Raw genomic sequence first — 72,089 nt, forward strand, 5'->3', positions numbered from 1 at the left:
ATTGCTACCTTGTGTGATTAATGCAGCACAACAATTAAAATATATATATATATATATATGACTGAGGATTGATTTTTTTTTTTTTTTTGGTTGATAAGATTTGAACTTAGTTCATAAACTGAAATGTTGGTGTTTCTAACCATTAGAACTACCATACGACCTTAATCTTTTAGCAAGACAGAGAGTGAGCATGCATAGGATTTTGAATAATAATAAACTGTATTTTTAGCTGGACAATATTGCATAATTGCATTCCTTTGAAAGTTTCATTCTCCATTATATCAAAACTAAAATAAAAAGCAACACCACCTTGAGTTACAAATAAGGAAACATACTCCAAAAAGCTTCAATATTAATCTCAAAAATTAATTTGGAAAAAAAAAGATTTTCCAATTTGGTAATGCCAATGCAAAAATCCTCACCAACATAATGGTAGAATTCGTATGCAACACGCATCTATTTTTGGTAAATATCCAAAACAATAACAATTAATTACTCAAATAAGATACCAAAAACTGAAATTGGGTTTCTTAGCTAGTTATGGGCTTAAGCCTAATATGTACAGCAGAATTTAAAAAGTTGAGGCCTCTACAAGAAAAGAGGACAGGTAAAAACGCTGTCGTTTTTTTTTTTTTTTTTTTTTTTGGTTTGTTTGATGAACTGATTATTCAATTCAATTTTGTTAAAGTCTGTGATTTCTGGTGTCAATAAAATGGAGAAACCGAAAAAAAAGCCATTTCCATGGATGGATTTGTTTAGTTTGTGTTTCAAACAAAAATGTGGATTTGTATATTCTTTTATGTTTAACAGCAAAATACCTGTGCGTGATTGGCATAGCTGCACAATCTTAAGCATTTTGGTAAGCACTTAATTAGCACCAACACTTTGTGCTCTGCGTTTATAAAGTGTTTTTTTTGGTGACAATTATGGATTCGAATTTTGATGGTTTTAATAAAAAATATTATTATGATTTTCCATTGATGTTATTTATTTATTTATTTTGTTAAAGACGCTTATATCCTTAAACCAACCTAATATCTATTTTCATAACACAAATTCCTATATTTTCAACTAATATTATTTAAAATACGTAATTTTTTTTTTGTAATAATTTTTCTTTTTTCGCTGAATCACTTTGCAAGCTCTTATACGTTGCACTAATATTGTGATAAAAAAAACTATAAAATAAAAAAAATAAAAAATCAACCTTTAAATTATTATTTTACTTTTTTTTTTTTGACATTTTTACTTATCTTTAGTTCAATTTCTTAACCTTTTCTGTATTTTTTTTTCTTTTGCCATTTTTTTTTCTAATTTATAAACCACAGTTAAATAAAAATTCTTCATCGTGTTTGATTTTTTTATTTTTATTATTTTCAAATAAATTTGTGTTAAATTTTATTTTATTTATTTTTATTATTTTTAACTGAATTTGTATTCAATTATAAAAAAATTAAAAGCAATAAATGTAATGAAATAATCAATTGTCAAATTCAGTTGGTTAGAAACACGAAGAGAAATTGTTGTATGATATAATAATAATAATGATAAATAAAACAATCAATTAACTATTACAACCACTGTTCTAAAAGGTGGGAAAATATGCCGTTTAGATTTGTTTAGGCGTGATGCTTTTAGATAACACATCTTATAGTAGCAAAGCTTAGAAAGAAAAGATCATCAACGCTGTGTTGACCGCCTAATACTTGTGCCTAGGTGCTAAAAGGGACGATTTTTTTTGTTCAAAGTTTTTTCTTTTTCCCCTAAGATTATTTTTTAGAAAATATTAAAAAATAATTTATAAGAAATTAAAAAAATATATATTGTTAAAAAATGAAAACTTTTTTAAGATTAAGTTTTTTTCTTAAACAAAAAATTGAAAACATAATGTATAACGATTAAGGAATTAGAGAGAAAATTTAACAAAAAAAGGAAAAAATGAAATAAAAAAAAGGAATTAGAGATCTACTAGCAAGTGATGCTAGTAATGATAATCATGGATTGCCGAAGGTTGTGATGATGATGAAAATGATAATGAGATGGATAATGATATGTTACCACCTAAAAAAGATTCTAAAAATGCTCAAGTTGAAATTAGGGAGCCCAAAGAAAATGATTTCGTATCGGATGATATGAAAGATGTGTTGGATGAAGATGTAGATTTGAATTGGAGTCCAATCAAGAATTAGACAAGAGTTAAATTATGGTAATAGTTAAAATATCTATTAATCTAGAAATTCTTAGGTACTTGTAGATTTTGAAATTAATCTGTTATTGAAAACTTGAAAAATATGAATTTTTATAAATTTATTATGATCAATTACATGTTAATTCATATTTATTGTACATACAAAGATAATATAAACTTATATATATTTTGACATTTAAAATATGAATTATTTTGTTTATTTAGTAGTCTTATAATAATTAAAATAATAATATAATTGTGAAACATCTTTTCACATCTAGGTTCGTAAAGCTTAAGGCTTGACCTTGTCGCCTTGTTACACCTTACACTTTTTAGAATACTGATTTAACCTAATTTTAAGCTAATTTTTTAACTTTTACTTAATTATCTGAACCCACAAATCTCCTTCATTCTTTATCCTCTCTCTTCATCCCCTTCTTTGTCTCCATTTAAGACCCAATTAATTGAACTAGCATGTTTCTTAGAAAAATAAATAAATAAAAAAACTATAGATATATCCATTTGTTTTAATTTATGTTTATATTCACACCATTATATATATATATATATATATAGAGAGAGAGAGAGAGAGAGAGAGATATTCTATGGTCAGGACAGACCGGATGGAATTTTATGCTGACCATAAGCAAAGCCGACGCAAAATCGGTATTTTTTAAAAAAATCGACTTCTTTTTTTTTTTTTTTTTTTTGTAGTGTTTGCTTTTATCCTAAGAGCAAAGCCGATATTTTTTTCTTGTGTAGTATCTGCTTTTCATGGATTTGTATGCAACTCTATCCGGATGGTCCTGACTGTAGAAAGTCTCTCTCTCTCTCTCTCTATATATATATATATATATATCCATTTATTCTATATCTTTCTATTTAATATTTTATAAGTATTTAAACTTCTAGACTATTCAAATTAACAAAATGTAATATAATTTTTTTGAATTAAGTAAATCATTTTCAAATTTTCATCCATATATAACCTCAATGGTAATGATAGATGATGAAACATCCAAGTGTATTTTATTTTTTTCTATATCATGAAAAAAATAATATGATAACAAACAGTATAAAAATTTCAATAGTATATCATGAAAAAATAATATGATAAAAAACAGCATATACAAATATCAATAAGATTGCATTCCAGGATTCTATTTAAACAGCTACACTTCAAATTATAATTTATATGAAAAAAGTAAATTAAAAAAAAAAAGCAAATATGTATATAGTTAAATAGGGTCTATTATACTTTATTAAACCAAAATCTACATTGATGACTATTAGATAACATCAAGGGTTAAGATTTAAAGTTTAAAAAGTAATTAAATATAAATTTAATGACATACTAAAATCATATTTAGGAAAAAATGAACTCTGTTGTGACCCAGTGCTTAAACAAATATAATTTTAAATCTCAGTTTTTAATGCGATCCAAAAATTAGAAAAAAAAAAATATCATGTTAAATCTTATATTGAGGACTTTTTTTGTGCATGACTATATATATACAACCAAGTTTAAATTAGATCCTCAAGATTAGGATTAATGTCCACACTTCATTTTACAGTCTTTAGATCGTATCAATAATTAAATTTAAAATTATATTTATTAATTATTGGATTCCAATACGATTCACTCTTTACATATGATTTTAGTATATTATTAAATTCAAATTTGATCTTTTTTTATTTATTTTAAATTCGAATTTTTAATGTGATTCAATAGATAATAAAAAAAATACATAATATTAAAACTATCAAATCATTCCGATATGAATCTAACTATGTGTATATATAAGGTTTAAACCTAATTAAAGAAAAAAAAATTAGAACGTCCTAATTTTTATAATTTTTTTAGCCCAAATAATAGAATGAAAAGTTATGATTTAAAATTTAATTTTTAAAAAGTCAAATTGTTCTAACCTAGACATATATATATATATATATACGATTATTATAGTTGCAGATCCCTAAATTATATTGCATTTTACAAATTGGTCCCAAAATTTTTTTTTTTTTTTTTCACAAATTAATCTTCAAACTCGCTAAAATGTATCATTGTTAATCTTTAACCTTATTTCCATATGAAAAGCAGCATGAAACTCACGTGCGGAGTGCGTGACGAGCAACCTCAGGGGTAAAACACGTCTTTTCACATTAAAAATCCTCGAAACGAAAGGTCGTATAGGTTGTCTTCTCCACATAGTCGGGTCAACCAGGTTTGTAACTAACGGGTCAAACAACCCAACTTCGGACCCACCGACATCTCCTCATTCCGGCAATAGATTCTAGTTATTGTTTGGCATTTGCATTTTCTCAAGATGGGAAACAAATCCCAAATGTCAATTTTGCCAAATCTAAATTGAAAAAAGAGCCCAAGCAAATTAGGTTTCAGCAATTGATTTGCTTTTTGGAGCAAGAAAAAGGTTTTCTAACCAAAATAAAGGCTCAAAATTACTCCATTCCAACTACAAATCACTTTACAACAAAGTCCATATCATAATTTTGTTTAAAAATAAGTCTCACAAAATTTTGCATATATTGGTTTATTGTAATACTGAAACCCACAACTCCCCATTGAACACCAAGATAAAGCCCAGTTCAACACCAAGACAAAGTGCCCGGAACTAGATTAGCATTAGCAGAGAAATGAGTGCTATCTTAGAGAGTTTTTGGTGGTTTTGGGATTCAAGGTTTAAAAAAGGGAAATGGCAAAACACTGAATAGTAGATTTAAGATGCCGTTTGTGGATCTGGGTGTTTGGTACATAGAACAAAAAGAAAACAAAGTGTTTGTCAAGCTTGTATTTTGGTTTTCAGGTGTTGGTTTAGAGTTAGCATGGGATTGCAAGATCTGGCTGGTTCACCTTTTTCTTGGCTATTTGAGGCAACTTCTACCTTTTTTAATTTTTATTTCTACCTATGTTTGGTGTGATTCTTTACCCTTTTTTGTTTTTTGTTTTTTTTTTTTTTTTTTTTGGTAAAGCATTGATTTTGAATTTGGTTGACAACGCATTCTTTTTGAATTTGGTTGACATGAAGCATGCAATTTGGATGTGAAAGGACCATCCTTACCTTTTAAAATGCCTCACATGCAATAAGCATTTGTTTAATGGGCCACATATGATGGAAATGAAGAAAGGATGAATGGTGATTACTAAAAGCTTTGGGGATTGATTTGCGAAAATTAAGGGGAAAAAAAACAAAAAAAAGACAGAATCACTAAAACCTTAGGGACCTATAATGATAATATATATATATATATATATCTATAAAATTTTGATTTAGTTGGCTATTTAACTCATTTTATAATATTGGATATTGATGTTATACAAAATTAAATGGTATAAAGAAAAAAATGTATAAAATTTTTAATTTCTTTCTAAAAAAAAATCTATATTATTTAAACATCATGTGAAAAGTTAATTGATTTCTATTAAAGGGTTTACTTTCTCTCATTAGAGTTCACTTTAATATTAAAAATAAAAAATAAAAAATATTTTAAATTAATATTGTCATATATGATTTGTCAATTCTATCCTTAGATAATCAATGATAAAAGTGAGTTAGATGGCCTACTAGATCATTACTATATATGTATATCACGAAGAGTTAGACCTCATTTGGTATAGTTTCTGCTTATACTTAGCTTTTTGCTGCTTTAGAAGTGCTTTATAAGGAAGCTATTTTTCATTAGCTTTGGTTAAAAGTGTTTTTTGGTTAAAAGTGTTTTTAGAAAAGAAGCACTTTTTGAAATTTATTCAAATACTCCTAGAAATTATGCCAAAAGGGGCCTTCTATATATATAAGTAAAAGTTTAATTATCTTTCATCATTTTAGAATATATACATATATATATATATATATATACGGAAATTCTATGATGAGGACGGTTCGCATGAGGACTGTAGTATTAGTGACGATTTTTCATAATATTAACGACGATTTCTTAAAAAATCATCACCAATACTATGAAAAACCGTCACCAATATTGTGGTCCGCATGAGGACCGTCCGCACCATAGACGGACTGTATATGTATATATATAGAATAATTATATATGTATATATATATACAGTCCGTCTACGGTGCGGACGGTCCTCATGCGGATCACAGTATTGGTGACAGTTTTTCATAGTATTGGTGACGATTTTCTAAGAAACCGTCGTTAATACTATGAAAAACCGTCACTAATATTGCGGTCTTCATGCGGACTATTCTCACCATAGAATTTCCGTATACATATATATATATATATATATATATGTATATAAGTATCTATAGAATAATTATCCAATCAGGACAATGTAAAAAAGTCAAGCTGAAGTAAAATGCTATTTGTCCTAAATAATTTGAGCTGCTGATTTTATAAAATTATGATATTTTGACTGTATCAAAATTGTATATGTATATATATATATATATATAATGTTAATAAATTACATTTTAAAAACATACAATGTTAAGAAAAAATAATTGTGTATTAAAATTTCATATATCAATGTAAAGGAAGGGAAAGAAAAGAAAAAGAGATAAAAAATATATATATATTTTTAAATACTTTATCTGTATGCATCACTGAATATAATAACTTTCTATTTTTATTTTTAAAATGAGCACTTATCTTTTTTGCCCTTTGACCATTAATTACTAACAGTGAAGTTGCAAATGAATTTCGTGAAATCTGAGGGATTAATTTCAAATTAGACCAAATTTAGGGGTTGTATTGACCATTTGTATACTCATATTTCTTTTTGTCAAGTGCTGATGTTGCTCTGTGACCCAAAAACAACAAAAAGTGTTGATGTTGGTCCTCGCCTGTTGAATATTGCGGCATCAAACGTGTTGATTTTAATGGCACCAACAAACTCTTTTTGAAGTGATAACAAACTGCAATGTCAAACTTTTTATGTGACGAAGAAGAAAAGTATGAAAATAGGCTGTAGTCAAAGGTATAAAATATTAAAAGAAAAAAAAAGGAAAAAAAAATAAGTGTTGTTACTGGCGGACTGTGTTGGTGTAATATATTTAAACATTTTCATATTTATGATAAATATGAAAATGTTTAAATATATTACACCAACACAGTCCATGGATTGAAAAGAAATTATACTTATATTACAAATACTAAGTGTATAAGAGTGTCTCTTATTCAAATTATTCAAAGTGTTGTTATTGGCGGACTGTGTGGTATTCCACCCCTTGCGTGTTTTTGGTCCAAAGATGAAATTCTTAGTGATAGTTGGTTATATTCACTGATTTTTGTAATAATCGCTCGGATATTAATGAATTCTATAGAAGAGTTATCTATCGGAACAATACTCTTATCGATCTATTAACCACAAGTAGATCTACGCCAGAGGAATTAGTAATGTGTTAGGAGAAATTGGTACAAGAAGCTCTGGATATACTTCCATTGAGGAAATAAGAAAAAAAAAATAGAAAATATACATATATATAGAGTCTGTCAGATTCACATAGGTAAATGATCCACTAACCAACTTTCCTTTTGGAGTAGTTAAAAAAATACTATGATGGCTCCGTTGCTTTATTATTTCGTCTATTATTTAGCAATCCCAAATTTTTTTTTTTTCAATACAAATAAATAAGATTTTTTTTTCTTATTTATTTATTTATTTATTTTTATTTTCGTATTCTTTCATAACATAAATATTGTTATTTTCGGTGTGAAAACTGATATTGGTAAACGACCCAAAGCAATTTGATCATAATTTAATTCATGACGATCATAAGTAGAAAGTTCTTATTCTTTAGTCATTGATAAACAATTTGTTGGACAATACTCAACGCAGTTACCACAAAATATACAGATTCCGAAATCAATACTGTAATTAAGCAATCGTTTCTAATCATAAGGAATTCGAACGACTGCTTCAAATATAGAATCAGGAAGTACCACTTGTGGAACCTTGATATCCACGGGCTTATTGACTAAATGGCAATTGACGCATACAATACGGCCGGTCGCTTCTCGTGGATTTTCATAAACCTGCTGTGCAAAAATGGGATATGCATTTGAAATGGGTGCCCATTCTATGAATTTTTTTAGAATACTTTTTTCTTGAATATCATTCAAAAAAATTTCGGAGTGTCTAGTATGCCACCAATTAGTAACCCAAGATTCCATATTTTTATTAAATGAGAGAGAGATCCACCAAGGCAAAAATACTATAAATGAAAGATATATAAGGGAAATGAATACCTCAAATTCTTGTAGTACCCACAGTAGTACTTGTAATATAAGGGTTTTCTCTATTATTAGCTTTGGGCTCGAAACTGAGGATCAGGTAAAATGTGAATCTGACGGGTTATTAGTTTCCAATAATTTATGAAAGAGATTATCATATTCTCAGGATTCAATTAGATTTTTACTGATTTCTTTTAGTCTGATAGATTTTTTTCTAATTTTTTTATCATTAGGGTCTCTTATAACTGCATCAAATAGAAATTTATAATTTTTTTTGTTATCTTCTGAATCAATTTTTATTTGTTCTTCTTCCGGAAGTAAAGAAAGCTCTTTAAAATTTAATGGTGGTTTTTCAGTAAGTTCATTGATTAAGTTCAAGAAATATAAAATTTTTTTTGTTAATGGCTTTTTATCAAATGGATTTTTTATCTGTTTAAATTTTAGGTAATTAAAAATAAGAAGGATACTATGAATCTTATTTATCCAAAAACCCTCTATGTTAATGTTATTTTTTCTAGAAGTTTCATTTAGGATTGCAGTTGGAAAAAAATTTGGACGAAGGTAGGGCTAGTAACGGTGAAGTAAGACTAAGCTCATGAGCTTATTATCCTAGATTGGAACAAGTTGATAGGATCCCCTTTTTTAGGTCCCCATGACGTGGGGGCGTAAAAAAGGAAAGAGAAAGATGGAGTTTCTCTTGCTTTTGGCATAGCAGGCCCTATTAGGAGGCCCGCACGATAACCTTTTATTTATTTATTTATTATTAAATACATTCATAAAGCACATTATTCAATGTTTTCTTGTAATCCTTGTTGAGGGGATGGGTAAGTTTGAAATGATTTAACTACCTTGCATCCTATTTTAACCGAAAGCTCATGTTATATAGGATTGGACTCGGACCTTTCTCTCATCCAGTTTGCTGATGATGCAAGCTTTGAAGCTCATTGTTAAGGTAATTAATTATTTGCGAAAACTCTTTATTGCCCTTTTTTCTCATAAACAAAAATAGTTGAAAAAAAATAATTGATTTTAACTTTAACTTTTCAATTTAACAATTTAAATTATTGATATTTCAATTTGTTACAATTAAAACTTTTTTTATTTTTGATTGATATGATTTAACAATTGTCTTATATTGATATTAAACTATATCATTTTTTTTAAAAAAAAAAGAGTATAAAATTCTAAAATTAATTTTAAAAACAAACAATTTTTAGTATCATTAATTATGAAAATTGATAAATTTAATATCAATACATGGAGATGACATTTAAATACTATAGTTAAAAGTTAAATATCGTCCAAATAAATTGAAAAATCAAAAATATATATTGCAGAATTGAAAACCTAAGAATCTAAATTGCAAAATCCTAAAAATTAAGAGTACTAAAATACAATTATGTATCTCTAAGTAAAAACTTAGAAATAATTTAGCTCCAATCCAAGCACTCAAATTGATTAGCCAACATGTCACTTAAATATTTTGTCCAAAAAAGAAAACATGTTCCTTAAATACGTTACCAAATTTATCTCACACCGTGCCAAAATTCGATCTGCATTTAACATGTTCCTAAGCAATAATAATAATAATAATAGTATTATTATATTATTATTATTATTGTTGTTGTTGTTGATTTATTTTCTAGTTTTCTAGTTAACATGGTGGATCGTATTTCACCAGGAAATTTAGAAGTGCAAAACTACCATGCAATACAAATTATCAAATAGGATGTCTTCAATAAATATAATAATTTTCATATTATTTACCCAAAAAAAAAAAATTTGTTTATCAAATAAAATCTCCAATATGCCATTATTGGAAGAAGAGTATATAGAAAGTGCAGAGAGTTATGAATCTTACTTATGATTAATATTATTATTATTATTATTTTTTTTTTTTTGCAAGTCCATGAATCTTGTTATTATACAAGTCCAAAAACCCTAGAATTTATGTATTTTTCCCCTTGTGATGCCTATATGAAAAAAAAGAAAAAAGGTTGAAAAGATATGCGGAGTTAAAATTCACATATTGAGAACTAGAAACAAATAAGGTCCAAATTTTCGATAGCTAATTAGCATTCAATAATTGTTTTCAGTTTCATGAACAATATTTCAATGCATTTTACAATGAAATAATTAATGTTCATTTCTTTTATTATTAATTAAGTTTTCAAATACTCGACCAAATTTTAGCTAAAACATGAAGTTTTCAACAATATTGTTCCTCTATTCTGTCTTAAAGGCATTTGATATTATATTAAAAATCACTATTTATACTATCTTATCTTATCTTATTTATTTATTTATTCTTGTTTCGTTATATTCTAGATTACGGTTTTTCAGAGTTCAGATTCTAGGTTGAAGTTGTCAAACTTAATTTGTTGTTGGACTTTGGATCAAAGAATAAATAACAATAGACAACTCGATCATGTTGCCAAAACAATATAAAATAAAAATGGTTATATTGTAAGATATATGTCGCTTTTGTAGTTCAATTAATTAATTATCATGTAACTTCGTCCAATCTACCATTTTGATCATATTCCAAAACAAAATCTTTGTTTTTATAAATGGAAAAAACCTAATCAAAAGAAGACTTTACTCTCATGTTTTCTTGTCAAAAACTCTTTAATAAATTAAAACTCAAACGTATGGAACTATCTATTATATGTGCCTGGTAACTTGTCAAAGACTTAAGTTCATGGTGATCATATATATAAGTAATAATTAATAGTGAAGAAAAACCCACTAAAACCTGGTATTATCCTATTGGTAGCCTTGGTATATTTATACTAACAAATCTATATGTGTGTGTGCATTTGTTTGTATTCTTGTAGATAGCAAAGGAAGGAAAATTAATTAGAAAGAGAAAATCATTGGGCTAGCTATGGAGGATGATGAAGTTGTGGTTCTTGGTTTCTGGAGTAGTCCTTATGTAATGAGAGTGAAAATTGGTTTGGCTGAGAAGGGAATCAATTACAAGTACTTGGAAGAAGAAGATATTTTCAAAAACAAGAGCACTTTGCTTCTGAAAATGAACCCAATCCACAAGAAAGTGCCAGTTCTGATTCATAATGGTAAACCCATTTGTGAATCCCTCATCATCCTCCAATATATTGATGATGTTTGGAAGGACGATCTCCCACTTCTCTTTAACAATATTAGTCCTCACCATAGAGCAAAAGCTAGATTTTGGGTTGATTTCTTCGACAAAAAGGTAAGTACTACGTATATATGTTCTATTATATATTACAATTATATAACATATATATATATATATATATGTTTTCATTTATATTCATATAGGACTTTTATTTTTTCCTGTTTTGTTCTTCTACTTATTGTATTACACTTGTTCTCTTTCTTCATTACAGTAAATATATGGCCCTTGATAATGAGAAGTTTCCTAATTAAAAGTATTAAAAATTTTCACTAAAAAAGTAGCAATTGCTTGCAAAAGTTTGTGGTCATGTTTTGACTAGAACTCTATAAAAAGTTTTGATTTATATCTAGCTAATTTTATTACCTATGAATTAAAAGCATATATATCTCTTTTAAATCACAACAAAATGTTTACTAAAACTTGCAACAATAACACAAATTTTGGTCACATAATATTATTATTTCTAAATCTATATCTAGTAACAAAGGTATATAAGATCTTAATCACAAAATTTGGTTGTGACTAAACATGATGAATGTAAAAGAGTACTTTTCTAACTTCCTTTTATATATATTTAGATTCTTCATACACCAATAATATTTATGAACCTATATGAATTCATATAGATTACCAATATATTTATAAATCTTAGCTTATAAAGTTTTCAAAAATTTTATAAGAGAAGTCTTAATGGTTTTGCTACTAGGTTTACTTGATATGCTAATATAAATTTATATATAAATATATATATATATATATATAAAGATATAATTTTGCTATAAAAAACATCAATTGCTCGCATCTGTGCGTGTCTAACATTGCAATTTGAATATTTTTTATATGATGTTCTCCGAAATAAAACTGTATAGATATATATATATATATATATAATTTTGTTATAAAAAACGATTATTTATGAGTGCTTAAAATATTTATATGCATATCCTTTAAAGAATACGAACCTAAATGGTTAGGCACATACATTTTAGAGCAAGACAAGCGATATGTATCAACATTTGTGCAGATAGCAGACTGTGGAAGGAGGATGTGGGCAAGCAAGGGAGCTGACCAAGAAGCGGCAAAGGCTGAATTCATAGAATGCTTGAAACTATTAGAAGGAGAACTTGAGGAAATGCCTTACTTCCATGGGGACCATTTTGGCCTCTTGGACATTGCCCTAATACCATTCTCTTGCAGATTCTATACATATGAGACATTTTGCAGATTCAGCCTAGAGAAGGAATGTCCTAGGCTCGTGGAATGGGTGAAAAGGTGCAATCTTAGGGGAAGTGTTTCCAAGACCCTGCCAGATCCATATAAAAGTCTACGACTTTGTTTGTCAACAGAAGAAAATGCTCTAACTTTCGTGAGGATTCAAACTTATGACTTATGTCTGAGAAAATAGTAATTTTCTTATTGTGTTGTCTTATGAATGTCATGATATCCATTGTTATATATGAAACAAAATTTAGCATTGTTAGGAATAAAGGCATGCCTAATTTGGGCGCCCTTGTGACCTTTTTACCGTGCTGTCTTATGGATGACATGACATCCATTGTTATATATAAAAAAAGTTTTAGTTTTTAGTCCACCGTTTGTTTGGGAGTTCAAGCCTCCTAGTGTGGCTTCAATTTGTTTTTGTGGTCTGAAGGCTATGATTTGAAAATTGACAATGAAATGAGATTAAATTGGAAGACCGATTTTACATGGCGATGATGCATTACAGGTGGCCAAGAAATTAGCCCTCCAAATTGCTGGGTTACATAATGTGGAGAAGAACCATCATTTACTTAAAACTCTCCAACTCTTCTAGATCGTTTAAAATTGAATTCTCAGAAGAGACAAAAACAAAAAAATGGATAATTTTTTTTTTGGATAAAATTTGATTGAAGTGAAATTGAAGGCAATTCATCTTTGATAATGGCCTGAACTATTCCAAAAACCAAAACAAAAGCAATTGGCACAAACAACTAAAAGTTCAATTACAATATAGATGAAATGAACTATCAATACCAGAATATATTTTGTCCCAAAAAATTCAACTTTTTATTATGTTTCCTCCATCCAGAAAAAAGCAAAGAACTAAAAATTTTGGACTATTTCTAGTTTAGTGAGAGGAGAAATGAGGTGAATGCTTTTCCAGTCTGCTGCTAATATCAGAATCAGTATGTCCAAAATTTGCATATCCAAACTATATCATTACAATTGAGTAGATTGATCAACACAAAGAAGATAAAATAAATGGTCATCAAAATTCCTCAACTAGGAGCATGAAAGTGACTGAAATGTCCATAAAAACTCACAAGGGAACTCACCGCCAAAGCCTACTAATGAAACCCTTTTTGTCTTTCTTCATCCGATTTTCAAGGGATGGGAAATCAATGAAATTGTAGGCAAGATCCAGAACTATAGGGTTGCGGGGAATTGCTTGGAAGGCAGGAGGGAAGGCTTCGATTCGTGGAACATTTTTTGCACTTGAATCTCCAACTGCAGACTCATATGTCTCCAGTTTCTCAAGTAGGAATTTCTCCAACTGAAACAAATTCCAAATCATCATGTCAAGCAAATAGAACATCCAGACCTAAGGAATAGTAGTGCATCTTTCGATTCAGAGATGCTCATAGACACAACCCAACCCACAGAGCAAAACACTTTTTTAATGACATTTTCAATTTGAATTTGTATCCTTCTCTATGTCTTACCCAAAAAAAAAAAAAAAAAAGCATAATTTAGAGATGCTCATAGACAAAAAAACCCAATCCACAGACAAAAGCACTTTGTCAAAGACAATTCAATTTGAATTTGTATCCTTCTCCAACTTCCACCTTAGTTAATCATTCTCAATTTACACGATAAAATGCTTTCCTACTTTCAAGCTCTACCAAATCCTAGGATCTCTAGTTCCTCTACTCTATTTTCTATATCAGTACAATGTTTATTGCCAGTCTCACCAACCCATATTGGGTAGTTATTTACTCTAAATATCACTTTGTACCTCTATAGCAACTCCATTCCACCTCTACCCTCCAACTTAGGTGAGACCTATTTTCCTAACATGGAACCAATTCAAAAGAACTCACAGGCAAAACCCGCCTTTAAACCATGTGTTTTTTTATTTTTGGACATATGATAGTGAGGTAAATTTTAATTGTCCCCATCAAACCATGTTGCTAGATAAAAATCATACGACATAGCAAAATCTAAAATAATAATGAATAATTACCTTCTTGTTAGTTCCAGTTAATGATATATTCGAGATCTTTTTAGAGAGATTTTCAGGGGCCTTCAGTTCTTCCATGATCCCTGCTGCATGCTCTATGCAACTGTTGGATCTGCATTCCTCACACAACTTCTTCAACTCTTTGATCATTATCTGTTTAACAGAAGATAGAAGAACACATTATCAATAATGTATCAATCCAATCAAAATACCAGCCTACCATATGGTCTATATGAGAAATTATCATTTGGCATTTACGTACATTTGAAACCAAAGTTTAAACATGGTAGAATATTTTTTAGGTTACGCAGGAAAAAGGCCAACATAGAAACAAAATGAGATTTAGCAGCCATAGATCTTCTGTGAAAAGAATATCCCAAACATATATTAAAATTTGATCACTAGATGCCAAAATTTTCAATCAATTTAGCACCCAAAAAAAGAAAAACCTTTGTGAGGGGAAAGAAAAAGGCTTTTGCTCATCTACACACCTGATCAGCATTACTCGCAGCTTGGAATTTCTGCAAGGCATTCTCAGCAAGAGAGCGAGCCCTGCAGTACAATGCATACGCTTCCACCCTCTTACCAGCTAAGCTATATGATCTACCCAAAAAGAAACACCTGCAAAAAGTTGGAAGTCCAATAAACATAGAGTAAAAATCTCCTTTTGGCACCCAAAAATGAGTTAAAAAAGCAGAATAAGAAACCATAAAAGGTAAAAAACTTGGCACAATTTAATCAGATAAGCATAACCCCAAAAAGATGATCAGAAATCATAAGGATGAACGAAAACAGGTAACAGGACACATAATGAAAAAAACAAGCACAAAAATGGGTTAGAAGCACCAAACAAGAAAAAACATAAACAAAAAAATGGCAAAAAGTTGGTTCTTCAAGAAGAAAAAAGATCATGCAGGTAGATGTCATATGAATATAATTTTTCATTCAGAAGAAGCCTGATAGAGGGAAAGATTGATTCCAAGATTCAGTGAATAGGCGACATCTACAAAAATAATAATATTAAACACACTCAATGTCAATGGAATACAGGATTTCTCGTGAGCAGTACATCAGCCACTGAAGACGGAAAAATACCTTTCCGCTCTGAAGGCCAAACTTTTAAGCTCACACTCTTCAGCAAATGCTACTTCTTCAGGCTTCCTGTCTCTTCCAGAACTGACTAAGTCACAAAGATCAGCAGTATTCTGCCAAACATAACATCAGTTACATAAGGATTTATGTGGAATCCATGATACAACTTATAAGCATTAATTTAATTCAACAATATAGGGTAAAGCATCCTTACATGAAATATAGTAGGTTAAAATAGTACATCAGTTAGGTAGTAAACCTGTAATAAGAGATCGTATAATCGAACAAGCTCCTCAGGCTTGGTAGCTTTCTCATTTTTGCCATCATGTAGCTTACTAAGTTTACTCTTTGCAATGCTAACCAACAACTGGTTGCGTTCAATGGTTCTTTGACCCAATACAGCACTAACAGCTTTATCAAGACCATTTAAGTCATCTTTTGCATTTTCAGAGCTACCTGCACTGACCTAGAATATATACTACATCAGGAAAAGCAGTTTGGAAAACAGAGAAAAATAAACAATTGACGAATCAGGTGGCAAATTTTAAATAGGTCTGAGAGGAGAAGAAAATAATAGTACATTGAAAAACTTCATACCAAGTCACTACGAATGCAGCTCCTGGCCTCATGATATGCAGTAAAAATTTTGTCAAAAATAGCTAGTTTTTTCTCTGCTGGGAGTGAATCAGCTGCTGGACCATGTATATCTTTCTCCAGTTCTTGAGCTGAACAAGTTTGTCACATATTGTTAATGCGTTAGGAACAATAGAAGCCAAGAAAAGAAGGGGATAAAAACAACATATTATGAACCACAAACTATTTCTTTTTTTCAAAAAAGAATTTGCATAACGTGCAAATTAAGGGAAAAAAAAGGAGACATTATCCAAATCATTAACAAAGTGAGATGTAAAATTCAACAAATACCCAGTTGTCCCAAAATAAAGACAATCCTTGTCCTAATATACAGAGAGAAAGGAAAAAAGACAGGAAAAAAAAGAAAAAAAAAGGAAAAAAAAAAGAGGACTACTGAATCGATTTTAAAATTTATCAACAACTGTCGAACAGAATTGGAATGAACACAATCACATTCCATACATGTCATTGACATTGTCACTATTCACTAATTAAACAAACCAACATAGTTCCCCTGGCAGAAATTGTGGTTATTCATTTATCATCTGCTACATCCTCTTGCGCACTAAATTGTGTCTAATGATGTTAATTGTTTGGTTCTATTGGTGATTTTCAAGCTTTTACATTGAACAAGTTCAATAGGTTTGGAAATAACATAAATATACAGCCTAAAGAATAAATCATATTAACAAAGCTAACAGAAACAGGCAAACCAAAGTTGCTGTCTAGCATCGTAAATGATGGTTACATCATATAGTGGCAACAGCAGCTTGAGGGTGAGAAGACAGAGACAACAAGAAAGCTGTAGGTCAGTGGCATTAGGTGGTGGTAATAAATGGAGAAGGATAACAATGGCAATGAGTTCAATGGTCAAACTGATAATAATAATAATAATAATAAATAGGAGATAAAGGGACGTCAATTAAGGAAGGCCATGGAGATCCAGATTTTAAAATTTATCAACAACTGTCGAACAGAATTGGAATGAACACAATCACATTCCATACATGTCATTGACATTGTCACTATTCACTAATTAAACAAACCAACATAGTTCCCCTGGCAGAAATTGTGGTTATTCATTTATCATCTGCTACATCCTCTTGCGCACTAAATCGTGTCTAATGATGTTAATTGTTTGGTTCTATTGGTGATTTTCAAGCTTTTACATTGAACAAGTTCAATAGGTTTGGAAATAACATAAATATACAGCCTAAAGAATAAATCATATTAACAAAGCTAACAGAAACAGGCAAACCAAAGTTGCTGTCTAGCATCGTAAATGATGGTTACATCATATAGTGGCAACAGCAGCTTGAGGGTGAGAAGACAGAGACAACAAGAAAGCTGTAGGTCAGTGGCATTAGGTGGTGGTAATAAATGGAGAAGGATAACAATGGCAATGAGTTCAATGGTCAAACTGATAATAATAATAATAATAATAAATAGGAGATAAAGGGGATGTCAATTAAGGAAGGCCATGGAGATTCAGATGCAACTTTTTTTGGTAAAAAGATCCAGATGCTACTCGTTAAAAGGTAGGGAACAAAATGAGAAACTTGAGAAAGGAGAAGATGGAAACGGGGAGAGAGAAGGGGAGCACAAAGCAAGGAAAAAGGAAAATTTTCATAGCAGGGGAAGCTACAAATAAGGAAACACTGAAAAAGGATACGCTCAATTTAGAGCTTTAACAAATATTTGAAACTTGAGAAGACATACCAAAGCAAAGTAATAAAGACAAAACTAACTTATTCAAAAGAACCACCAAAAGTACACGAATCAACACCATTTATTTTGAATACCACTCATCACATGCATTATACTGAGACTATTCTTGTAATACTTGAAAGGAGAAAGCTTGAAGTTTATTTTTGCCAGAAATTTGACAAACACATTGCATTTCACAGTCTACAATTAGACATTTTTGTGAAGAAGAAAAAAAACCAAGTAGAGCTTCCTCCCATGGAGAGAGAGTGAGCATGAATACCTAGCCTGATATGTCAATCAAAGTTTTGTACTAAATAAAACATCAATAGTGTTATGAGCACATGGGCTTCACGAAAGTTTCCTTTATGTAATTACTTTAAATAAATAGCCACATAAAACAATAACAAACCTTTTAAAATGGAAACACGTGTTTTAGCATTGGAGATCGGAAACCTATGACCAAGCCAATGGAACTCTGTCATTGAAGCAGCCTGCTGAGATCTTGCCTCCGCCATAACAGCCTACAACCAAAAGCAAGCAAGATATCAGTACAACAAACAGAAGCTTATCAGAATCAAAGGGGGAAAAGAATGGATAAACTAAAAAGGCTAAATCAGACATTCATTTTGGAGTTAACAAAATTCTACACAGTTTGGTTAGACCAAAGTTGAGGGTGTACGGCAGTGGGTAGCATCGACCAAACTAATTAAACTTTCTTGTGGACATCAAAAGAAATCAGCTAATGGTCTCCTACGTAAACAGTTAAACTAATAAAACTCACCTCCAATTTAGCCTTAAAAAGGTCTAGAGCTGGACCTTCCATCTCACCTATTTGTAGAAGATCAGAGGCTTGCAGATTTGACTTGCCAATCTTATGCAAGCAGTACCTGATACTAGGTTCTAGTTCCTCAACCCGCTCACGGCACAAAACTTGATTTTCTAAGTCTCCATACTTCCCAAGTTCCTCATAGACAGCCCTAAAAGATTATTAACAAAGTCAGCAATTCAATATCCATTAAACTAACATATTCAACTTATGCCTACCTCCTAATGATATAATTGAGACAAGAACACACCTGGCACTTTTGAAATTCATCAATGCTGTATCCCAATTTTTGTCTTGTTCAAACAACAAGTTTCCTTTCATAAAGGAGGCATATGCCTAAACATTGAAATGCAAAGCTTGAGACCACAGAATAAAATAAGTCACATAATCTCTCATCGTTAAAAGGATGAAGTAATGCCCAAAGTGCAGTACAATAATTAAGCATACAAAAGTGTTCACAACAAAAATTAACTCTCCAGGTCTAGAGGAAAACATGTTGAAAATATGTAATGGTATGGCCAAAAGAACAACAGTAAGTAAAAGAAATAAAGATGAGTAGCATTCATGGTTAGGTTAAAAACTTAAATGTCAATGCTATAGCCTCATGCAAAGTAATGCCAAAGAAATCATTTGATAGTATTTCAAAAAATTTCCTAGCAATTCATTCGTTTATTTGGTATGCAAATATCTGAAGTCCTTGTAAAAGTGGATTCCATGCTTAAGTTATTTCCTTTCTTTCAAAAAATATCTTTGCCTTTCACTTGAAACTTTATGGCATCTGATAAATTCATAGTGGCAAAACATAGCAATAAGAAACTGCCAGTCTTCTAACTTTTTCTTTTATCTCCACTCCCAGCATCTGGCAGCAAGACTGCTAGTGCATCCATTTTCAGTGGAATAAAGTTAATAAACACTTGCTAAACTTCATATCTGCAACCTTAACCTCACTTTTCCACACACAGTGAGAGAGAAGAGTGGAAAAGGGAAATCAGTTGCCAAAGCTCATGGTAACCAAACCAACAATATATAAGAACAAAAACTATATAACTTAAGCAAAAAAAGTTTTAACAAACCTCAGCTTCTAAAGATGTTCTAGAATCTCCCTTGACTGCACACAACTGCGAGAACAGGGTAGCCCACTTAACTGCCTTCCTCAGCCTACCAATCAAATAGATCCGCTGACGTGCATTTGGACCATCAGGAAGCTGTCTCTTTTCCATGGCATGGCTCCAAGCTCTCTCTGCTGTATACAGAACCAGATGAAGAAACCTGTTTTTAATCCAGAAAATGGAATCATTAAGCATGGAATAATCAGAAAAAAAACTAATAGTTCCTATGTATTTGAATTTTGAAACTTTCTGATATTTATCTCCTTTAATTCATGACACTAGAAGACAACTCAATTATGATTCTAAAGATAGTTTTACAATGGTAAAGCAAGCGAATTCAGTAGTCAGCAACCACTGCTAATATACATTAGAAAAAGTCCCAAGAAAAATTACGGATGGTTTGGCTGTCCAGACCATATGAAACCAGATAGGAATACTAATTTCCTTAAATGCTTAAGTAGATTAAGTACAGCAGATTTTATCAAGAAATGATATGCAAGACACACCTTACTTCAGTTACAGTAGATTCAGTTATGGGTCTTTTAGAGTATTTCCCACGGCCATGGGTGAACTTCAAAGATTTATATAACCTCCGCAATCGGGCTGTGCAATACCTCCTGTGAATTAACAAGAATCAACCTATTAACATAATAAATTAACATTGACTCACAAAGTAGTAATACAATAACAGTCACAATATATCACTAATACTGAAATCGAAACTTATCACTGAAATGGAATCACAAAGTACTGATAATAACACTAGCAATGACAACAAAAATAAACCACAACAGTATTGCAAAATATTATTAACACTATCAATGAGGAAAAGAAAAAATAAACGAAAACAGTAACATAAAAGACTGATAGTAATAGCAATAGTGCCAGTAATTAAAGGCTTAGGCTCAACAATGCTTAAACTTGATTTAAAAATAAAATAAAATAAAATAAAAAGCTAAAAATGTAAACTTTAAAAGCTTATAGATACCGATAGCGAGTGTAGTCCCCATGCCTTAATCCATGTTGCATTTGAGCAGATTTCAAAAGCTGCAACACTGGAAACAGAAAAACAAACAAAATTACAAACAGCATTAAAGAACGCTCAGATTAAGCAATATACGAATTCCTTTACTGATACAATGTGTACGGTTTTCCCACTCTGAAGTTCAACTGAGCGCACAAAAATCAATCTTTTTGCTCAATTGAGCGAAAATTCAACGACACAAATGATTAGGTAATTAATCAATTGGGAAAAAAATAAAATAAAATTCAACCAATAGTTAGCACACAAAATGAGTATAGATCAGAATAAAAGAACCCACCGTTTATAGAGAACTTAGGTGTAGTCTGATCAGAAGCGTTCGATTTCGGATCGTCAATTTCCATAGCCGATGCTTGGTCGTCTTTCCCCATCTCCAAACTTCATTCGCCACATTTGTAATCCAAAAACCCCCATAAATTAAAAAAAAAAAAAAAAAAAGGAAATTCCACATCAACGTTGCATTGTTTGGCTGCCGAGAAAATGAATGTCGCAAACAATTGCTCTCCAAACGCTTTCACGGAAACCAAACAGAAAAAAAAAAATAGTACAAGTACTTACGAAGGGTTAAGGGAAAGCAATGAACAGATGGAATTCGGACAGAAAACACCAGTCGCGGCGGCGGTGGTGGCGGTGGCGGTGGCGGCGGCGGAAGGTTCAAACCGATCGCGGCCCAAAGCGGCGTCTCTGGTCTGGTCTGCACTTTCGTTTGGGAAGTGGTGTGTTTGGTTCACGCTGTTTATTTCTCTTTCTCAATAACCCATTTCGGGGGTTTTACTCTTTTTTAAATTTTAATTTTAATTTTTATTTGGTAAACCTTTTTTTTTTTTTTTTTTACTTTTTACTTTTTAATGTAATTTTTCTTTTCTTCAAATGGGGTCCAATTGTGCTCTTTTTTTTTTATTTTTTTTTTTATGTTTTTCTTTTTAAGATTAAAATACTTCTACTTAACTAATTTTGGTATTTTGTTCCTTTTCTTTGTCATGTTGTCTGTTCTATTTCACTATCCTTTGATTTTATTTATTTATTTTTTTAAAAATGGTAAAAGGATTATCCTACAATTAAGAAGCTTTTTATTCAATTTCGTCTAACAAATCAAATATTCAGTTAAAGAAAAGAAAAAGAAAAATATTGTCTTTTAAGTTAGGACTAAACAAAATACTCTTAATAATTTAGTAAAAGTAATTTAAAAATTAGGATCTTTTATAATTAATTGAATGTCTCCTAGACATAAGTTTCTTAAACCTCGGGGAACCCAAAAAAAAAAAAAAATAGCACTACAGAATTATATAATCACTTTCTATGCTTTCAGAAATTGCCTAAAAATAAGAATGAAGTACAACTTGTATTCAAAAAAAAAAAAAAAAAAAATGCATTATACACCAGACAAATTAAGAAGCTGGACAACAAATGTACGCAAATTAAATAAAATATGCTTGAATAACAATGACCTAAAAAAAAAAAAATAAATAAATAAACTTCTCCCCCACTTTAACATATGTCCAAAAAATAAAAATGTTACAAGTATGAAAAACCATTCTTAAAGTATAAAGCCATTGCTGCTACCCTAGCCTATTTTCAGGTTCTACAATTCTGTCCAGCTTACTGATAACAACTAAATTACCTAACATCTAAGATTTCCAGCCATGGATAATATCAGTTTGAATAATTTTATGAGACCCCGTTGCTTTAGTGAGTTTATAAACTTCGGTTACAAGTTCATTTCTTTCGGCATATTGTCATGCCATCTCCAATAGGTACCTGAGAATCCAAAAGCTTTTTGGGTTATGTAACAGTTCGCAAATTTCCACTCAAAAGTCAAAACTTCTGTAAATGTAAAGGTGAAAGTGATAAACCTACCATACTAATGCTTACTCGCTGGTCCTCCATTATGTTCTTGTTGAAATTCCTTATGCTAACAGTCTTTGCATCATTCACCTGCTCAGAAAATACCATCTAAGAAATGATGCTTCATTTTGAAAGGAGAGAATTCTACAATTTGTAGTTATTCACCATTGGATCAGCAACTTTTCCATGCCAAAGAACATTGTCTATCACAATGAGACCTCCAACCTTCACCTGAAAAATGATGAAATCTAAACGAGAAAGTTCAATGAAGAACGTGGTCAAACTAAATTGTTATATGGAGAATCTTAAACCAATTATTTTGGTATTACCAGTTGTAGTAACAATTCATAATATTCCTGATACATCCTTTTTTCAGCATCAACGAATGCAAAATCATAGCTGCAGAGGAAAAATGTCAAAACATTTTTACCAGGTAGCGAAAATGTTATGGGGAAAAAAGCAGCAAGAATAAGTGACTGAGGAGGGAGGGCCATTTCAGCACAAGTGATAAGAAATTAGTATTTATGACTTGTCAGTTTCGATGAAGGTTGGTATGTATATATATTCCATATATGTAAACAAGATAAGAGACTCAAGCTTTCCAAAACTTGTGCAAAATAGAAAATGGTCTAAGATCAAATAACTCTTGCTATCGTGTTAACAGAGAAACAGAAAAGGAAAAATATGAGAAAAGGGAAAAAGAGAAAAAATCAAGAAGAGGATAAAATGCATCAAATCCATAAAATTGCTCACACATATTACCTGCCTGCTTCACCATTTAAAATCATTGATTTTAGAGCATCTGCTGCAAGGCCATGTTTAATATTCACCTAATCAAAATAGTTTTTTCAGAGCTATTAATATATTTGTCTAAAGAAATCTTAGCACAAAAGTACAATCTTATACTTGTTGGTATATAGATCTACCAGAAGGCTCTCCTTAAGTCGGCTAAAATTTGATAATACAATTTTGTGATTACATACTGGCCTTGCTCAAAGTAGGATGAGAAAAAAAGGACCAGACGATATATCTTCTAAGACCATATGGTGCTTCTCAATTCTGTTCTAATTTCCACAATGGCATCTAGATTCATTATGATAGCATGCTTGCAACTAAATAGGAAACAATTAATTTAAAACTAAGAACTTCAATATACTAGTGCTAGCTAATAGAAGAGCTAATACCTTGTGGGAAACATTGGCTAGATCATAATACTTCCTTGCAACATCAAGACATTTGGCATCTCTTTCACAGGCGACTAAGAGACCTGAATCAGGTAGGACCATTGCAACAGCCAATGACGAATAACCCTAATTAAATGAAGAAAAAAAAATTTGATGGTTTGTTGCAATTTATCAGATTAACATGGAAGTTATCTTTCTCCTTGCAAGAAGGCAAAAGTCAACATAGCCATAAAGATATGGAGAGCAGTAAACGTTTGCAAATACATCAGTCAAACTAGACTAGCTATGGTCAATGCTTATAATTCTTCCTTATCGATAAGTTTATTGGAAGGTTCTGCAACACAAGGCCTAAATATTTTATGTAGTCTGACATGATGATTTTCCAGTTTGGCATGGGATAATTTAGAGGAAATATACCAAATTGACTAAACATAAAATTTTAATGTGAAGAGATGCATACTGTGTAAACACCAACTTCAATACACCTCTCTGCACCAAGGATCTGCACAAGCATTGCAAGCAGTTGTGCCTGATCGGGAGACACCTAGTGAAGGAAAAAAGGATATACATACTGTCAACTTTTATACCCAGAAAAGATGCAAAACCTAGAGTGAAGAATCCAAGTATTTCATACATGCCATGGAAGATTCCTTTAATAGAAAGTGCATATGTTGCAGTCTTCTAATCAAGTGATTAACTTTAATCATGTAATAATATATCAGGCCATGAGTAGGTTTTTTAATAATTAGTTAACACCTGATGAAATAATGTTTATAAGCCAGCGAAAATCAGCAAATAATACATCCATGATCTGTTCTAAGCACAAAATAGCCATTCAAACAAACGAAAGAACTACGTCATAGATATCTCATACTAATTGTCCCTCAATGGCATGCTCATGCAATTTTTGAGTAGAAAATTTTATCACACCAGAAAACATTCTAGAAATATTCTTCTCATCTTCTAGCTAACATGGAAGATGATGCATCCTATCTCAATTATTATTCTCATTATGCATGGGGTAAACAGGTGAGTGATGACATAGCCATTTACAATTTGAAGCCAGAAACTAATGATGATATTAACAAAATTTTGAACATGAATAGCCTAGATGTGGAGAAGGAGCCAATAAGATCCAAAAGCATACATTGGAAAGTATAGAAAGCAGTTGCAAAGTATCAACGACCAATTCGTGGTATGCCCTAAGCAATGCCAAAACCATCACCTAAATACATAAGCATCATATTGATTTCTTCTGAAGATAGATAATTGTAGAAGATGTGTGCAATCACATAGATCTCCTTGTGGACAGTAAATAGCATATTGAATCTAAAACACACCCAAATAAAAAGAAATTAAGAATATGAGAAGCCAATGTATTAGCATGCTTCATACTTAAGTAACTGAAATGCAAAAATTTAGTTTTAAGACCTCAGACCTCAGCTTAGGTGGTCAATGTTTTAGAGGTTGTTCTAGGTCTTAGAATAAAACTATACTAATAGAATAATTACTAAAAACATCTAGAACTTAGTAATTTCATGGTTAAATTAAGGATGGCCACAAAGGAGTTATGCTTGTCATAAGTTGAGTACTATTGTTTATCTGTCGTTTCACTCAATATTTTAGAAGGAAAATTGAATATCAACAAACAAAGAAAGTTGGTCGGAAGTTTCAGTCGAGATTTATCCATGGTCATGATCGCCTAAAGCAGAATCTTCTTCTATTTTTTGTTTCTATTGTTCTCATTTTATTTTGCTGGAACATAATACAGAACCAATCTTGCACAAGTTACAAAATACAAAGGAACAACTGCAAACTATGTAATCAGTAACAAATACCTGCATCTGACTACCGTGCAAGGAAGCAGTCTCCTCACGGAGTTGTCGAAGAATCTACAATTCAGCCTCCATTAACAATCAGACAATGAAAAGACAAACGCAAAATAGCTAATTGAAGAATATAGAAAAAGAAATATGTAATAGTTTCACCATAATGGGAGTACTGGACCATTACCTCTGGCTCTCTGACATTGGCAAGGATGTAATCATAAAGGTGTGGATTAATACTAATAATCTGTTTATTCCCATACTTCTCATCGTTAGCAATGACAAATGCATTGGTGGAGCAACATCTTATTATCAGGTTTGACATGCTGCGGCAAGCTCTCGAGCATAAGCAACAGCCATCATACCTCTTGAAGGAGGCTGTGAAGGGTGCAACGGTAGCAACATTCCCAACTGCAGCTAAAGTATGGAACTTTAAAAGTACTTTATGGCAACTAGGTAAAACTACTTGTTGATGGGTTAGAATTGATAAACGATGAAGACCCAAGTAGCCGCTCCCCATTCATATAATAAAGGCAAAGTGACAGAGCACCCTACAGCTAGCAAAACCTGAAACCCAGATAGAGCTTATTCTTAAAATATATGCATACGCAAAAATGAAACAAAAACATTATCTGAAATGCAAGTATCTGTAATAATACAGATTTAAAAATGTGGAACATGCAGCGTAGATCGTAATATAACTTGCTTATTCAAGCAAAAGGAAGAAATGCAGAATATGACACACCCACATCGATACATGATTAAAGTAAATACATGACAACTGGGATTGGCTTATTTTCTCTTAGGAATTTCCACAAACATGTGCCGTACCAAGATAAAGTACAATGATGCTGTTTTAAAATGTGCCCCCTTGTCTTTTTTTTTGGGATTGTTATACGAGCTTGTATTATATACATATTTACTAACAGAGACACATTAGCATAAACAAGCTGAAAAAATAACGAGACCTGGAATTTGCTTGGGCGGGTGAGAACAACTGCAAAACACAAGAAATGAGTGGGTTTTATGGAATAATTAAAAGGAAAAAAAAAAAAAAATTGACTTGGAGAATCAAAGAAAAGGTGTGACTTGTGAGTGTATGGAATATTGGACAACTTTTATGTATTAAGGTCCATATTCCAAATTTTTTTTTTTTTTTTTTTTGAGATAATATATAAATTTATTATCCGAGTGTAGATAAAACAAGTGCGTGTATATAGTTGGTTTTGCCTTGTATATGAAACAATACAAAGTTTGATTATGCTCATGAAGGAAAGCCCATCATTGGGATCCAATAAGCCCATTAAAAAAGGTTCAGCACAACAATTGTTATTCGTATTTTGCTTTCTGTAAATTGTATTAAAATAATATATTGATTTCTTCTGTAATATATAGCTTTTTGACATGCCACAAATAAATTATTTGATTTTTTTTTTTAAAAAAAAATCCCACTGATTTTATTTTATTTTATTTTTTTATAAAAAATAATAATCTTATCATTAGGCGACTTTTCAAAGACAAAAACTTATAACTAATATTGTTTTTATTGTAAATAAAAAAGTATAAATTGTTTTTATCAAAACAAGTTTGTGAGCCATAAACTCCAAAATTTGTTAATTCTCTCTTTTTTATTTTTTTATTTTTTGGCCAAAATGTGTTATTACTTCGATGCATCCATATCGCAAGTGATAACACATTTTATGTTTGTGTTCCAAAATTAATAACTTTATGAAGACATTTTCAAATCATTTTAAGAGTTTTTTTTTTCATAATTTTAAACAATTTTTTAGAATTCCATTATTTATGCATTACTTTTTAAATATATAAAATAATTTTATATACTATTTTTAATATATTAAAACACATATAATTTATACAATTCCAAAGCGAAGTCAAAATCTTTTTTTTTTTTTAACAAATAAAAGACCATAATCAGAGGTAAAATATAATGGACTAAAACCTTGATTTTGACTACTCATTCCAAATCTTCTAACATGACATTCAGAGGGCTTTTAAGCAAAGAAAATTAATAATCATATCTCATTCCAAGAGTTGTCAAAATTGGATCTTGCTCTGAAAATGGATAAGAGTAAGTGTCAAATAAATTTTCTTCTTATCGCGGCAACTTTTTGTTTAAGTGTAAACAAATCAAAGTATCAATTTTTTTTATTCAAAATGTTTGACATTGAGATTATGCATGTTGGTTGAAGATACAAAATATGTTGATGTCAATGAGTTCATATTGGATTAAATGATTTAATCGTTGAAATGGTTGATCTCAAATTTATAAATTTCTATAAAAATATTAAATCAATATATTTTAACACATTTAAAAATATTTAATAGTATATTTTTAAATAAAAAATAAATTTAATTATTAAATATTTTTAATAATAATTTTAATTACTATAAAATATTAATATCTAATAAAATTGTATTGAATATTTTTTGATATGGGACTAAAACTTTTATCATTTTAATACAAAACATCAAATTTTAAAGTGAAATAACATCATTTTTTACATGATTGCTTAAACTTATCATTGCCTATCATTTTCTTTTATATTTATATAGAAATTATATAATGATTAATTATGGATTACATTTTGAATATCCATTAAATATTTAATTATTTTCTACGGTGGATGGTCGAAGGTCCATGGAATGGACGTAGGGACCAAGCTCAAAAAACATTAATTCCCAAAAAGAGAGTATCTGAATTACGAAACTACCCTTTTGCCTTTGGCTGTTAGTTTCCCTCCAACCCATGCACACCAACAAAGACACGGACTTGAGACTTAGAGACAACCTGACAAAGATGGGAGATAGCATTCTTTACGCTGTCGTTTTCCAAAATTTTCTCACAGTTGCTTCCTGTTTTCTTTTTGGGTTTATCTTCATTAGTTTTTTCAAAAAAAGTTTTAGAATTTTTAGATTATCCGAAATTTCATTTTTTTTGGGGTGAGGAATGATGATGATGAAGCTCAAGCGCTGTGAAACACACAATGGGTTTTGTGGATGAGACTGTCTCAATGATTTTTGCTCTATCGGATTTGGTCTCAAATTCCCACCTCCAAATGCTCATCCACTTTCTTCAATCTCTCTATTTCTTTTAGTTTGTGACTTATGTAGAGCTTTATATGAACCCCACCAAATTTGTCTTCTTGCTCTTTCATTCTTATAAGCCTTTTAGTTTTTCTTTTTCCATTTCATTCTGTTTATCTTTAACTGTTAAGGCTCTCTCTCACTCCTACTAGTTCCTCTGCATGCACTCTGTTGCATAATCTTGGAACAGAAGGTGGGTTTGCTTTTGCTTTTCTCTCTATCACTTTCTATGATTCAAAATCCTCATTTCGTTCTTCCAATTGGGTATTGTTTAATTTCTTTGATAGATTACCATTTGATGTTTTTTCAGACATGTAAATGGTTTTTTTTTTAACCATTTCAAGAACTTACTTTGAGCTTAGCCACTTGTTTACCTTGAAAATATTTATTTGTGCTAAAGTTAAGTTTGGTTAGTTGCTCATGAAGCTGAAGAAGGTGCTGCCGTGTTGGAAGTTTGACATCTAAAAGTTATTTTTAAATTTTTTTTGTTTGGTCCTGTTGATGAAGCACAGTAAAAGAATTACCTGAAGTAAGTAAGCTGACAAAATAGGCTTCTTGAGAGGTTTTTTGCTTCTTATAATTTCAAAAATGGGAAGTAGAAGTTGGATTTAACTACCATTATCAGTGTTATTCTGCTTAATAAATCTTTCCTTTGGATAAACCACTTTCAATTTGTGTGTGGCTTTTATTTGTCTATCTGTTAATAAATGTGTGGTTTACAAGGTTTCCTGTTCTCTAACTTGTTTCTAAGATTTGTTGATTCTGCCAGTGAAATAATTCAATGTTTTAATTTGGAGCTCATAGTTGTTTATATTGTTTTCTGATTCTTTTAATATTTATGTTGGAAATACAGATATTTTTTCTGAAGCAAAGCATTAACTTTAATCCATAAAACATGGGGGAGATCACAAACGTGAGTGAGTATGAGGCTATTGCAAAGCAAAAACTGCCCAAGATGGTTTTTGATTACTATGCATCAGGAGCAGAAGACCAGTGGACTCTGAGTGAGAACAGAAATGCTTTCTCAAGAATTCTGTAAGCTTTTGATTTTCATATATTCTATTCCTTTCCTAGTACTATAGTGTATCATTTCTTTCATTTTAAAAAGAGTTATCAGTATTGAAATTTGTCCGAATCTAAAACTTCTCATCCTCAATATAGGTTTCGACCCCGCATTCTTATTGATGTAAGCAAAATAGACATGGCCACTACTGTGTTGGGCTTCAAAATATCAATGCCAATTATGATTGCTCCAACAGCCATGCAGAAAATGGCTCATCCTGAAGGTATACCATTGTTTTACCTTAATCTTATCTCCTTTTTTGAGTTGGTATAGCAAAGTTAGGCATGTTATCTTCTAGTTTCTTGTTTTTTTGGGTTCTTTTTTTCTGCGATGAATATTATCTTTACTCTGTGGATTGTGTTCTGAAAGTCACTTAGCTTAAAGACGGTATTGATGCAATTTCTGTTAAGTGGGAAATTAGAATGAGATAAAGAATAATGAGCTTCTTCTGATTTCAAAGGTGATCTTGTCTGTGGAAAATTTTTTTTAGACTAGAATTCTGGGAAACCTTATGTCAGAAGCAAAAAAAAAGTATGAATTTGGAATTATGAATTTATCTTTGGTACTTTTTTGCACCTAAATTCTCTAATTTATGAAAATTATATTCTGATCCATTTGTTGTTGGATAGGCTGAGAGGATGAAAGAAGAAATTTGGCAATTTCTTTTGTTGGATTATATTTTGATAGGAGGGTACATGTTGGTTGATTTTTGAATTTGCTTGATTTTTTATATGATTGATTTGATACCCTAGTTTGTTAGCCATTCTGTTGAAAGTATACCATTAAGAGTAAAAGCAATGTAATTCTCTTGCAGGTGAGTATGCAACTGCAAGAGCTGCATCAGCTGCTGGGACAATTATGGTATACTTCCCACTACCTTTCAATAATTGTCCTCATTCTATTTTAGAGGATTTTAACTCCACAAACCATCAATATCTGTGATACAGTGATAAATTTGTAATCCAAATAAGTTCCAATATAACATAAATCAGTCCAGATTACATGTGTGCTTTGATCTTCTTCTTCTTTTTCTCTCTCCCGGAACTTGATATTTGAAAATTTAATTTGCCGGGATTTTAATATGCTTCATTGGTTTTTTATCTTATTTAGTGCAGTGCAAGCTTTATAATCAATCACTTGTTGATTGTTTCAGACTTTGTCCTCATGGGCTACTTCCAGTGTTGAAGAAGTTGCCTCAACTGGACCTGGAATCCGCTTTTTCCAGCTCTATGTAAGCTTTAGACTAATTTATTAACATTTACTTTAATAGTTATTGCTTTCAGTTGCTTACTGGATCTTGAGGTCTGAATGCAAGTCATTATCCACTTTGTTTAATTATGATTTTCTGGTCATATTTTTCAGGTCTACAAGGACAGGCATGTAGTTGCTCAGCTTGTGAGAAGAGCAGAAAGGGCTGGATTCAAGGCTATTGCCCTTACTGTTGACACTCCAAGGCTCGGTCGCAGAGAAGCTGACATCAAAAACAGGTCAAACTTTGTGTCCATGTTTTTATAAGACCACGACTTTCAACCTAGCAACATAATTAAAATAGGTCTAGATGTTTTCAATATGAGAATGATTCAGTTCAGCATCACTAATTCAGGTGTAAAGAGGCTTGACTTATTAAGAACATTTATAATGTTTTTGGTTTTACAGATTCACTCTGCCACCATTTCTGGCATTGAAGAATTTTGAAGGTTTGGACCTTGGCAAGATGGACAAAGTGAGTTGTCATTATAAGCGTATGAATTGTGAAATATAACGTGTATGCTTGTGTTTAATATTCTGTGATTTCTTGCAGGCTGATGATTCTGGTCTTGCTTCTTATGTTGCTGGTCAAATTGACCGCTCTCTAAGCTGGAAGGTATTTCATATAAGAAACAACTATGAGTTCATTAAGTCTATCATGTTGAGTGGTTTTAAAACTGAAACGAACGCTTTGCAGAAACAATTAAAGCATTTCCTACTACTTTAGTAACAGTTAAATGAACATCTTTTTTTATTTTATTTTATTTTTTTCTACCTTTTTATGAATATTCTGCTGCCTACCTCCCACTCTTTTACCTTTGCCCCCACAGCTAAAAAACTGAATATTCAGGAAATACACAATTTCCATTATAATTTAATTGAGGGGTCTTGGAATTTGGACAGGATGTGAAGTGGCTCCAGACAATTACTTCACTGCCAATTCTTGTGAAGGGTGTTCTTACTGCTGAGGACAGTTAGTACAATTAAACTTCTTCTTCTTCTTCTTCTTTTTAGTTTTCTCTGTTTGATATATTCTAATGTTTAAATGACTTCTTTGTTGATCATGCAGCAAGGCTAGCTATACAAGCTGGAGCAGCTGGTATTATTGTTTCCAACCACGGAGCTCGCCAACTTGACTATGTTCCTGCAACTATCCTGGCACTAGAAGAGGTATAAAAACTTAACCATTGCCCATTTAAGGTTTGTTACCTGTTAATTTTAAGTATCAAATTCAACATGCACTTGTAGGGGAAATTTATCTCACAATTCTTCATATGGTTAACTAGGTTGTTAAAGCTGCACAAGGACGTGTTCCTGTATTTTTGGATGGTGGTGTTCGTCGTGGAACAGATGTCTTTAAAGCATTGGCACTAGGCGCCTCTGGAATATTTGTAAGTGGCAATGTTATTACCACATTATTATCATAAAATATAGTTACTTCTTTTTTATAGTAACTCCTAGTTACATTCGCTCTCCCTTCTTTTCTTAGTAAATGAATTATATTCTTGGAGGAACATATTAGATTTTTCTTGAGGAATTCCTTATTTGCACCACATCTTTCTTTTCTTTACCTAAGTTTATGGAAGTTATTTCTGGCATACATGTATACCATGTAGTGAAAGCTTACATCTAACCATCCTTGTTCTTGCAAATATGTTGTGGAGAACAATCTTTGTAGAAAATTTGCTAATTATGAAATCTATTTCAGATTGGACGCCCTGTGGTGTACTCCTTGGCTGCTGAAGGAGAGGCTGGTGTGAGAAAGGTACTCCAAATGCTGCGTGAGGAGTTCGAGCTAACCATGGCATTGAGTGGCTGCCGTTCGCTCAAAGAAATTACACGGAACCACATCGTGACTGAATGGGACCAGCCTCATCCTCGTCCAGCGCCCAGGCTATAGACAACATGCCTTGGGATACAAGCAACTGCCAATCATAGCTGTGATATTGAAAAAGATTGTGTTTTCATGTTATCAATAACAGGCTGCCTTTCTTTGGAGAAACTCATTTCTGCTTCATTGAGTCCTTTTAGAAATATTTTGGAAGTATCTAAACTTTCTGTTCCAATAATTGATGTTTTATATTTTTATGGCTACTGCTGCTTTCACTGTATATTCTTTCTATAAAACATAAAATTTTTATAGGTACTCTTTTTGTTGAGGATGGCATATTTAGCTTTGGAGAGAATCGAAATGCCTTTTAATTTGAAGCTGTAAAATAGGCATCCACAAGATTTTTCTGATGATTAGGTCTGTTGCTGATGTGAAAAGAGCTGCTACACTTTTGGCATCTTTAATGTAAAGAAACTAAAAGGGATTGAACTTTGAGATCTATCTTGGAATTAGGGCAAAATTCTTCTTTTTTTTTTTTTTTTCATTTCTTTTAAATATTTTAGAGAAAAGGTAAATTCATTGGCATAGTCTATAGTTAGAAAGATGTCTAAAGAATCAACCATGATAAGTAATTTGTAGCGTCAAAGTGTACTTCTGTGCTCTTTCACTAGTCATCTTCATTATATTATATCGATTCACTTTTAAGGCTATTTTGGCAGTAAAAGTTTTAGGGCTTTTTTTTTTTTTTTTTTTTTTTTTTTTTTTTTTTTCTTTTCTTCAAAAAAGTAGATAATCAATTTATGTTCCACTGTTTAGGTTTGGAATTTATGGAAGAAAAATGTCCATTATTTTAAAAATTCTTACTTCCTTTTTCCTTTATAAATAAAATTGATGTTAAAAAAAAATGTAAAAAAAAGGAAATGAAGACTGGGAGAAGAAACTAGTGAAGATTATGTCCTAGATTGTTTAAAATAAACATAGTTAATTGTTCAGGACCTTAAACGCATGAGCCTAAAGATTGCTAGTTGACAGCGAACATGCTGTGTGATTTCGCTTTGCATGCTTCAATAATGTTTGAGAAAATATTTCAAGATTGCCTCTATAAATGAAATGAATATATATGGGATTATGAAATATTACTCATTTAAAAAGATTATTGATTTATCAATAAATGAATAATTTATTGATTTATCGATAAATAAATATTTATTAATTAAATACTATTTGAGTTTTACTAATTCTATAATATATATTAATAAGGAAAAAAATCAATTAAATTTCATCAAATCTACAATCACAGGATTGATCACCATTCAATCAATAAATAAAGAAAAAAAAATCAATATAAAAAATTTCACCATACGGAAAAGTATACTAATAAAAGAAATCTCTCTAATAAATGAAATTGTTCAACTCACTACCTATGAAAAATCATTGACCAATTTTTATGTCAAATTTTATATCTTTTTCTTATGTATCTTGGAGAAATGCTAAAAACCTTAGATGCATACGTTTTTTTATTTTTATTTTTATTTTTTATTTTTTTAATGTATTAAATAAAATTCCCCTCTTATGACGGCAAATGTTTATATATATTGTTTATTTTTTACAAATTTAATCAATTACTAATTTATATATTCAATGGCCATAAAAGATTTTTTTAAAAAATTATTATCTTATGCATTTAACAAATTTATTCATTTAATACGTCACTCTAAATTGGAACAGAATAATTTTATTTATTTAGCTAGATTATTCATCATCGATTATGGAGGTTTTATTGCAATGAATAATATTATTATCATTACTGTTTTGGAGATACAAAATTTAAGTCAATGGGAGTTTCAGAACCTTTCACATCTTGAAATTATAATGATATATTATGCTTAAATTGAGCTAAAACGTGTTCAACCATTTAAACCTAGCTTAGAAGGTCAAGTGCTTAGGATAGGTCGGGTCAAAATTTTCTTATTTCAATTACAAACTGTTGGATTTTCTCTTATGAAATTCTCACCACATAATAGTTAAACCTTAAACCATATAAACTCACTCAACAAGCTACGTTTAAACCAAAATGAGATTTGCTTCCACAATATCCTCTCTCTATTAGTCCAGTACTAAGTTGCTGATCTGATCACAATTTCAAACAACAAAGTATTTCTAGCATATATATATATATATATATATAATTTTTTTTTTTTTTAACTCAAGTTTCATGCATTTGGATATTTGAATTTGTACAATTTGATATTCAAATACTACACAAGCTCATTTTCAGTAGATCAAAGTACAACATGAACACCTGAAAAGGTAATTGTATCTCCGACAAATCTAACTGGCAATGGAAAAATTTGTATCTAGAAAACTATGCTTTTGAACATAATGGGATGATTAACTTAGTATATAGTATTGTTGATATACCTTATCGACCAAAAAGTTTCAACTGCATACCATATCTCAGCTGACACTTTTAGAGATAACCTGCAAGTTCAAATACCTAATCATCAGGTTCATGAACAAGAATACTAGGCGGATGAAAATTTAGGCCCGTGGAAAATAAAGAAAATGCAGAACTAATATACAATTTAATTACCAATAGTTAGGCCATCAGGATAGTAATGCTTTAAACTTGATGGCCCAAAGAAGGTAATCAGATTTGTAAAACCGTCTCATTACCAGGAGAAAATTTTAATTGATACCACTTATTACAATTGAGATTTATAGAAACACACACACACAGAGATATATTAGACATGCCTCAAATATTAATGGCTTGGCATTTTCTTCCCACTCAGAAGCCCATCTTGCAGAAGACCCCGTTTCCAAAGCACCATTTCTAAGCAACTTCAACGTATCACATACATCTGGAAAACCCTTAAAGAGATCCTGTGCAGGGTTCACCAACAAAATAAATTAAGATTAATGAAAACACGTCAGTACAATAATCTGAATCTTTTATGCTATCAAGCAAATTGTATTAATATTGCACCAGTTAGTTTATCCAGTAACAAATAGTTGAATATGCAAAGTGCCCCAAAAACACCAAAGAAAATACAGTCAAATTCAATAACACTGATTATGTTGCTGCAGACCAAAATAGGATTTGGAAGAGCAAGCCAGAGAAAAGATTGCATCACCCCCTATCACGCCCACCTTTCCTCAAACTCCTAAGAATTACTTAGATACGCTATTTTATCTCTAAAAGTGGTAAAGGAGAAGGAAACATATTTCATCTTATAACTAGGCAGACGAAGATGAAGCAGATAAAACTTAAACTACAGAAGTAGCATAAATTTGTCAGATAAGGGGACCAAAGTTACTGCCAACGAATTTACCTACCTCTTAGATCCAATAGAAAACCTAACCAAAAAGCTATAAGCCTCAACATAAGGTCAACAATGCTACAATATAAAAATGGACTCAAGTAGCTGAAACAGTATGCCTACTGGCTTAACAAACAGAAAACATACAATTGGCAAACTTAAAGGTGTACAAGTTAGAAACAAGCACACTTTCATGCAATTGACCTCCAACAAAAATCTAAAGCACGCACATAAAGAGGAAGTCAACACAACATCATTCACGCAGTCAAACTGAATCAGAATTGCATAAAATATTGAAGTTGATTACTGTGCAAAGGCACAGAAACATGTCTTAAGCATTTAACCCAGAGGATTGCTATTCAAAGTTGACCAAACCCAAACCTGAATCCTACTTTAATGGATAATCAATCGAGATAAGTTTAAGTATCCTTTCCTACTCCTGATCATGTTATGATCTTAAATTAATGACGGTCAAGACTAACAAATATCTGATAGTAATTCATAAAAGCACAGCATACCAACCATATCGACTAACTTACCACAAGTTCATCAGCTAGCTCTGAAGAGGATGAAAACAGAAGGCCGTTTTTCTCAACTTTAACTAGCTCCTTGATGCTTAGGAGCAAAATTACCATAGCCGAAACATCAAATTTTAGTGCACTAAATAAACCAAAAACCACAGTAAATACTAAAAGGACTCACAAAAAGGGTTTACCATGAGTAGGAAACAGCACAAACAGGCAGTCCACAACCAAACATGTCCACAACCTGGAGACATAAACTAAATGAGAGCTTATTTAGAAAATGATTTTTTTTTTTTTTTTCACGTGCAAATATTCACTTTTCTGGTGTACCTTCATGGGAAGGTCTAACCCTGATGAAGAAGTATGCAAGCACACACCAAGATCTGCAGATCCTGTAAATATTACTATAATGAGTACATAGAAACAAAAAGCCAAGAAAATTTAAATACAAGGCGCAATAGGCAATGCACAAGCAGTTGAAGATAAATAACCACCAAGGAGCAAGGGGTAGTCATCAGCTGACAACCACATGGTACGAAATGCCACACGTTTGAGGCGTAATCTCCTTATCTTTTCTTCATATTTTTCTTTTTCAGGCCCTTTACCTTTACATAGTTCATGAGAACCCTCAGGTCAGGTCATAAAGTGTTCAAAAACACCCATGGCAAAAAGCAAAAATTATGATGTACTAAAATATGAAAACATATATATATATATATATATATATTACCAGTGATAATAAACAACAGTCTAGGATACAAGTCTTGCTTCCCATTCTGCATTTCTTTCCAAAGATCTTCTTTGGTAGAATTATCTTCATCTAAGATTGCAGCAACACGTCTATCATACATCACAGCTGCTTCCAAGAGAATGCCGAAATCTTCGTCTGGAGTCCTGTAAAGAATTGTCAATGCCTGAAATTTGTATCTTGTCTTGTCTCAAAATTCAGTTTTCTACATCATTAACAATCTTATCATTACAAGAAAATAATCAATTTTAAGAATAAAATAATAGAGAGTATTATTATTTAATGGGATTGTTATTTAATGGGATTGTTGACTAATCTTGCAGTTCAAACTACCACACCAAATTCTATATACGCATCTAACAGAATTATAATGAAAAGAACTACTTATTAAATTCTACGTACTGCTGTTAGTTTAGAAGATAAGGCCACTGCAAACATAAAATAACCTGTTTCCAAGATCTTATATAGTTGGAGTAAATACAGTCCTTCAATGCACATATAAAAGCATATAATTCAGAATAAAAGAGCTCACCAGCTAGTACTGCTAACAACGATTGCCGGCCTGTTTGGCTTCAAAACAATGTCTGTGCCAACCATAGTGGTGAATAGTGTGTCATTTAGGTCCTTGTTCCTGAAATCAAAAGCTCCTACAAAAATGGTTAATCAATGATTCTAATTTTGATGAAAAATAGAGATGCAACCCTATAGGTTTTAAAAATTACCAATCATAGCACAATCATGGACGCCATGTGGTTGTGTCAGGTTTTTATTTAATCTGCAGAACAGCTACAAATGGTCCACAGATTATGTTAACTTACCAACTCAAGAAACTCTGAAAACTAGTATGAAATCACTGATGTACCTTATGCTTTTCCTCAAGCGAGGCAGGATGAAAAAACTCAGGAGGCTGATCATATAGAACTGTGGCTCTATTAAATTGAAGAACAAAAAATAAGAATCTACATGTCTCTTTAAATTGAAGTTCTAAAGCAGACTGCAGAAATTGTGAATATTGTGCTGACCCATCTTACTTAATTCCCCAATTTTGTGCCAACTCATGCTGCATTGCCCTTGTTACACATAGGGAACCATCTGCCATCTTTCCGTAACGCCTCTCAAACCTAAGCAGGCAACAGAAACTCACATCAGGCGCACAGACAAAAACAGGCCGACAAAAACAGGCCTCATAAAAAATGTCTAGAAGGGTGTGAATGAATACCAACGATATACTGCCACAAATCGACTGCTTCTTCCAAGTGACAGTGCTAACAATGTGTATCCAAAATTATGCCAATCAATAATAAATGCAGAGCCCCTGAGCCAGCTTGCCCATTTTACTGCCACTAAAGTAGGAACAGAAGGTGGATTCTGCAGAGGCAAAATGCATTAAGAATTGTCCATTTTGGGTAAAAGTAATGAACATCTGAATGATTAGCAAATTGATACACAAATAATGAAACCCTTTTTTCAGACTGAGAGTTTCACATAACAGAAAACTGAAATGCAAAAATACTCATGTGGCACATAGAGAGAGTAACAGAGAGAGATAACTGTAACAGAGAGAGATAAGCCCAAACACACAGAATGAGAAAAATGTTTCTGATTGACTTTAAAGTTCCTCAGCTGAAAAAAAAAAAAAAAAGAAAAAAAGTCTGATGCATTCAAAAAGAACAAGAAAGAGAAAAGCAAGATTTAAGAGTAACCATAAGGTGAAGATATAATAAAGGAAGACACTTAACTAATACTAGTAGTTTTAACATGGAACCGACAATTCTGCACTAACATATGTTGCCCTCGATACTAGGCCATACAACACTGCCACCTAATAAAAGCTCTAAATTCGCCCACTTCCACCCCAACTTTTCCCCCAAGCATTATGAGATTTAAAATCCCAACTATCTTCCTACTGAAGCAAAGAGATGCCACTTGGCTTTATATGCAAACAGAAACTTCTAGGTGGATATCTAATACAACGCCAGTAAATTATGTCAACTACGATCCACCTAAATACACGAACTCAAACGTTTATAAGTATGTTTACGTGTATAATAGAGGTTGCTACATGAAAAATTCTCATAACAAAATAAAAGCAGTTCAATGTCGATTTCTACATAACTGTCAGCTGTTATTATAGAAAACAAGCATGCATAGCAGATAGTGTTTTTGAACAGAACCCTGGCTTTCTCAACAGAACCCTAGCTTTCTCAACAAAGAGAATGTAAGCTTACCTGCACTAGAAATACATCAGGAGCAGCTACTTTAAAACAAAGAAACCAAAGAAGCACCAAAAACTGAATCAGTGGCTTGAGCAAAAGCACAAAAGGTTTAAATATCCAGGGTAGGCCTTGTAGAAATTTTGGCCACTGCTTCTGCAAATCAAATCACAAAGAAACTTTAATCTCAACTATAATTCTGTACAAAATACAGCTGATGGTAATAAAATATCGTTATTCTGATAGGAAAGTCTATAAACAGTACCATCTTGTATATATTAATTGATTGATGCTCCAATATAGCAGAATAAGGTTCAGAACCTGTCCAATTGATATAAATTAGCCGGGTTAAACACCCTTGTACAATTATAAAAATCCATGAGGGAAAGAAACCTGTCCTAGCAGTTGTCCAAAATGGTATTATATTTGGCTTTTAATCACATTTACTGATTGAAATGTATTATAGGAATTACTAAAATTACTAGACTAGACCACAATTTTTGGCATCAGATCTTTCTTCTTTTTGTTATTTATTTATTTATTTTTCATTTTTTAATTTATTTTATTTTCCAATAGAAATATAAATGAAATTATGAAGTCTTGAGAGGATAAAAATACCTATCAAAAAAAGAAAACATCAAAATTTAGGCTAAACTACAAATATCCATCTGAATGAAGCACAAAAAGAAATATATATATATATATATATATAGGGCTCGGCTACGATGCGGTCCATCCGCATACGGACCCACCCCAAAGCCGATGCTTTTTAGAAAAGGCATCGGCTTTTGCTGTGTCTGTATAACAGCAAAGCCGACGCTCTTTCTTAAAAGCGTCAACTTTGATGGGGGTCAGCATGCGGACGGACCGCACCGTAGCATTACCCTTTATATATATATATATATATATATTTCTTCAAATTCCTAAGAAAATGTAGATAATAAAGAAATAAAAAGTTCAATTCTATCCTGCATAAAAGTACATATTGTGTCTATCTTCAAAAATATGTTTCAATTTTTTTGGAACCAAGTTACTCAGGGAGGTCAATAGTATTTTCCCTAGTTTTATATTACTGAAGTTAAATTTTCTCTTAAAAAAAGGAGGGGAAAAAAGAAGAAGAGGAAAAAGTTACTATAAGATATTCAAAAGATCACTTTGTGTTAGCTTCCTCCTCTCCTTCATTCAATTACAATATATGCAATAGCAGAAGAAATAATTTTTGTTCCTGGATGGGATAGCTTGGTGAACCCCAGCCTATCATATCAAGCTCTCTTTAAAATTTAAAATTTAAAATTAAAAACGTTAACATGATGAGAAACAATTTGGTTTGAGGTACAATCCTTGTCCAATGTAACATTGAAGAAGAGAGGAAAGCTGCAAGATATTTCTGGAAGATTCTTTTATTGTTTTTTAAAGAAATTTTTACTTTATTAATAAAAAGCACACATTACAGAAAACTTAAAACAGGATATTTCTTAAAGACGTATATACTCAAACCAAGAAATTTTTTAAAACTCTCATACTGAAATCCTTGTTCTTCTAGGTTACAAGTTATAGGCATCAAAAGCAAAAGCAATGGTCTCTATATTTTATATTTCTTTTTCCCAATAGTGATTGACACATCACTTGCATTCACAAAAGTTTTCATTAACTTCAGAGCATTGATATTGAACTAAACTAGTGCATATCTACAGTAAGTCCCGAATTATACAAAAAGTGAAAACTCCTAACCAAAAATGTATCCATTATGTAAAAAGCATACCTCCATAACCAACAATGTCCACTTGCAAAGATGCCTGCAAATTGAAAGATGATAGATGAACCACGCATGAGCAGATGCCAATGCAATATCAAAATTTAAGGGGAAAAAGTGATATAAATGTCCAAATGGCTTCAGAAAATAACTACAATTAGACCCATTATTTCGCTATCAGATTGAAAGGCTGACTGTTTCAGCTTACTCCACATCCACATCAACAATTATTACCAAATATTGTTGCAGATCATTAGAAGTGTCCTACTTCCTTCCCGTTCAAGCTAGGCATTTATATATTGTAATTCCATAATTTGCAAATCAAGATAAGGTTCATCTAACCAACTAGCACATTCAAAAACCCAGTATAGAATCACACAAATAATCACAACTAACACTTTTCTCAATTAAAAGGACCAAAATATTAGTAAATAACATTAAAAAAAAAACAGAAAAAGAAAAAAGAAGTGAATCTTTAGTATCACATTTTCCCAACAACATCAACGTTGCTGTTAGCGGTCATCTGCCATCAAATTCAATGAAGATGAATTTTGAACCTGCATCTTTGATTGTTATTAGGATTTAAAGAGGAAGCCGATGCTGGTTAATACAAGAACTATTAGCTGGTACTTTACTCAGTTTAAAACGAAGCATGGCATAAAAGAAGGAAGTCACAGAGTTTATCCATAGAAATATACAGATAGCAGAGAGACACCCTCCACCACCACCCAATCCCTAATCATTGTCATTACCATAGACAAAGGTCAAATAAGCTAGGAAAATGGCAAAGTCATCAACTATTGGAAGTCTCATCGTTATCTAAACTTTGGAGATACGAACACCTTCTAATTCTAGTAAATCATTTTCTTTTGCAAAACAGACTTGAAAGTGATTATATACAAGGGATTGGATTGAAATTGTTTCTCTTTTTTCTTTCTTTATTTTATTTTATTTTATTTTTCATACACGTTTCTAAAAGTATTCCCAAAATTGGAAAACGGTCAAGAAACCCATCAAAATTCTCCGCTTTTAAACAGTTCAATGGATGATTTTCACACTAAGTAAGAAAAACTGGAATGAAAAAAGAAAAAAAAAAAAAAAAAAAGGGGTACCTGACGAGAGAGAGAGAGAGCATGAAACTGCATACGAGGGCTACGGCCAATGTCTCCCAAAACGACGACGCACGCCCTTCCTCTCTTCCTCGTCTTCTCTCCTTCCCTACCCAATCGCCGCCCTACCATAATGAATTTCAGTCAACTTTCATAGGTGAAACTTTGATAATTAAGAGAGAGAGAGAGAGAGAGAAAGAGATTACCCGCCATCTCAGAGCTCTCAGTTGGTAGACGGCAGAGTTGAGTTCTGAATGCGAGTGGGTTCGTCTGCAACGAACATCTATTCATACGCCAACTGGACTGCGGGTCTTCACGCCCACTGACCACGTTTTTTTTTTTTTTTTTCTGTTATATATATATATATATATATATCTCTATCATTTCTTTTTCCCTTTTTTTTATTTTTTTTTAATTTTTTTAACTCAATTAAAAACAAGTAACTTAGACATGTTAGAAATGTTCACACCACAGAAAATTAAAAAATTAAAAAATTAAAAGAAAATGTTTCGCTTAATTATACAATGTCGATAAAAACATAGAATTTTTTTCCTAGATTTTGGAATACAAAATATTATGCAAAACTAAAACAGTTTTAGTATCCTGGAAATTCTAATTAGGATCATTGTCATAAAGAAAGCCACTTTGCTTTTAACATTTGCAATTTTTGAATTACTTATTTCCACATGCCGAAAGTGATCCAAGATTTTTTTTTTTTCTTTTTTTTCTTTTTTTATTAATTTTGTTGAGGAAGGTTATTCCAAAACCCGTGAAATAAAATACTCATTATTGTACCAACCACTTCTGACAGAATTGTGAAACCTATTCATCATCACTGTCTTTTTAATGTAAATTCAGCAATAAAACAATAGAATAATAACTTTCTAATGGGTAACACAGCTGAGATTTCAAATAGGGAGGGGGGGGGGGGGGGGGGGGGGAAAGTCTAAATACACACAAACATAGAGAGAATATAATTACAAGGAGACATTCCAACCATATAGGAAGTGTTTTAAGTTGGGAGATTCAAAAGCTGTACTAATGTAATGGAACAGAAAGGCTTTAACTTGGATGGTAGCAAAGTTGATAGCTTATTGGACACCTCCTTCATTGTTGGCCGAGACTGTGGAGCTGGTTGCAGACAAGCAAATGCTAGCTTCCCAATGCAGACAACTTTCTCTGCTGTGTGACTCAATGGAGGTGAGAGTCGCTGATCCAATACATCCTTGAGCAGAATTTGATGAGCAGCAGGTGTTGATGGTGGTGGTGATGAGGATGATGATGATGATGGCGTTGAGAGAGAGGAGATGAGATCCCCTGGATGCTTTCCCATAATCACTTCCAGTGCAACAACTCCAAAGCTGTACACGTCGCCCTTGTCATGTGCTTGCGTTGAATAAGCAAGCTCTGTGAAGAAATATATATTCACTTTTCAGTAAGCATGCATAGCATGGAGGATTTGGAGAAGAGAATTACTGGAAAACTTACCTGGTGCTGTATATCCGACTGTTCCAGCAAATGAACTCCAGCTAGATGATGATTCAGGTGCTAAATTTCTAGCCGTGCCAAAGTCTGCAATGTGAGCTTCATATTCTGCATCCAATAAGGCATTGTTGCTTGTTATGTCTCTATGAATTATGGCAGGTGAGCAGTCATGGTGCATGTATGATAAGGCATTCGCTAAGCCTTCAACAATATTCACCCGCTTTCTCCATCCCAGCTCTGTTGCCTTCATTTCATCTCTTAAAACGTCTGCTAAGCTTCCCCGTTCCATGAGTTCGTAAACCAAAAATGAATGCCTCAAATGCAAACAAAATCCATGGAGCTTAATGATATTTCTGTGTCTAGCTCTTGTCAATACACTGATTTCATTTACAAAAGCTTCTTCCCTAGCTATTCCTCCATCCTCATGGAATTTTTTTACAGCAACCACCTGACCGGTTGATAGCAGTGCTTTATAGACACTCCCATATCCTCCAATTCCAATGCAGTATTTGGAGTCAAAGTTCTCCGTGGCTTTGATTATTTCTTCATGCACCTTTTTCCCATCATGGTTCCATGTTGCAAAGAAAGTTACAGTTGGTGCTTCTGTTGGCTCATCCTTGTTCATCTCTCTCTTTTGCCAAATAAAAAACATGACCCCCACAAGGATAAACAACATAGTTACAGTGCTGGAGATAGAGATTATGACCAGTATTAAAACTCCATCGCTATTTTTCTTTCTGCGTGTGGGGCAAGGCTTCAGACTAGTATGCTTGCCACACAAGCCTTTATTGTTTTCCAATGCTGCTACGGGGGCCTCAATGAAGGCTTTGATGCCAGGAACAGGACCTTCTAGCTGATTGTTGGATACATCAATAGATGTCAAGCTCAACATCTCTTTAAACGTGGATGGAATTGAGCCGGAGAAGCTGTTGTTCGAGAGGTTAAATGTTTCTAATATGCGCAAATGCCCAAGCTCCATAGGCAAGTCTCCTGTCAACAAGTTGTGACTAAGATCAAGATTTTGGAGAGCATGCAAATTTCCAATCTGAAAGGGAACTTTCCCACTGAAATTGTTGCTTCTCAAGTTCAAGTGCAGTAGTTTTGAACACTTTTCCAAACTTATGGGAATTGGTCCACTCAGTCCGTTTGCTGAAAGATCAAGCTGTTCAAGATTGGATAACATTCCAATTTTTTCAGGAACGTTGCTAGAAAGTTTGTTATTATTGAGTTTGAGGATGTACAACAATTTCATCTGTCCCAATTCCTTGGGAATTTTTCCTGCTAGAAGATTGGAGGACATGTCAAGTACATGTAATTGACTAGCTTTGCCAAGATCGGGAAGTAGCCCACCAGAAACTTTGTTGTTGGAGATGTTGAGCATTGTAAGTTTACCATATTGTCCCCAGCTTCCAGGAAGTTTACCGACGAACTTCTTGTTACTTATGTCCATATAATTTAATTTCGGGTATATTCCAAACACTTGTGATATATTTCCAGTTAATTGATTCCCTTCAATTGAAACTGTGACTAAGGTACTGCAGTTTTTCATGCTTTTTGGAATGGAACCTTTTAAATGGTTATTAAATGCTCCAAACCACATAAGCTTCCCACCAAGACAAATATTTTCGGGAAGATAGCCAGTCAAGAAATTATTTCCCACTTGAAAAAATTATAGATCTGTTAGATTGTTCATTTCTAGAGGAATAGAACCCACAATGTTATTGTTGAACAAACTTAAGTCCCTGAGTGATTTGAGTTCTCCAATGGATGCTGGGATTGAGCCACTGAGATAGTTGGACATCAGACTGAGTCCTCTGAGAGATTTGAGATGTCCTATTTCATGAGGAATGGATCCCGAAATGTTGTTTAAATGAAGATACAGATGGATCAACTCGCTCATGTTTCCAATAGATGGAGGGATTGAGCCGGTGAGATGGTTTTTTAGCAAGCAAAGCTCGGTGAGAGATTTAAGTTTACCGATCTCGTAAGGGATGGATCCAGAAATTCTGTTATTACGAAGATCTAGAATGAGCAACTTACTCAAGTTTCCAACCGATGCAGGGATTGAACCTGAAAGACTATTATTTGAAGCACGAAGTGTCTGAAGAGAATTGAACATACCTATTTCCTGTGGAATAGAGCCATTTAAGTAATTCCAATCCAAATAAAGGTATCTTAGGCTTGTTAGAAGGCCTATTTCAGATGGAATGTATCCAGAAAGAAGGTTCATATGCAAGTCAAGGTTGGTGAGTCTCGAAAGGTTACCGATGTGGGACGGGATACTTCCATAAAGTGAGTTGTTGTATAGCACAAAGGACAATAAGTTTGGAAAAGATGCGAAACTGAAACTTTGGAGCGTACCTCTCAGACTACTACCATTAAGGTTTATATGAATGACACTTCCAAACTCATCACAAGTGATTCCGACCCACTCACAAGTGCTGTTGCTACCTTTTCTTCCAAAGTTTTTGGAAGAATTAGTGAGTGGTGGTGTTGAGCTCTGAGGAAGCAGCTTCCATGAGGAGAGAAAGGAATGATTTTGATTATCAAGGCTGTCTTTCCATTTGAGAAGGGCCTCTGCTTCTTGTTCCTGTGTAGTTCTGGTAAGACTTCTATCAACCCTTGGAGCATTAGCAGAAGAAGAAGAAGTGAACAGAATGAAAACGACAATGAAGACAGCAAAAGAGAATACTACAGGCCTTCCAATCTTCTTAAAGATTGAAGTCTTAAATTGGGGTGCCATATTCTGCAGCTTTCAACATGCATCTCTTTTCAAGCGGCAACTTTCTCATGAACTGTTGGGGAGGAAAAAATAAAAAAAGAAAAAAAGAAAAAACCATCTTAATTATTGAACAACTTTAACTGTTCATATTTTGGAGGATTGTTGGCTACGCATTTTGCGTATTTTAATTAATTAAATAAAAGATAAAAATTAAAGTTGATGTTCTAGTCTTTTTAGATTGGATCCACCACTTTGAAAAAGTATATACAAACGATATCCTTTTGCTTTACCAAAAAGACGTCAAGTTTATGATGTTTTGATAAAATATGAACATGTGGAGGATACACATCCCATATGAAAACATAACAGATAAAAGACAGGGGAACCTTTTTTTTATTTTTTATTTTTTTAATATCAGAAATAAAATTTTCAATGTCGTATTCCCAGCCTTGTGAATCATGTGGAAACACTTTCAGAATTTCAACCTTATGTTATGTATGCTTTATGAAATATGATTGTACGTTACCAAGCACGGTGCAAATAAAAAATTATACAACCACCTAGAATATTAGCTTAGCGGAAGTAAGCCTTTGAGCCTTTATATATGCGAGTTTGGAAGTTAAGATTTGAATTTTGGCAAGTACCGTTATTATTTCGTATAATTCCATACTACAATACCATATATATGATACAGGACCAAGATCTGATGCTTATGATACTATTAAAAGATAAAATATTAAAATTAAAGTTGATGGTCTAGTCACTTTAGATTAAAATTAAAGTTGATGGTCTAGTCACTTTAGATTTAGATTGGATCCACCACTTTGAAAAGCATATACAAACGTTATCCTTTTGCTTCACCAAAAAAATGTTAAGTTTATGATGTTTATATAAAATATGAACATGTGGAGGATACACACCCCATGTGGAAACATAACAGATAAAAGATAGGGGAACCTTTTTTTTTATTTTTATTTTTTTTTTATAATATCAAAAATAAAATTTTCAGTGTCGTATTCCCAGCCTTGTGGATCATGTGGAAACACTTTTAGAATTTCAACCTTATGTTATGTATGCTTTATGAACTATGATTGTATGTTACCAACCATGGTGCGAATAAAAAATTATACAACCACCTAGAATGGTAGTTTAGCGGAAGTAAACCCTAAGCTTTCATATCTGCAAGTTCGGGAGTTGGGGTTCGAATTTTGGCAAGTCTCATTATTATTTTGAATGGTCCCATGCCATAATGTCGCATGATGCAGGACCAGAACCTGATGGTTATGATACTACCAAAAGATAAAATATAAAAATTAAAGTTGATGGTATAGTCACTTTAGATTGGATCCACCACTTTGAAAAGTATATACAAACATTATCCTTTTGCTTCACCAAAAAAACTTTAAGTTTATGATGTTTTGATAAAATATGAACATGTGGAGGATAAACACCCCATGTGGAAACATAACAGATAAAAGACAGGGGAACCTTTTTTTTGTTTTGTTTTTTTTTAATATCAAAAATAAAATTTTCAGTGTCGTATTCCCAACCTTGTGAATCATGTGGAAACATTATAAGAATTTCAACCTTATATTATATATGCGTTATGAAATATGATTGTACGTTACCAACCATGGTGTGAATAAGAAATTATATAACCACATAGGGTGGTAGTTTAGCTGAAAGAAATCCCTCAGTCTTTATACCTTTATACCTATGAGTCCACGGGTTAGGTTTGAGTTTTTGGCAAATTCTATTATTGCATCGGATGATCCCATGCTACAATACCACATGTCACAAAGCTAGAGCCCGATGCTTATGATACTATTAGGAGGCATCTTTGCTTTTTTATTTTCCCAAGCAAAAAGAAAAAAAAAATTATATATTCTGCAGAAAAAAGTTTCACATCTTAGAGAATAGACTATGATTGCTAAAATGTTTCAAATACAAATAGGGATGTTATAAAGTTTCAAATACAAATAGGGATTCTTTAGGACTAGGATATTATTTTTTAAGAAAAAAGTGAGTGGGAAAACAGATCTACCTATTTCAACAAGGTCTGTAACTAGAAAAGAGGGTATGTATGAATCTTTGACTATTTCGTTGCGAAAGCAAACAGATTAATTGTCTCCATTATCTTTCTTTGTTTCTCAATTTTTCACCGCCAACTTTGACTACTAATTGTGTTCACGAAACTCCTTTATTCATTATCGTTTGTTTGTTAACTGAGGAAATGTCTTCTTATTTTTATACTTTGATGTTACTAACTTTTTCAGTTTATATATATATATATCGAATAATACACCATTAAAAATTATTTTTTTCATGCACATCTTATGGTTAAATTATATGCCAATCTTATGTTGTTACCCTGCAAAAGTAGCTTTTACATTTATCTGATAATTATATCTGAGAGTGTGCAGATAGTGAATGTTCAGGTATAAAAACAAAATACCGAATAAATAATAACGAAAAGGAACAAAAATGGTACACATGGTGAAATTCAATTTGGTTCAGTCTAATCATCTTTCCTGCTGTAAAGGAAGTAACTTTTCCAGTGTAACTTCCTTTGAATCTTCTTTTGGATTATCATAAGAATAAAAGGTTTAAAGGACAACTTTTCCTATGTAACTCCCTTTAAATCTTTTTTTGTATTATCATAAGAATAAAAGTTTTAACTTTAAAAACATATGAATCTTTTGCAACATAGAGTTTAACACTTGTTTATCTTTGCTTGCAGATTCTAAGGTTATGCATATTAATCTTTAATATCATCAACACTAAAGATCAATATAAAAATGTTTCAATACAGTTTTTATTTTCCTGCACATTCTATTTTAACTGTTTGGATTCTGGTTTTTATTTTGTTAAAGTTTTCTATATTTCAATTTTGCTCGACTTATTCTTACTGCAATTTTTGTTTCCAACCCAGCTTAGGCCTTGTTTTGTCATTATTTAAATACTAGGTTTTTTTTTTTTTTGTTTTTTTGTTTTTTTGTTTTTTTAATTAAAATAAAAGAAGATGCTTCCTGATAATAATATATGCATAAGGCTATAGATAAGTGCCACACGCCATTGTGGCATGGGACCATTTAAGACGCACTATGCAGGGACCATCCAAAAAAATAATGGTGCTTACCTTGGAACCACAGGTGTGATGCTCTCCTGCTAAATTACTACCGTTGGTGGTTATTTAAATACTAGTTTAGTTCGAAGTCATTGCAACTTTGACTATCTTTTTTATCTTGCATGTGTTATTCAATTTATATTTTCCAGTTTTTCACCTTGTAGTAAGCAATCTTTAATTTGAAGCCGAAAATGAATGGTTCTCATCCTTATTCTCTCTCTTTCGAAACAGGGCACGAGAGGGGAAACCAAGTAAACACTGTTGGTCTCTGAGTACATGACGTGTGATGAGAAAGAACACTTTTACCAACCACACTCGGAGATGAACATAGCAACATAGCAATTTAGGTACAGATATATACTTTGTGTTTGATTGGTGCTGTGGTTTTCCATTGATAAAAAAACGAAAACAACAAAAAATCCCTTAACTAACAAATACGTGACAGAATTAATGCATATGAATAAAAATTCAACACAATGACAGAGTGAAGGAAATATTAAATTGGGTGAATGAGATATTTTGTTAGATAACTTTGATTAGATTCAGACCTCATGCCTGCCCATCTTTCATTCATAAATACAAAGCTAAGGTTCAAAGGCACACAATTTTTAAAGTTTCTGGCTTTTTCTCCATATGACTTACAGAGATGCAATTACGGATTCTAGATCATTTCCTAAAGCCAGTTATAAATCTGTGAATCCCAGCAAAAACTTAGAACTATATTCACATTGCAAAAGCTGCCTCCAGCTTCAGTTTCCATGTACTCAACCAGAAACTTGAATTGCTTCTCACCGTTTGTCTAAAATGATATAGAAGTGAAACGAGAAAACATTATGAGTAAGCAATAACAACTGCTCCAAAAAGAACAATGCATTTTGAAAAAAATAAATACCTTGCAATAGCCTATTCCTAAGCTTCCAATACCTGTTCATTTTTTTTTTTTTTTTAACCTGCATTTCATCCCAACTTTCTCTATTGATTTCCATGAATCATAATTAGGTGAATCACACAAAAATAAAAATGGGCAAATTTAGGCTTATTGCCTAAATGAGACAGTTACTGAGTTGATGGAAAAGTACGAAGTGTCAAGTGCAGTGGTATGCAAGGTTCATAGAGCAGTGTGATTGTTGCATCCCTTTATTTTCATTTTAATCCTACAAAGGTGAAGTCTTAAAAAGAAAAGAGGTTGAGCTGGATGTGGAAAAAAGAATGACCTTTTAATGTTAAATCAATTTATTGCTAAAGGCCAAAGTACCAATAAGAGGAGTTGTTTGTGCTTGGAAGAAGAATCTTGACAAGCAGGAAGATTTTTATAAACTGGTTGTCAAGATTATACTTCCCTATATGGCAACTAGGTATGGTTTTTTGGAGCTCTCTTTCAGAGTCACGTTAGAAAAAATTAAAGTATAAGGTATGGTATTTTAATTAAGTCTTTTTAATCCAATACATAATTAATGAAAAGCTAAAATTAAAGTTGATGGTTTAATATTTTTAGATTGGATCCACCTCTTTGCAAAAGTACATACAAACAATATCTTTTTGTTTTACCAAAGAAACGTTAAGTTTACGATGTTCTGATAAAATATAAGCATGTAGAAGATACACACTCCGTATAACAACGTAACAGATAAAAGATAGCGAAACCTTTTTTTTTTTTTATCAGAAATAAAATTTTATAAGGGTGTTCATCGGTCCAAATTGATCTAATTTGAGAAAAACCAACCAATACAATTACTCGAGGTTTGGTTTCTTTAATCCAAATCGAATTAACCTATGTATAAAATTTAATTTAAACCAATTTAATTAGTAATCAGTTTGATGATCGGTTTTGGACTTGGGCTTTTTAAAATTTTTTTTAGCTTTTTAAAATTTTTTTGGGCTTTTTGTTTTAAATTTGGACAGCAATTGGGTGTTTTTATTATATGAAGAATATATTTTTCATTTTATGAATAGATTGTTTAAAAGAAAAAGAAAAGTAATAATACATGAAAATATATAAATACTAAAATAACAAATATAAGTTAAAACTTATTAATAATGATACACCAATTTTTAAAGAATAAGTTTTGACTTTAAAGACAAATAAATATTTTACAGCATAGAGTTTAACAAAACATCTTTGCCTGCAGATTCTAAGGTTATTCTTATATAATATCATCAACACTATAGATCAGTATAAAAATGTTTCAATTCAGTTTTTATGTTACCTGCAACTTCCATATTAACTTTGTGTATTGTGGTTTTTATTTTGTTAAAGTTTTTCTATATTTCAATTTTGCTTGGCTTACTGCAATTTTTGTTTCCAACCCAGCTTGACGCCTTCTTTTGTCATTATCTAAATGCTAGTTTTTGCTGTTGCGCATCACATGGCATTATGGCATGTGATCATTTGAGGCACACCGTATGGTATTGGATTATCCAAGACAATAACGAGATTTACTAAACTTGAACTATAACTTTCGGACCACAAATGTGATGGTAATACTAGTTCAGTTCAGAATCATTGCAGCTTTGACTGTTCTTTATATCTTGCATGTGTTATTCAGTTTATATTTTCCAGTTTTTCTCTAAGTAATAAGCAATTTTGATTTGAAGGCAAAAATGAATGGTTCTCATCCTTATTCTGTTTCTTTTGAAATAGGGCAAGAGACGGTAAACAAAGCAAACAGTGTTGGTCTCTGAGTACATGCCGTGCGATGAGAAAGAACACTTTTACACCAAGCCACGACAGTAGGAGGTGAAGATAGCAATTTAGGTACAAATATATACTTTGTGTTTGATTGGTGCTGTGGTTATCCATTTAATAAAAAAACGAAACCAACAAAATCCCTTAAACTAACAAATACGTGACAGAATTAATGCATATGAATAAAAATTCAACACAATGACAGAGTGAAGAAAGATTAAATTAGGTAAATGAAATGTTTTGTTAGAAAACTTTGATTAGATTCAGACCTCATGCCCGCTCAACTTTCGTTCACAATAAAAAGCCAAGGTTCAAGGGCACAAAATTTTCAAAATTTTCAGGCTTTTTCCTCCACATGACTTACAGAGATGCAATTTCAGATCTAGATCATCCCCTAAAGCCAGTTATAAATCTGTGAATCCCCGAAAAATTTAGAACTATGTTAACATTGCAAAAGCTGCCTCCAATTTCAGTTCCCATGTCGTCAACCAGAAACTTGCATTGCTGCTCACCGTTTGTCTACAATGATATAGAAGTGAAACAGAGAAAAGATTGTAAGCAAGCAATCACAAACTGCTCCAAAAAGAACAATGCATTTTGAGCAAATAAAAATACGTTGCAACGGCCTATTCCTAAGCATCCAATGCTTGTTTTGTTTTGATTTTCTTTTTTAACCTGCATTCCAACCCAACTTTCTCTATTGATTTCCATGAATCATAATTAGGTGAATCACACAAACAAAAGAAAAACAAAAAAGAAAAAAAGAAAAAAAGGGGCAAATTTTAAGCTTAATGCCTAAATGAGACAGTTATTGAGTTAATGGAAAAGTACAAAGCGTCAAGTGCAGTGGTATCCAAGGTTCATAGAGCAGTGTGATTGTTGCATCCCTTTATTTTCATTTTAATCCTATAAAGGTGAATTGTAAAGAAGAAAAGAGGTTGAGCTGGATGTGGAAAAAATAATGATCTTTTAATGTTAAATCGTTTTCTTGGTAAAAGCCAAAGTACCAGTAAGAGGAGTCGTTTGTGCTTGGAAGAAGAATCTTAACAAGAAGGAAGATTTTTATAAACTGGTGATATAAAGCAATGGCAAATTAGAGTCATGTGGCCGGTAATGTCTATAATGGTTACTGAACTTCAGGTTTAATGGAAGGGTTTCTAGGAGAGCAATGCCATTGGAGATAGTATATATGTTTCATGAGGAGGGAAAGAAACACAAGAATCTTTAAAAAAGTAGATGTTCCTATTATCAAGTTGGAGTCTGCTCGCATCTTAATTATATATGCCACATATATCATTTTAACTTGCTGTCAAGTTTCTTTGCACATGAGATGTTTAATGTTTTAAATCTTAGTCTTCATATTTCAGTTTTTTCCTTTGGTTATGTAGTGAGGTTTTCATACCCGCTGACTATAATTTTTTTTCTTTTTTTTTTTTTAATGAAATACAAAAAAATAAAAAAATTAAAAATTAAAAAAATAAAAATAAAAATTAAAAAAGAAGGGAAAAAAAAAATAAAAAAGGAAAAAGAAACGGGACATGTTAGAAATGCCGCATGCCACGATGAAGAAAAAAATGTAAATAAATAAAAAATTGTTAAAAATAATAAATGTTTAGTTTAATAATACAATGTTAATAGGAAATTGGATTTTTTCTTTTTTGGTTTTTTGTTTTTTTTTTTTTTTGTTTTTTTGTTTTGTTTTTTTTTTTTGTTTTTTTTTTTTTTGTTTTTTTTTTTTTTTGGGTGGATTTTGGGATACAAAATATGTTATGTGAAACTAAAAGAATTTTGCGATTGAAGTGGTTGATAATTGGTTATAGAGTTTGGTAGTGCTGGTCTAAAACAAGTTGAAATATGTTCCCACAAGGAAAAGTGCATGTTAGAATTTTGGCAATTTGGTATTGTTTGGTATTGTTTGGAAATTTTTTTTTTTTTGAACGTTACAACAATTTCTATTCTAAGGGAAGCCCACAACCTCATGAGTCTGGGTATGAAGCGTGTATAAACTGAGCCAACCTCACTTCATGGTATTGTTTAGAATTTGAAAGCGTTGATTCTTAACTTTAACATTTTTTTTTTTATGAAAATAAACCCCATATTGGAAGCATTTGATTTTTAACTTTAAGTTTCTCTAAAACCCATGAAAATAATTTCATATATTTTCATGAGTGTCTTTTTATGTAATTCAACACTAAAATGATGCATGAATATCTGTTGGTGGGTTACAGAACTTAGATTTCTAAGAGAAAAAATGAATCTCCAAGTAAAGAAAATAAAGAGAATATGATACAAGAGAACACTCCAATCGTATAGGAAGACTAAGTTGGAGTGTTTAAAAGGTGCATTAAGGAATGGTACATAAGTGCTCTAACTTGGATGGCAACAAAGTTGATAGCTTATTGGATACTTGCTTCATTGTTGGCCTAGACTGTGGACCTGGTTGCAGACATGTAGCTTTGTAATAGAGATAACTTTCTCTGCTGTTCGATTCATTGGAGGTGAGAGTCGCTTATCCAATACATCTTGAGCAGGATTTGATAAGCAGCTGGTGTTGATGGTGATGTTGATGGTGTTGATAAAGAGGAGATAAAATCCCCCGGATGCTTTTCCATAATAACTTCCAATGTTACAACTACACTTCTGTACACGTCGCATTTGTCATATGCTTGCGTTAAGTGGCAAGCTCTACAAAGAAATATATTTTCACTTTTCAGTAAGCATGTATGGTATGGATGAACTGTAAAAGATAATTACAGGAAAACTAACGTGGTGCTGTATATCCTAATGTTCCAGCGAATGAACTCCAGCTAGATGATGATTCAGGTGCTAAATTTCTAGCAGTGCCAAAGTCTGCTTTGTGAGCTTCGTAGTCTGCATCCTATTAGATATTGTTGCTTGTTATGTCTCTATGAATTATAGCAGGTGAACATTCATGGTGCTTGTATGATAAGGCATTTGCTAAGCCCTCAACAATATTCACTCTCTCTCTTTATCCCAACTCAATTGTCTTCATTTCATCTCTTAAAATGTCTGCTAAGCTTCCTCGTTCCATGAACTCATACACCAAAAATGAATGCATAGTAGACATTTTAATGATATTTCGGTGTTGCAGACCATGAAGAATATTTTAATGAACAATCGTTACTAAATATTATTACCATGAACAATATTTTAAGGAATGCCTAGCAGACACTTCAATGAAATCAAATGCGAACAAAATTCATGGAGGTTAATGATATTTCGATATATAGGTTTTGTCAATAGACTGATTTTATTTGCAAAATCTTCTTCGCTAACCATTCCTCCATCCATGTAATTTTTTTACAGCAGCAACTTGGCCAGTTGGTAGCAGTGCTTTATCGACGCTCTGATATGCTCCAATTCCATGCAGTATTTGGAGTTAAAGATCTCTGTGGCTTTAATTATTTCTTAATGCACCTCTTTCCCATGATGGTTCTATGCTACAAAGAAAGTTACACTTGGTGCTTCCTTTGGCTTATCATTGTTCATCTCTCTCTTCTGGCAAACAAAAAGCATCCCCACAATGATAAACAATAGAGTTACAATGCCAGAGATAAAAAATATGACCAGTATTAAAACTGCATTGCATTTTTTTTTTCTGTGCGTGGGGCAAGGCTTTAGACTCGTATGCTTGCTACACATGCCTTTATTGTTTTCCAATGCTACTACTAAGGGCTTTGACACTTGGAAGAGGACATTGAAATTGATTGTTGGATACATCAATAGATGTCAAGCTCAACATCTCTTTAGACGTGAATGGAATTGAGCCAGAAAAGTTGTTGAGAGGTTAAATGTTTCTAACATATGTAAATTCCCAAACTCCATAGGCAACTCTCCTGCCAGCACGTTGTGACTAGGATCAAGATTTTGGAGAGCATGCAAATTTCCAATCTGAAAGGAAAGTTTGCAACTGAAACTGTTGTCTCTCAAGTTCAAGTGCAGTAGTTTTGAACACTTTCCAAACTTTTGGAAATTCATCCGCTCAATTTGTTTGCTGAAAGATCAAGCCATTCAAGGTTAGATAACATTTCAATTTTTTTAGGAACATTGCTAGAAAGTTTATTATTGTTAAGTTTGAGGATGTAACAATTTCACCTGTCCCAATTCCTAGGGGATTTTTCCCACTAGAAGATTGGAGGATATGTCAAGTACATGTAAATGACTAGCTTTACCAAGTGTTAGAAAACAAAATGGTGGAAAATAAGAAAAATTTCAAAACCTGTTTGTTTGTAGTTTGTTGATCTGTCGAGGTCTGTGTGATACCATAGTGTTCTTAAGATGATTTTCATCCCACCGGTGTAGATGATTTTCAAATGCTTATCTCCCAAGATACAACAGATTCTTCAGACCTTGGACAGGGCACCACCAAAGTCTTTCTCTTTGAACTTCTAGTACCTTCACTTTACCACACTATGCAACCTTACTTTTTTCATAAAATTTCTCTTTGAATGCTAAAGGTACTCAAAAATAACATGTCTTTTTTTATTCTAGATGGAATTTTGATCAAAACCATGCCTGATCAAAACCCAAATGTAAAGACCAATTAAAAATCTCCATTAATATAGTTTAATACCCATTATGACAAATCATTCAATTTCAAAATGTTTTGGATGTTACAATCCCCTACATGAATGATTTGACCACGACTTTGATGGTAAAGCTCTACGGTTGGAACCTGCATAGATAGGTAGATGTTACTTTTTAAACCCTCCATTGTGAGACTATATTTACTTTACTGACTAATGGTAGATACGATGTGTTTGAACCATTTCGTCGTTTGTGTAAAAGATACTATAGTTCACACATGATTCCTTCCTGGTACATTTCAATTATCACTGTTGTGTTCATTTTGGCATTGAACACCTACCTGGTTCTGCTAGAGTTTCTAAAAAATTACGCCTTTAACAATTCTCCTTTGAAGCGGTCACTCTTCTCTTTTACATAGGTGATTCCTATTTCCAATGTAATTGGCATGACTATGCATTGAAACATATATATATTGGAATCATTAAAAGCATACTTTATGCTTAATCTTCATCTATCATTATTTCATCATAGGAATGGGCAGAGGACTAACCCCCACAATGACCCATACCAGTCTTTACAATTGTGTTCTCCCATTGAACCTAAATCTTGGGATGTTCAGTTAACTAGGTTGGGTTTCCATCATATCAACTTTCCTTATGGGCTTCAATCCTCTTCCCCTAGATGACTTCTCAACTAAATCTCTATTTAACCCTTTGGTTAGTAGATCTGCAATGTTATCTTTTAACTTTACATAGTCTATCGAGATAACTTCAGTTGAAATTAATTGTTTAATGGAATTGTGTCTATGATGAATGTGTCTAGACTTTCTATTATATATAATATTACTAAAAATGGAGGAGGAAACTCAATACACCTCTAAATGGATTCATGATCGATGATGACCGCTATATAAAGAAGAGTTGTAAACTATAGGACTCTATGCCTTGCCAATCATAGATTGATTATCATAATATATACTTATTTCTGGAATGTCCTTTAAAAATTGATGTAGCCATTCAGTCTCTTCACCACATTTATCTAATACAATGAACTCAGATTCTATCGTGGATTAAGTTATAACAGTTTGTTATGAGGACTTGCAATTATGGCTGCACCTGCTAATATGAACACATAGCCACTCATGGACTTTGAATTCTTAGTATCTGATTTTCAATTCGCATCACTGTATCTTTCTAATACAGCAGGATATCTCTAACGATTCATAATCACGAGTATATCATTAGTACCTTAGTACTTTAATGATTCCTTTCCAATGATTATCATTTGGATTACTTGTGTATCTACTTAGTCTACTTATAGCATAAGCTATGTATGGTTTTGTACAATTTATCAGATACATCAGACTTCTAATCACCCTTGCCTATTTCACTTGAGATACACTCTCCTCTTATTTATGGATAAGTGTAAACTCATATCTATGGGTGTTCTAGATATACCACTATCATTTTTACTAAACTTAGCCAGTATTTTATCCACATAATGTGTTTGAACAAGAATGAGTGCATTCGAAGTCTTAGCGATTTTCATTCGTAAATCACACCGTCAAGACCCTTATCTTTCATGTCAAATTCAGATTTTAACATGACCTTTATAGTTTGGACCATACTGTCATCACTACGTACAATGAGTATGTCATCTACATACAAACAAAGAATGACGTATTCATTCTCTGTATATTTTACATAAACATATTTATCACACTCATTTATTTTAAATCCATTATTTTGCATGGCACTATCAAATTTTCAATGCCACTGCTTAGGAGCTTATTTCAGTCTATACAAGAATTTCACCAATTTACAGACTTTTTTTTCTTGTCCTGAAGTGGAGAAATCCTTAGGTTGCTCCATATAGATCTCTTCATCAAGATCTCCATTACGAAAGACTGTTTTAACATCCATTTGATGTACTTCAAGATCCCACAATGCAGCGATCACTAGTACTATCCTTATGGAATTTATTCTCGTTATTGGAGAATATGTATAAAAATAATCAAGGCCTTCTTGTTGCTTGTATCCCTTAATTATAAGCCTTGCCTGTATTTAGCTATTGTTCCATCTACTTTCATTCTCCTTTTAAATATCCATTTCTAATCCAACAGTTTACAACTTGCAGGAAGATCTACTAACTCCCATGTATGATTCTGCAAGATGGAATCAATTTCACTTTTTATGGCTTCATTCCGTAAATTTCCTTCAGAAGAGTTTACAGCTTTTTGAAAGCTCTGAGGTTCACTTTCTAGCATATAAGTAAGAAAATCCGGACCGAAGGATTTTTCCATTCTTACTTTCTTGCTTCATCTAAGATTAACCTTAGTCTCAACTTCAGTCTCTTATTCTTAATCACTACCATGATTATCTTCATTGATAGTATCATATGTTCGTGTCAAGAAACTCGATCCTTCTTTGAATTTATATGCAAAAATGTGCTAAAAAAATAATGCATTTCTCGATTCCATTATCGTGTTCTTATGTATATCAGGAATTTCAAACCTATACACAAAAAATCGATATGCACTACTATTTTGTGTATAACTTATGAAGATGCAATCATTTGCTTTGGGACCTATTTTCACTTTTTTAGGAGTAGGTAATACTAATTTGGCCAGACATCCCCATACTACTTTGGCCCGACATCCCCATACTCATAAATATTTATAGGAAGGTTATCTTCTTTTCCATAGCTCATAGGGCATCTTCACTTGGTTCTTTTGGGGTATCTTATTTAAAAGGTAGTTTGCTGACAAAATGATTTCCCCCACAAGTGCTGATGTAATCTAGAACTCTAGAACTTATCAGCATTGCATTCATCGTATCTTTCAAGGTATGATTTTTCCATTTAGCCATGCCATTTGACTATAGTGAATATGGTGGAGTAACTTCATGTCTAACACTATGTTGAGCATAATACTCACCAAATTGAGTTACATATTCACCACCATGATCACTTCTTCCTACTTCTATCTTTCTATTTAGTTGATTCTCAACTTCAGTTTTATAGAGAATAAACTTCTCTATTGTCTCATCCTTACTTTTAAGCAAGTATACATAGCAATATTTTGTGCCATCATCAATAAAGGTAATAAAATACTTATTACCTCCTCTAGTTGATGCGAATTTCAAGTCACATATATCATTATGGATTAAATCCAAAGGTTTGGTATTCCTTTCAATCATTTAATATGATAACCTCATAGTTTTGACCTCTACCCAAGCTTTACACTTATGTTTGTAATCAATTTCAAATGTGGGAATATGGTTCAAGTTAATTAACCTCCACAGAGAATTATAATTTATATGACCTAGTCTACCATGCCACAAATTGGAAGACTCAAGCAAGTAAACAGAAGAAGTACTAGCTTTATTAATTTCATTTGGCTTTACAGTCACTACACTCAGTTTAAATAAACCATTAACTACATAGCCTTTTCCCATAAATATTCCATATTTGGACAAAATAACCTTATCAGACTCTAACATTAAATGAAAACCATACTTGCTCAGAAGCAATCCAAATATTAGATTCCTGTAAATATCTGAAACATACAGCATATTGTTTAGAGTCAGGTTCTTCCCAGAAGTCATCTTCAAAACTATCTTGCCCTACCCTTGGATTTCAAACGTGGCTATATTCCCCATGAACAACTTCTTCTCATTTTTGCTTGGTTTGAAGGAAGTGAACAAGTTCTTGTCTGAACATACATGGCGGATCACACCAGTATCAATCCACCACTGTTTAGGATTTGATCCCACTAAGTTCACTTCAGAAACAATAGAATTGAGATCGATATCATCAACATCTCAAGTGATTTGCTCCATCATCCGTACCTTTTTATTTTTCTTTCTTTTAGGCAGCCTACAGTCTACCACTCTATGACCCATCTTGTCACAGTTAAAGCATTTGCTTTGAAACTTGGCTTTGTTGGAGATCCCTCATTTAGGCCTCAACTTGGAATCTCTTCCAGTTTTCTTCTTATTCTTGGAGCTTTGATCATGCTTCACAATATTGACCTTGGCCTCGGCTTTCAAAAATCTTTTATCAGATCTTCTATTATCATCTTCGATATGAAGTTTGCCAACAATAGTCTCCATATCCATTTCCTTCCTTTTGTTTTAAGATAATTCTTGAAATCTTTCCAACTAGACGGTAGCTTCTCAATCGTAGATACTACTTGAAAGGCTTCATTAATTATCATCCCTGTAGTAAGAAGTTCTTAAATAAGCACTTGTAATTCATATACTTGACTCATCAAAGGCTTTGAATCCACCATCATGAATTTTAAGAATCGATCTACTACAAACTTTTCAGAACCAGCATTCTCAATTTTGTAGTTGCAGTCCAAAGTTTCCCATAACTCTTTTGCTATTTTTGTGCTACAGTACACTTCTTATAAAGCATCTGATAAACCATTCAAGACATAATTCTGACACAAATAATCATAATACTTCCACACATCCACTACCATGGGTGTTTCTCCATCACTCTCATCATTACTCAGAGGTACATCTTCAGTCAATAACCTCACAAGGTTCAGGGTGGTTAAGTAAAACAATATCTTTTGTTACTACCTCTTAAAATATGCTCCATTAAACTTTTTTGATCGCTCAGCATGATTTGCAGGCACAACAACCGGTGCAGGAGGAGGCATTTGGATCTCAAGAGTTGAAGTTGGCACATATGCAACGGGCACAGTATTAGAAGCCATTCCACTTGCCATTTCTGTAAAATCACAAAAATAAAAATCAATTAGTTGTTGTTTTAAACCCAAACAAACTAAGACATTAGTTGACATCATCACTAACATCATCACCAATGTCATGCTAACGTGGTACTGTGCTGATGTGGCACCCGTTCTGATGTGGTACCAACCATGTGGCAACTACTGCTAACGTGGCACCTACCATGTGGCACCATGTGCTGATGTTGCAGTTGGTTGACATGGTAGTTAGCTGACATGTCTCGATGATGTGACCCCCCCACTGTTGACATGTTGCTGACATGTCATGCTGATATGGCAACATGTCATGCCAACATGTTATGCTGAAGTGTCACGCTTATGTCACCAACAGCTGCCACAAAGCCATACCTCTTGTTGGATGACACGCAGCCTCGCCATTGTGGAACATAAGGCCTTGCCACTGTGCAAGACGTGGTGCATGACATGTGGCCTCACTACTGTGTGCCACGTGCCAATTCCATTGGACCAAAATTGCTCGCGGGTCGGGTCTGCATTGGGCCTCTCCTTTGGGCTCAACAGTAGCCTACTTACACATGGCTTGGCCTTTCACTTGGGCCAAACTCAGCAAAAATACAGGCTCCAACCCATACTACTTAAACCGGCCTATTTATCCGATTTTGACCCATTTTCAACCTTAAACCGACTCTTTTTGACTTGTTTCTCTGATAAGCAGGTTAGCCTATCTGGTTCAACATTTTTTTTCACATTTTTCGTCATTCTAGCAACGAAAATTCACCAAAAAATGACCAAACAATTTATAGTCTCATGGGTAATCAAATATGAGCGACAACTTTTGATAACAGAATGGAAAAATATATGCTAAAATAGATCAAAGTGCATGGGTAAGGGAAAAAATAAATTTGTTTTTTCCTTTTTCTTCCAAACCGAAACAAACAGATAAATATATAAATATAAAAATCATCTTAAGAGTGTAAAGAAAAATTTCATGGGGAAAATAAGAAAAATTTCAGAACCTGTTTGTTTGTAGTTTGTTGATCTGTCCGAGGCCTACATGATACCACAATATCCTTAAGACAATTTTTGTCCTACCAGTGTAGATGGTTTTAAGATGCTAGTCTTCCATAATACAATGGATTCTTCAAATGTTGGACACGGCACCACCAAAGTCTTTCTCTTTGAACTTACAGTACCTTCACTTTATCACATTATGCAATTCTATGTTTTTTCACAAAATTGCTCTCTGAATGCTAAAAGAACTAAAAAATGACATGTCTTTTTTTTTTTTTTTAATTCCAGATGCAATTTTGATCAAAACCATGCCCCATCATAACCCAAATGAAAGACCAATTAAAAATTCCCATTAATACACTTTAATACCCATTATGACAAATTATTCAATTACAAAACATTTTGGACGTTACACCAAGTTCAGGTATTAGCCTCCAAGAAACTTTGTTGTTGGAGATGTTGAGCCTAGCAAGTTTACCACATTGTCCCCAATTTTGAGTAAGTTTACCAACGAACTTGTTGTTACTTGTGAGTTTACCGACGAACTTGTTGTTACTTGTGTCCATATAATCTAATTTTTGATATATTCCAACTCTTCTGATATGTTTTCTGTTAATTAATTCCTTTGAAGTGAAACTAAGACTAAGGTACTGCAGTTTCTCATGCTTTTTGGAATGGAACCTATAAAGTGGTTATAAAATGCAGAAAACCACGTAAGCCTTCCACCAAGGCAGATATTTTCCGGAAGATAGCCAGTCAAGAATTTTTCTTGCACTTGAAAATATTTTAGATGTTTTAGATTGTTCATTTATTGAGGATAAAACTTAAGTGCTGGAGTCATTTGAGTTCTCCAATTGATGCAGGGACTGAATCGAAGAGGTAGTTGTCATACAAGATGAGTTCTATGATAGATATAAGCTGTCCTATTTCAAGAGGAGCGGATCCAAAAATGTTGTTTTCATAAAGGTCCAGATTGATCAACTTGCTCATGTTTCCAATAGAGGTAGGGATTAAGCCAGTGAAATGGTTTTTATACAAGTGAAGCTCGGTGAGAGATTTAAGTTTACTAACCTCTCGAGGGATGGATCCAGAGATTCTGTTATAATTCAGATCTAGACTGATCAACTTCCTCAAGTTTCCAATTGATGCAGGGATTGAACATGAACGACTATTATTTGAAGCATGAAGTGTCTGAAGAGACTTGAACATACCTATTTCCTGTGGTATAAAGATATTTAAATAATTCCAATCCAGAAAAAAGGCATTTTAGAGTTGTTAAAACGCCTATTTTAGATGGAATATATCCAGAGATATGATTGCTACCCAAGTCAAGGTAGGCGAGTTTCAAAAGGTTACTAATGTGGGATGGGATTTTTCAATAAAGAGAGTTGTTATGTAGCACAAGGGACAATAAGTTTGGAAAAGATGAGAAACTGAAGTTTTCGAGCATGCCTCTCATATTACTACCCATTAAGATTTATATGAATGACACTTCCTAAATCATCATAAGTGATTCCAACCCACTCACAAGTGCTGTTGTTAGAAGAGTTAGTATATGGTGAGGCTGAGCCATGAGGAAGCCGTTTCTATAAGGAAATAAAATAATTTCGATTATCAAGGCTATCCTTCCATTTAAGAAGGTTTCTTGTCATCGTTTGCTCCTAATAGAATACTAACAACCCTTGAAGCACTAGCAGATGAAGAAGCGGACAGAGCGAAGACAACAATGAAGACAACAAAAGAGAATAGTACCCACCTTCCAATCTAGTTAGAGATTAAAACCTTCAATGGGGTTGCCATGTCCTGTAGGATTTAGCTTAGCATGCAGCAACTTCTATACATACAGAATATACCTAATCGTTGGAAATTAGAATTTCAAGTTAGAATACTCTGATATTGTAGGTACAATTTCTTAGTTTTTAGTTTTGGTGGCTCCTATTTTGTAATTAGTCTTCTTAACCCAATGCGTAACTTGTAAGGATAAGTTAAAGTCGATGGTCTAGACATTCTAGATTGGATCCACCAAATATGTTGAATGGCTCCATTAGATATCATTTTGCATTATTATATACCACTAATATCTTTTTGCTTTAACAAAGAAATGTAAAAATATGGTGTTTAGAACTCATTACATGTATTTGGTGTGGTCTTTGGGTGAATGTAAGCCATGCCCCTGTTTTGGGCAGCAAAAACAAAGCCAAACATAGAGGGAAGAAAGAGGGTAGAGAGAGAAAGTGAGTAGAAAAAAAGGTGGTAAGTATTTCTGACACCCAAAGTTAAGTAAAAAATTTAGGCAGAGAAAGAGAAGAGATAGGAGAAGGAGTCTAGATTAACTTGCATGCTGTTTATTCATCCTTAAACAACTTAAATACAAAACATATTAACAACCTAACATTAAACCAGGAAAAACTACTCCACCTTTCTAGTGGCTACTTTCCACCTTCCTGGTGGCTAACAATGTGAAAGTAATGATAGCAAAACAAATTAACCAACTAAGACTAAGTCCAAAGATCAAGTCTCTCCTAACTACCAAACAGACTATTCCTTCATGTGCCTTGCATGCAACATCCACGTACATAACATTTCCCCGCCCCTTAAGAATCCTTGTCCTCAAGGATAAAAGCTAGGTAAGTCCTTTTAAATCGCCAGGCATTCTCCCAAGTAGCATCTTCTTTAAGTCCGCCCTTCCATTGAGCCAGTATCTCTGTTTTGGGTTTTTGTGAGACCCATCAATCAAGCACTGACTCTGGCTGAGGTAAAATAGCAAAAGTTTCATCATCTACAGGTGGAAGTTGATCTGAGACCGCAGTAACTAGACCCAAGTGCTTCCTTAACAAGTTCACATGAAAGACATCATAAATGTTAGATCTGGGAGGGAGGTCCAAATGATAGGCCACCCTACCAATTTTCTTTGTGATTTTATATAGACCATAGAACCTGGGAGCTAATTTCATAGATCGACGAAGCACTACCAACTATTGACGATATGGTTGGAGCTTCAAATAAACCAGGTCACCAACCTCAAAAACTACATCACGTCTACGCAGATCTGTGAAGCTGCGCATTTTGTCTTGGACTCGTAAGAGATTGGAGTGCAATTCTTGTAAGATTTCATCCCAGGTGCAAAGGAAAGTATCCACAATGGCAATTCGAGTTGTTCCTGGAACGTATGACACAATATCAAAAGGAGGAACACCATACACAACTTCAAACGGGGTCATCCGAGTGGAAGAGTGAACTGAGGTGTTATAACCGTACTTTGCCCAAGGCAGCCAATCCACCCAAGAGGTGACACTATTGCTTGCAAAACAATGCAGATATTGCTCGAGGACTCGATTTACAACCTCGGTGGCCGTCAGTCTGAGGATGGTAGTTGGAGCTCATTTTCAGCTAAGTTCCCTAGAGGTGGAACGCCAAAATGCACTAAGAAAAATCTTGTCCCGATCGCTGACTATGGTGGCTGGTATGCCATGGAGATGTACAATATTACCAATAAAAATTTTACCACAGAAAGTGCAGTATAAGGGTGTTTTAAAATAGCAAAGTGGGCATACTTGGACAATCGATCGACTACTACCATGATGACTGAAAATCCATGAGAAACCGGTAGACCCTTGATAAAATCCATGGAGATGTCAATCCAAAAGCATTCTAGAACAGGTAATGGCTGAAGCAAGCCAGTGGGTCTCATGCTGTCATATTTATACCGTTGACAAATCTCGCATGTTTTGAGAAATTCCTTTATTGTTTTCCTCATGTTTGGCCAAGCAAAGGATTGGGGCAACCTGGCTAAGGTTTTATGGGACCCAAAATGTTCACCAACTAGAGATGAGTGGCATTCAGCTACAATGATTGATACTCAAAGGGAAGATAGATTTAAAGAGATCTTGTTCTGCTGGAACCAAACCCCATCCCTTAAGTAATGAAGGGGGCTATCTTTGAGGGTGAGATAATAAGGATCCCATTGCACTTCTTGCTATAAAGAGGTCCACCATTTTGCATGCTGCATCGAAACAGATAGGAGCTGAAATTCCACATAAGAGAGAGAGAGTCTGCTGCGTGGTTTTTCAGGCCCTTTCTTGTACTCTACAACATAATCATAACCTATAATCTTAGGAAGCCACCGAGATTGAGCTGGTGTTGTGATTTGTTACTCCAGCAGGTATTTGAATTTGAAATTTCTTTGATCGGTCCTCACAGTGAATGGTTTGCCCAACAGGTACGGTCTCCATTTCTGAATGGCTTTTACAATGGCCAATATCTCCTTTTCGTATGTGGAGAGAGTTAAAGCAGTCCCTTTTAGAGCCTCATTGTCATAAGCGATAGATTTTCCATTTTGAGTAAGAACATCGCCTAATCCTCGCCCGCTTACATCACATTCAATGACAAATGGTTGTGAGAAATCTAAAAGACTAAGTACCGGTGCTGAAGTTAGAGCTTTCTTCAAATTGGTGAAGGATTCGGTAGCTTCAGACGTCCAATGGAACCCATCTTTGGTGAGTAGCTGAGTTAACGAAGCCGTTATCCCCCTGAAATCACGGATGAATTTTCTATAATATCCTGCCAGTCCTAAAAACCTGCTAACCCCCTGGTTGTGGTGGGAGTCGGCCAGGCTTGAACAGCCTCAATTTTGGATGGGTCTATAACCACTCCGTGCTCTGAGATTAGATGCTTTAGATAATTGACTGTGGTGATGCCAAATCTGCATTTAGATTGCTTAACAAATAGCTGATTATCAGATAATATAGACAAAGTAGTGCATAAATGTAGAAGATGCTCTTCCCATGTCTTGGAGTACACCAAAATGTCATCGAAGAAAATAGGATGCATCGATGCAAGTAAGAGTTGAAGAGATCATTCATGAGGCTTTGAAAGGTGGTGGGAGCATTAGTGAGTCCGAATGGCATTACAACAAACTCGTAATGTCCTTCTTGTGTACGAAAAGCTGTCTTCGAAATGTCACTCTCATGGACTCAAATCTGATGATAACGGGCCCGGAGATCCAACTTGGAGAAAAATTTTGCACCATGCAGTTTGTCAAGAAACTCATCAATCACGGGTATGGGAAATTTATCCTTGACTGTAATGCTATTTAATGCTCGATAATCCACATAAAATCGCCACTCTCCATCAGATTTCTTTACTAGCAAGACTGGCGAGGAGAATGGGCTTCGACTTGGTCGTATGAGTCCTGACTGTAGGAGGTCTTTCACCATGCGTTCGATATCTGTATGGACAAACGTTCATAGGAGCTGAATTTGGTTGGAGTGGAATGTGATGGTCATGTATTCGTTGAGGGGGCAGAGATGTGGGTTGAGTAAAAACCAAAGAAAAAGTTCAATTATGCTGATTGGGCCCTGCTGGTGTCGGAGGATTTGATAGCCACCAAGTGTAAGAAGAAACCTGGGCCTTGCATTTGGTAGAAATCCTTATCAGTGAAGACATCTATTCCTCCTTGACAAAGCCCTTGAAACGTGCATGGAACTCTGGCTTGCTGGAACGTCATGGTCAATTTGGAATAGTTGATTTCAATGGGACTGAGGGTGGCAAGCCATTCTACCCCAAAGACAAGTGGGTAAGCAGCCACTGGCAAGACGTAGTAATCAGCAGTTATTGGTGTTCCCTGGATGGCTATGGTTAGATCACGGCATAGCCCGGCATACTCTATTCTTTCCTTATTGGACACCACTATGTGTATCTTGTTGTTCTGTATTATCGATAGCCTAAATTTAGAAGCAATGGTCTAATCTATGAAGTTATGAGTGCTCCCATCCAGTGAAGCAAATGTCATCGACACCGGCAAAAAGTCGCCAATACTATCGGTTGTCGACCACCTCCGACACCGAAAAAGGGGGGGGGGAAGTTTCTGTCATGGGTGTCGCCGGAATGTCGCCAGATTCGATGGGTTTCGCCTGGAAATGCAGGAGTCGGTTGGGATTTTGTTTTTTAGGTGGATATGGTGGAAAATCTGGTGGAGAAGTCGATGAGAAGTCGTCGGGTTTCTATGGATTTTTCGGGGAGATGTCGGCGGCTGTGATTTTGAGATCTGATATGTTATGAATTTGTTTCCCTGTTGCGTTGGTTGTGATCTGGCAGAGAAGAGAGGGAGGAAGAAGACGAAGGGAAGAGAGGAAGAAGAAGAAAGGATAAGAAAGAAATCTTTTCTTCCACGTTGGGGGGGGGGGGGGGGGGGGAGGGGGGGAAGAGAAAGAAAAATAAATAAATAAATAAAATATGATAATATTTTATAATAAAATAATATAAAATAATAATATTATAATATTATATTATATAAAGGATAATACATTATTTTTTTATGTAGTATTTTAATACACATCTTTTTATTTTTTTTATTTTTTTGTCTTAGTGTTTAATTTAATTTAATTTAATTTTTTAATAAATTTGATTTTATCTATTTAAAAATAAATAAATAACATTGTTAGTTTTTTTGTTATATAATATATAAGATTTTAGTATATGTGCTTAATTGGATGAGTATTTTATTATATTTTATTATTATTGTATTCTAATTATTGAATTTTTATATTATTTTATTATATTAATTATTTTATATCTCAAAATTTGTATTCTAAATTAAAAATTTACAGTTTCCGTAACCTTATCGATATTTCCATCGATATCAATATTTTCATCGATATTTCTGTAAATTCATACCTTCGATATTTTCCTTGACATCGATATTTTCTTCACTGCTCCCACCATCAATTAATACCATCAACTCCCTGTTTCCAACTTGCCCAACACTCGTATGGTCTGAGGATGGTTAGCTTAAGCAATGGCATGAAACGAGATTTTGGGGACCACCTCTTGCAGTTCTATCGCCAGTGTCTAACTCTGGTTCAAGAGTTAGGTCACTTGTATCCTCAAGCATGAACAATTGGGGCCGTTCGCAGTGATGACCCCCAATGACAAGTGGGTAAGCGGCCACTGGCAAGACGTAGTAATCAGCAGTTATTGGTGTTCCGTGGATGGTTATGGTTAGATCACGGCATAGCCCGGCACACTCTATTCTTTTCTTATTGGATACCACTATGTGTATCTTGTTGCTCTGTATTATCGGTAGCCTAACTTTAGAAGCAATGGTCTAATCTATGAAGTTATGGGTGCTCCCACCATCAATTAATACCATCAACTCCCTGTTTCCAACTTGCCCAACACCTGTATGGTCTGAGGATGATTAGCTTCAGCAATGGCATGAAACAAGATTTTGGGGACCATCTCCTGCAGTTCCGACACCAGTGAGTCGTCTAACTCTGGTTCAAGAGTCGGGTCACTTGTATCCTCAAGCATGAACAATTGGGGCCGTTCGCAGCGATGACTCGGTATGAATTTCTCATCATAATAATAACAAAACCCTTTATCACGGCACTCCCATGGTTCCTAGTTGGACAGTCGGCGAACTGGTGTGGAGGGAAGTGGTGCTGGGCTGGTTCGGTTAAGTGGTGGAGGACCCAACACTCCTGCGGTTGAATTGGTCCTTATCATTGAAATAGTAGGTCGACCCGATACACTCATCTTCCGTTGCAGCAGATTCTTCCTTCAACTAACCATGCTACATCGATGGTTTCGGTCAAGGTATGGGGATTTTTGATTTTAACATTAAGGCAGATATCATCCCGGAGTCCTACAATGAAGCATCTGACCAAGAAATGCTCTGGTAGACCATCCGCCCTGTGAGAATGTCTTTCAAAAACTTCTTGGTAAGCTGCCACGGATGTGGTTTGACGAAGTCGTGTTAAAGCCTCTAATGGGTCGTCAAAGTCTGTCGGGCCAAAACGAAGGAGTATTACTTTAGTCATTTTTGGCCATGTTACTGGACCTCAAAACTTAGTGAACCACTTGTGCCATCGCAGAGAGATCCCTTCCAAGTAAAAAGATGCTAACTGAACCTGTTGATTAGGGGCGACCCCTTTGAAATCAAAGTATTATTCGGCCTTATAGCTCTATCCCGAAGGATCTTCTCCATTGAATTTTGGGAGGACCAGCTTGAGATGTGGATTGTAAGCCTCATTGTTAGCATTGGAAGACTCCCCTGTGTAAAATGGGTTAATGTTGGAGGAGTTAGTTGGCAGGCTACGTGTAACGCATAATCCGTGGAGCTCATTCAGTACCTGCTGTAGAGTGTTATTCACTTGGCCGATGCTTGACTCATGTCGAGTTAAAGCATCATTGACCTCCAAACGAAACTCGACATTAGTTTTCCCATGAGTGTCAATGGTCAAATAAACCTGTCTCTGATATCAAATGGTGTGGTCTTTGGGTGAATGTAAGTCACGCCCCTGTTTCGAACTGCAAAAACATAGGCAAACAAAGAGGAAAGAAAGAGGGTAGAGAGAGAAAGTGAGTAGAAAAAAAAGGTGGTAAGTATTTCTGATACCCAAAGTTAAGTAAAGAATTTAGGCAGAGAAAGAGAAGAGATAGGAGAAGGAGTCTGGATTAACTTGCATGCCATTTATTCATCCTTAAACAACTTAAACACAAAACATATTAACAACCCAAAGTTAAATCAGGAAAAACTACTCCACCTTTCTAGTGGCAACTATCCACCTTCCTGGTGGCTAACAATGCGGAAGTAATGATAGCAAAATATCAAAACAAATGAACCAGCTAAGACTAAGTCCAAAGACCAAGTCTCTCCTAACTACCAAACAAATCATTCCTTCGTGTGCCTTGCATGCAACATGCACTTACATAACAGTTTCCAACCCTATTTGAATTGATGCATTATGAGAATAAGGATGATACACACTCAAATATGAAAATATAACAGCTAAAGCACAAGGAAATTCTTCAATATTTCTATTTCA

General features: G+C 33.2%; 5 protein-coding genes and 1 pseudogene across 16 annotated transcripts; 2 read left to right on the forward strand and 4 right to left on the reverse strand.

Annotated features, from left to right (window-relative positions):
- Positions 1-11,127: 11,127 nt before the first annotated feature.
- LOC107407560 (probable glutathione S-transferase parC) lies at positions 11,128-13,153 on the forward strand (annotated as a pseudogene).
- Positions 13,154-13,687: 534 nt separating this feature from the next.
- On the reverse strand, positions 13,688-21,951 carry LOC107423364 (uncharacterized). Its single transcript, XM_048477788.2, has 14 exons — positions 21,752-21,951; positions 21,474-21,571; positions 21,140-21,206; positions 20,658-20,768; positions 20,116-20,311; positions 19,293-19,378; positions 18,998-19,193; positions 18,626-18,737; positions 16,474-16,601; positions 16,136-16,342; positions 15,880-15,989; positions 15,276-15,405; positions 14,788-14,937; positions 13,688-14,097 (listed from the first exon to the last, which is right to left on the reverse strand). Exons 2-14 carry the CDS (start codon positions 21,562-21,564, stop codon positions 13,876-13,878), a joined length of 1,806 nt encoding a protein of 601 aa, XP_048333745.2. The 5' UTR covers positions 21,565-21,571; positions 21,752-21,951; the 3' UTR covers positions 13,688-13,875.
- Positions 21,952-22,642: 691 nt separating this feature from the next.
- Positions 22,643-27,220, reverse strand: LOC107423368 (uncharacterized). Of its 5 annotated transcripts, none has more exons than XM_060815711.1 (11): positions 27,017-27,219; positions 26,236-26,615; positions 26,061-26,114; positions 25,370-25,447; positions 24,683-24,766; positions 24,223-24,348; positions 23,801-23,868; positions 23,368-23,437; positions 23,204-23,269; positions 23,051-23,128; positions 22,643-22,951 (listed from the first exon to the last, which is right to left on the reverse strand). In XM_060815711.1, the coding sequence occupies exons 2-11, from the start codon at positions 26,566-26,568 to the stop codon at positions 22,910-22,912; spliced, it is 999 nt and encodes a 332-aa protein (XP_060671694.1). In that variant the 5' UTR covers positions 26,569-26,615; positions 27,017-27,219; the 3' UTR covers positions 22,643-22,909. The 5 variants fall into 5 exon arrangements, 3 of the variants coding, with proteins under 3 accessions (XP_060671694.1, XP_060671695.1, XP_015888401.2); XM_060815712.1 differs by lacking the exon at positions 27,017-27,219 and adding an exon at positions 26,880-27,010; XR_009638297.1 differs by having other exon boundaries at positions 23,051-23,286; positions 27,017-27,220.
- Positions 27,221-28,995: 1,775 nt separating this feature from the next.
- LOC107423371 (glycolate oxidase) lies at positions 28,996-33,610 on the forward strand. Its single transcript, XM_016032918.4, has 12 exons — positions 28,996-29,346; positions 30,007-30,188; positions 30,315-30,439; positions 31,031-31,077; positions 31,370-31,447; positions 31,579-31,703; positions 31,873-31,939; positions 32,018-32,080; positions 32,368-32,437; positions 32,534-32,634; positions 32,751-32,855; positions 33,173-33,610. The coding sequence occupies exons 2-12, from the start codon at positions 30,049-30,051 to the stop codon at positions 33,362-33,364; spliced, it is 1,113 nt and encodes a 370-aa protein (XP_015888404.3). The 5' UTR covers positions 28,996-29,346; positions 30,007-30,048; the 3' UTR covers positions 33,365-33,610.
- Positions 33,611-35,479: 1,869 nt separating this feature from the next.
- On the reverse strand, positions 35,480-46,050 carry LOC107423363 (UDP-glycosyltransferase TURAN). 8 transcript variants are annotated; one of them, XM_048477944.2, is made up of 17 exons: positions 43,172-43,330; positions 42,969-43,090; positions 41,866-41,899; positions 40,369-40,424; positions 40,119-40,259; positions 39,110-39,258; positions 38,922-39,011; positions 38,753-38,819; positions 38,613-38,676; positions 38,423-38,537; positions 37,873-38,036; positions 37,637-37,747; positions 37,473-37,534; positions 37,334-37,386; positions 37,158-37,233; positions 36,053-36,181; positions 35,480-35,776 (listed from the first exon to the last, which is right to left on the reverse strand). In XM_048477944.2, exons 1-17 carry the CDS (start codon positions 43,254-43,256, stop codon positions 35,753-35,755), a joined length of 1,542 nt encoding a protein of 513 aa, XP_048333901.2. In that variant the 5' UTR covers positions 43,257-43,330; the 3' UTR covers positions 35,480-35,752. The 8 variants fall into 8 exon arrangements, 4 of the variants coding, with proteins under 4 accessions (XP_048333901.2, XP_048333903.2, XP_048333902.2 ...); XR_007242179.2 differs by lacking the exon at positions 37,158-37,233 and having other exon boundaries at positions 43,172-43,331; XM_048477946.2 differs by lacking the exon at positions 37,637-37,747 and having other exon boundaries at positions 43,172-43,331.
- Positions 46,051-46,119: 69 nt separating this feature from the next.
- LOC107423362 (probable leucine-rich repeat receptor-like protein kinase At1g35710) lies at positions 46,120-47,193 on the reverse strand. Its single transcript, XM_016032908.3, has one exon. The coding sequence runs from the start codon at positions 47,191-47,193 to the stop codon at positions 46,120-46,122; it is 1,074 nt and encodes a 357-aa protein (XP_015888394.3).
- Between the last annotated feature and the right edge of the window lie 24,896 nt (positions 47,194-72,089).

This window comes from Ziziphus jujuba, chromosome 3 (genome assembly GCF_031755915.1).
Source record: "Ziziphus jujuba cultivar Dongzao chromosome 3, ASM3175591v1".
NCBI lineage: Eukaryota > Viridiplantae > Streptophyta > Magnoliopsida > Rosales > Rhamnaceae > Ziziphus > Ziziphus jujuba.

Excerpts from the sequence above, each read along its gene's own strand:
- LOC107423362 (XM_016032908.3), bottom strand. The coding sequence starts at position 47,193 with ATGGCACCCCAATTTAAGACTTCAATCTTTAAGAAGATTGGAAGGCCT.
- LOC107423364 (XM_048477788.2), bottom strand. The coding sequence starts at position 21,564 with ATGGGGAAAGACGACCAAGCATCGGCTATGGAAATTGACGATCCGAAA. Across the intron at positions 19,379-20,115 it reads GAACATCTTTAGAAGCTGAG|GCATATGCCTCCTTTATGAA; the intron begins GTTTGTTAAAAC and ends TTCAATGTTTAG. Across the intron at positions 14,938-15,275 it reads CTGCGAGTAATGCTGATCAG|ATAATGATCAAAGAGTTGAA; the intron begins GTGTGTAGATGA and ends TCTGTTAAACAG.
- LOC107423371 (XM_016032918.4), top strand. The coding sequence starts at position 30,049 with ATGGGGGAGATCACAAACGTGAGTGAGTATGAGGCTATTGCAAAGCAA. Across the intron at positions 31,704-31,872 it reads GAAGCTGACATCAAAAACAG|ATTCACTCTGCCACCATTTC; the intron begins GTCAAACTTTGT and ends TTGGTTTTACAG. Across the intron at positions 32,081-32,367 it reads ACCGCTCTCTAAGCTGGAAG|GATGTGAAGTGGCTCCAGAC; the intron begins GTATTTCATATA and ends GAATTTGGACAG.
- LOC107423363 (XM_048477944.2), bottom strand. The coding sequence starts at position 43,256 with ATGAATAGATGTTCGTTGCAGACGAACCCACTCGCATTCAGAACTCAA. Across the intron at positions 38,037-38,422 it reads GTTGTTAGCAGTACTAGCTG|GACTCCAGACGAAGATTTCG; the intron begins GTGAGCTCTTTT and ends AATTCTTTACAG. Across the intron at positions 37,748-37,872 it reads ACTGTTGTTTATTATCACTG|GTAAAGGGCCTGAAAAAGAA; the intron begins GTAATATATATA and ends AACTATGTAAAG.
- LOC107423368 (XM_060815711.1), bottom strand. The coding sequence starts at position 26,568 with ATGGGGAGCGGCTACTTGGGTCTTCATCGTTTATCAATTCTAACCCAT. Across the intron at positions 24,767-25,369 it reads TGCTTTCTATACTTTCCAAT|GTGTCTCCCGATCAGGCACA; the intron begins GTATGCTTTTGG and ends TTCCTTCACTAG. Across the intron at positions 23,270-23,367 it reads ATGAATTGTTACTACAACTG|GTGAAGGTTGGAGGTCTCAT; the intron begins GTAATACCAAAA and ends ATCATTTTTCAG.